The sequence below is a fragment of the Quercus lobata genome, chromosome 1 (genome assembly GCF_001633185.2).
Source record: "Quercus lobata isolate SW786 chromosome 1, ValleyOak3.0 Primary Assembly, whole genome shotgun sequence".
Classification (NCBI taxonomy): Eukaryota; Viridiplantae; Streptophyta; class Magnoliopsida; order Fagales; family Fagaceae; genus Quercus; species Quercus lobata.
This window is the reverse complement of record NC_044904.1, coordinates 6,302,269-6,363,216: the sequence shown is the minus strand read 5'-3', so window position 1 is coordinate 6,363,216 and position 60,948 is coordinate 6,302,269. Positions and strand designations below refer to the sequence as shown.

At 32.1% G+C, this 60,948-nt stretch overlaps 3 protein-coding genes and 2 long non-coding RNA genes across 8 annotated transcripts; 3 read left to right on the top strand and 2 right to left on the bottom strand.

Moving 5' to 3' along the window:
• Positions 1 to 316: 316 nt before the first annotated feature.
• On the bottom strand, positions 317 to 20,426 carry LOC115976262 (linoleate 13S-lipoxygenase 2-1, chloroplastic-like). Its single transcript, XM_031097442.1, has 9 exons — positions 20,033 to 20,426; positions 17,115 to 17,386; positions 11,550 to 11,787; positions 3,551 to 3,874; positions 3,378 to 3,463; positions 2,831 to 2,941; positions 2,427 to 2,728; positions 1,709 to 1,975; positions 317 to 1,201 (listed from the first exon to the last, which is right to left on the bottom strand). Exons 1-9 carry the CDS (start codon positions 20,376 to 20,378, stop codon positions 442 to 444), a joined length of 2,706 nt encoding a protein of 901 aa, XP_030953302.1. The 5' UTR covers positions 20,379 to 20,426; the 3' UTR covers positions 317 to 441.
• LOC115976272 lies at positions 4,638 to 7,124 on the top strand. 3 transcript variants are annotated; one of them, XM_031097471.1, is made up of 5 exons: positions 4,638 to 5,037; positions 5,255 to 5,406; positions 6,221 to 6,354; positions 6,469 to 6,535; positions 6,718 to 7,124. In XM_031097471.1, the coding sequence occupies exons 2-5, from the start codon at positions 5,364 to 5,366 to the stop codon at positions 6,846 to 6,848; spliced, it is 375 nt and encodes a 124-aa protein (XP_030953331.1). In that variant the 5' UTR covers positions 4,638 to 5,037; positions 5,255 to 5,363; the 3' UTR covers positions 6,849 to 7,124. The 3 variants fall into 3 exon arrangements, with proteins under 3 accessions (XP_030953331.1, XP_030953322.1, XP_030953312.1); XM_031097462.1 differs by having other exon boundaries at positions 6,215 to 6,354; positions 6,472 to 6,535; XM_031097452.1 differs by having other exon boundaries at positions 4,640 to 5,037; positions 6,215 to 6,354.
• Positions 20,427 to 26,880: 6,454 nt separating the features above from the next.
• On the top strand, positions 26,881 to 27,403 carry LOC115976289. Its single transcript, XR_004088285.1, has 2 exons — positions 26,881 to 27,115; positions 27,273 to 27,403. It is a non-coding gene; the product is annotated as an uncharacterized LOC115976289 (long non-coding RNA).
• Positions 27,404 to 27,566: 163 nt separating this feature from the next.
• Positions 27,567 to 34,480, top strand: LOC115976284. Of its 2 annotated transcripts, none has more exons than XR_004088284.1 (7): positions 27,567 to 27,594; positions 27,692 to 27,772; positions 28,490 to 28,534; positions 31,338 to 31,468; positions 31,597 to 31,831; positions 31,919 to 31,967; positions 34,228 to 34,480. It is a non-coding gene; the product is annotated as an uncharacterized LOC115976284 (long non-coding RNA). The 2 variants fall into 2 exon arrangements; XR_004088283.1 differs by lacking the exon at positions 34,228 to 34,480 and adding an exon at positions 32,869 to 34,116.
• Positions 34,481 to 36,466: 1,986 nt separating this feature from the next.
• On the bottom strand, positions 36,467 to 51,016 carry LOC115976243 (linoleate 13S-lipoxygenase 2-1, chloroplastic-like). Its single transcript, XM_031097419.1, has 9 exons — positions 50,599 to 51,016; positions 49,038 to 49,309; positions 42,214 to 42,451; positions 39,697 to 40,023; positions 39,524 to 39,609; positions 38,985 to 39,095; positions 38,581 to 38,882; positions 37,861 to 38,127; positions 36,467 to 37,374 (listed from the first exon to the last, which is right to left on the bottom strand). The coding sequence occupies exons 1-9, from the start codon at positions 50,948 to 50,950 to the stop codon at positions 36,615 to 36,617; spliced, it is 2,715 nt and encodes a 904-aa protein (XP_030953279.1). The 5' UTR covers positions 50,951 to 51,016; the 3' UTR covers positions 36,467 to 36,614.
• Positions 51,017 to 60,948: the final 9,932 nt, after the last annotated feature.

The following is a 60,948-nucleotide window of genomic DNA, read 5'->3' as shown; positions in this document are numbered from 1 at the left end:
TTTTAATTAGTTATTAACAATTTGAAAGTAATTTTTTGCTTTCATTTTTTTTAATCTGTTTCTCTAAAACTAAAATCTTGGCTCCCACACTTTATGTATGTATTCATTCAACAAAATGAATTTAATGCAACAAAATCTAAAAAAGGTTTCTCTCCTTTTCATTTCTTTTTCTATTCAACCTTTTCTTTTTTTCATTTGTGATCAATGATCATGTCTGTATTTGTTCAATGTAGGTGGTGGTGGTTGTTTTTGTTAAAAACCTTCTGTGATTTGATTATTGCTATATATTGAAAATGAAATAATCTCGTTCATGCCATTGAAGATTAATCTGGTTCATGCCATTGAAGATGAGGAAATCCAACTTATTTTTTGTCCAAATCTGCCATCTGACACAAAAGTTCTCAACCAACAATCTACATTCGCAAAATACACATTCTAAATTCAAATAGAAATGCTATAAGGAACTCCTTTTCCAGTCACTCCAGGAGGTGAGAATGGCTTCAAGAGCTCATATGGCACAACCCCAGCTCCACTTCTGTTCTTCAAATCCCTATTTGCATTCCTCTCATCAATAGTCCCCTCAAGCTCCTTCAACCTCCCACTAAACTTTTCAAAGGCTCCCTTTATAAACTTGTCCTCAGACCATGCTGGCTCTATTTTCTGACCTAGATACTCCTCATCAGGTGAATGGTTTGATAGTACATCCAAAATAGCCATAACTCTTGTTGCTTGAATTTGTGAAGGGAAGCATTGTAAGAGTGCACCTTCAGGCTTTTTCAAGAAGTTGTCCCAAAACTCTTTAGAAGGCTCTTCGGTGGGCATATTGATTCTAGCAATGGTAGGTCGGTTAGGGAAATATCCACCATAAGCATACTGTCCAAAGTTCACGGCTGCATGGTGACCGGATGCCACCCATACGATTGTTGTGATGATTTCGATGAGGTCTTTCGGGGTTTTGAGGACTGGCCACCATGGTTCGTCCTTCTTGTCAGCATGACCTTCAGTTCGAATCTCATTCCACCATGCTTGAAGCTCTTGATCAGATGTTATAAGGCTAGGGTTAGGGTAGTAGTGGTTGACATAGTCACTAACCCACTCTTTGATAGCATCCCAAAGGAGAAGGCCATCATTGGCAAAAGGGTAGTCCTCAATTGAGAGCTTTAGACCATGTGGAGCAGTTGGATCCTCAACAGCCATTCCCCTGTATAGTAAAAATGTTAGGATAACAGTTAGTCCTCTAAAGGAGAGTAAGCTATGAAATGGGGTGTCAATTGTAATACAATTAAAATTGCTAATATTGCTCCCTTTGATTGCCAAGAACTTGAAAGGGAAATTCACAAAAATGAAAAAGTTTAAAATGTTATGATGGATATTACAAATTTTACTATATAAAAGTTTTTTAAAAAATATGCATGTATCACAAAATAGTTATTAAGATATTTAATATATGTGGAATTAGTACCTATCATAATTATTGTCATATCGGTTTGTAATCATTTTGTAATAAATTTTTAAAAGCAATCAATACATGTAGTTTACTTTGAATAGTATGTTGAAAATTCATAACTAACTCCAAACTTTTGGGACAAGTTGTGGTAGGAAATGTGTAATAAGCGTAAATTCACTTGGTGTCATAGACAATGACATAACATAAGGTTTGACTCAATGAATTATTACTTGTTTAAGAAATGTTTGTTTTTAAATTTACCTGCTAATTAAGTCAGCTGGTAATGCCTGAAGATTGAACTGCCATTGTTTGTCATAGGCGACCGAGCTAAACTCCATGGAGTATTTGCCAGGTGAGAATGAGCTCTCAATGATCCCTCCGGCATTGATAAGTGCTACTCGAGCAAGGGCATTAATCTCCATAGTGTACCGAAAATGAGGGTGCAACAGTCTATAAATTGGGTGCATCGCACTAAGTTGCCTATTTGTTGCAATTATATAAGGTTCTGTAGCACAATGAGTCCTTAGCCTGCAAAAGACACGAAGAAAATCCCTTCTTAATAGATTATTTCTCAAGGCCACTCAATAGATATATATATATATATATATATAGTTATATAATTTCAATACATGCATGGACTTGTTTGTAGGTGTACATATTTCTCTTTTTTAACTACACTTCTTGTTGAATAAAATCTCACCCCAGAATTAGGGTCAAGTCCCATGAGGTTGTTTGGAATAGAATCTTCTCTAAACTTGAAATAAAGGGAATTCATATTTCATGATTAAATTCATAGGTAGAATGGTAAGGCTCACGTCACACTTTCAGAGAGAGAAATGTGCATGGCCCCAAACTTTTCTGAAGGCAATTAAGATTAGATTTCAGGTCTAGATGCTAGAAATTATTTTAACTAACTAATACAGCTCCTTTCACATAAAGATGAACAAATGCAAAATCAAAATTTACAAGTGGAACATACCAATGACTAACAAGTTGGTGATAACCAGAGTCATGTGCAAGCACATGAGCTTTGGCTAGCCTCCAAAGCCAGACACCAGTAGCATCCCAAGTAGGAAGGTAGACATCTTTCCATTGTGGCCTCCCATCCATTGGTGGCCGAGTCAACTCAATGGCCAGTGGCCTTAATGTGCCATTTGGGGTTAGGAAGAAGAGCGTCCGTGATCCATACAGAGTTGTGCCTTTAATTTCTCTTACTTTGCTCACATATGGCAACAATAGATCATGGTAATCTAGAATGAACAACTTCTTCTTTTTTATGGCCTACATGAATTCAATTTATAATAATTTGTGTGTGAGAGATAAAATCGATTATATATGTTCTTGATGTGTGTAATTAATATACTAAAAATAATATTGTGTTACCTCATTGACTGTCATGAAACCCTTGATCTCTTGTTCAATCAATTCTGTAGTGATGGCTGATTCTGCTGGGCCATAGATCTTTGGGTCAAGTTGACTTTTCAATGGCCATTCCTATTGGAATATACAAGTTGTGTCCCAATTAATTAAATGGTTAATATAACATAATTAAGTCAAACTAATTAACTAAAGTTTTTGGATAAAGTGTAGTTCTTATATATTATATTAACCTTTCATTTATAATCTCCCTAAGATCCCCAACAATTCCTTGCAAGGAAATACTCAATCTTAGTTTTTGAATTTGTGTTAGTTTTTTTTTTTTTCCTCTATAATTTAATTGTTACAACAAGTAGAAGAAGGAGATTCGAAACCAACAAAATATTAAGACAGAAGGCTTTTGGCTACTCAATGTGTTTGTTAACCTCTAATTAAAGCTAAACCACATATGTTGCCTATGATTATATTTTCCAATTATCACTTATATTCCATCCAATTTCTTTGATGCTTAATTATGCTCCATGCTATCATGGTATATGTCCACAAATCATACCGTGACCAACTTTATGCTATATGGGTTGAGACCAGCAAGAGTCTGCCTAGCGAACTCCTCATCCCTAACCCAAAACAATTTGTCTCCTGCATGTGTAAAAACCACCATTTAGAGAAAGTGTAATAGAGAGGAAAGACTATTCAAAGATAAGTTTTATGTGTATGTTTTCTCACTCTCCATTGTTTCTGGTGTCTCAAACCGCAAAAAATCATCACTATCATTGATAGCCTTGATAAGCCTAGGCAAGAGGCTACTAAAAAATCCTTTTTTTTGGTTTTTAAGTGGTGGCAAATTAATCCCTTCATTGAAAAGTGAATCAATGGCCGTGAAGTAGGGGAATCCAAGGTCGGCATCAATGATAGCAGTCTCTAAAGATGGCACCACTGCATGGAGCACTGAGTACACCGTCTTTGCTGAGAATGTTAGTTGTTTTACTTCTGCGAAGCATTCATCTCTGGGAACATATACACTGCTGCTCCTTTCCTCCGACAATGGATCTACATACAAAGTAATTGTTCTTAGGATACAAAGTGTAAAATAAATAGAGGGCTACATTTACATAGTAACGATCGATATTTTATTTTATATTTTCTTGAAACCCTAGCAAAATAGGAAACCCTAATTAACAAAAGCCTATTTTTTAAAACATATGAATGATGGGTTAAATTTACATGATCATGATATTTTATTTTGCTCTATTTATTCTTTCTTCTCCTAAAGCCCTAGCATATTGGAAAACCCTAGATGTATCTCACTGATTTTCAAAACCTGAGGACTACAACAAAATGTATTTTTAGTGATGAAAATTAGTGAGGAAATATTTTTCGTCACTAAAAATACAGCTTTAGTGACGAAATATGAATTTCGTCACTAATAATGAAAAAAATTATAACATTTAGTGACGAAAAATAAATTTCGTCACTATTGTGATCTGAAAAATGGGCGCTAGTAGAGGGAAATTTTGGCGCTAATTTAATTAATCTATAGTGACAAAATATTTCGTCACTAAAAGTTGAAATTTTTAGTGACGAAATATTTCGTCACAGTAGGTATTACTATGGATAGTATTAGTGACGAAAATCTTTTCGTCACTATAAGGAAGAATTAGTGACGAAAAATATTCGTCACTAAAAATAATAATAGTTGTGCACTTATATGTTTTTAGTGACGAAATCATAATTCGTCACTAAAAATATAATTTAGTGACGAAATATGAATTTCGTCTCTACAAATCTTAATAAATCCCAGTCTTTAGTGACGAAACTGGAATTCATCACTAAAGACTTCAAAGCCCAATTTCAATACCCAGCACATGCACCAAAAGTTAACAGAGCACTTGTTGAAACTCTCTTCAAAGCACTTGTTGTGCCATATTTCGGTCAAAAAAAAAAAAAAAAAAAACCTCACCGTCGCCGTTGAGCTCCCATTGTCGCGATTAAGCTCCCACCGTCGCCATTGAGTCCCACCGTCACGATTAAGCTTAGCCGTTGCCGATGAAGCTCCGTTAAGAGCCAACCGTCGCCGATTAAGCTCAACGGCGACCCTTCGCATTCCTTCGAACCGGCGACCATTCGACTTCCCGGCAACCCTTCGCATTCCTTTGAACTGGCGACCCTTCGCCTTCCTTCGAATCGGCGACCGTTCGCCTTCCTTCCCTCAGGTCCTCTCTCTCTCTCTCTAAATTTTTTCAATTTTTTTTGGTTTTGATTTTTTTGCTTATTAACCCAAGAGAAATCTGACTTATGTGTATCTTTGTCTCCACCATCATTCATAGACAGAGAGATATCCTTCTTCTTCTTCTTCTTCTAGGGTTTCTAATTCATCTCCGATTTTGGCTTTTTTACCTTTCTTTTTTGGTTTTGGTGTTTTGGTTTCAGAAAAGCAAAACTGTACCATTTCGATAAAGAAGGGAAGCAATGGAAAGAGAGGGGTGTAGGGACCGTGAAGCTTCTAAAGCACAAGAAATCTGGAAAAGTCAGGCTCGTAATGCGCCAATCTAAGACTCTCAAGATCTGCGCTAATCATCTAGGTCAATCATTTTTTTTTTTAATCAAAGTTTTGTTTTTATTTTGGTATTTATATATTTGCCGTTTTGCTCTGTTTGGTTCCTTAGAAATTGCAAAAGAACAGTAATTACACCAAAATTATTTCCTTTGTTTAATTTTTTTTATTATTATTATTATTATTTTTTTTTGTTTTTAATATCTTTGCTATTATGCTCTGTTTGGTATCTTAGAAAATCCAAAAGAACAGAATTAACTTACACAACAAAATCAGTCCCTTAGTTGATTAATTTATCTATAATATTTTTTTGGTTATACCTTTGTTGTTTGGGCACCAACCTATGATAGTGGTTGGATTGGTGATGGGTGTATTGGAATATAGTTTTTTCCTAAGGCGGTTAGCGGTGGTTTGGGCATTGAGGCCATGGGGCTTTAGTTATGTGGTGTTTGTGGGCATGGATTTTCACACAGGTTTGTTGTCAGAGTTGAAAGATGCTCATGGTTGGTGGAGACAAATTATTGGTCTTGGTTGCTGGTGAAAAGTTTCAGGGCGGTGTGGTTTTATTGGAGGATGCTTGGGTGATACTAGTGGAATCATGGCTGTGTAATGGCTATGGCCTTTGGGTGGACCCTTTCTATGTAGTTGTTTTCTTTTGCCTTTGTAATTGTGGATTTGGAATTTTAGACAAGTGATTGAGGTTGTTGCATAGGATCGATTGTGCCTTCAACTTTTACTTTTACTATTTTTCAAAAGCCCTGTTGTCTTATGTGTTTATCCTTGTATTGGACCCACAACACTTTTTAATCGTGGTTGTGTTGTTTCTGGTTTCTCAGCACCAGATGACACTCAAAAGTCCCACAGATCGAGGCATAGAATGCACAAATCATCCGAGTCATCTCATAGGACTATGAGCAAATCCCTCTCTAGTGACTCACAGTCTAAAGGATCTGTTTCCACTCCTCGTGGGTCCACGGTATTTTTTTTTTTTTTCATAAAAAAAAAAGGTGTAAAAAAAAATTTTGTAGTCTATTGTTGAACTTATTTACTGTTAATTGTTAAGTTCGCTGCTGAAACATCTTCTTTGCAGAAGGTTGACTTAAGCAAACTGGAGATTGCTGCGTTGTGGAGATATTGGCGACAATTGCTACTTGATTGTTAAGGATGTTCCCTGAAATTCCAAATAAAACAAGCTAAAGTTTTTCAAATTATGATTTTTATTTTGCGAAAATTTTATTTTTGTATTTTGTTTGTTGCAATTAAGTTGTTAAGTTCAACAGCTTTTGTATATTAGAAGCTTTATTCTGTTCTGAAAAAACACATTTTTTTGTTGGTGAAGCAAATGGACGAGTTGCAGGTCATTGTGGGGTTTGTTCAGGCTGCAAAGAGACTGAAGACTGTGTGCAAATGACCTGGAGAGAAATGGAGAGAGCATTGTATTCGGTTGTCTATGCTGATACTGGTATCTAAATGTCCACTTCCCTCTGTAGTGATGTCTATGGAATAATTTATCTGTGGCTTGTCTATGTCTCTCATTTCAGTTAGTAGGCTAGTAATACTCTGTTCAAGTTATAGAGGTTCTTGCTTTTTGATAGTGTAGCTATGTAGATATATGTAAAACTGGTGACCAAACCTCTGAAGAAGTCCATGTGGCTATCTTTCTGAACTTGGTGAATGTATTTCTGACTTGGGAAGTGGGTTTTTAAAATGTAAATATTTATATACTGTTATTCCTATTTCTTTGCACTGAAAGTTTGCTCACCATTTGCATCCTTTAGAATTAGCTAGGTGATTCATTAGTTAATAAAGCGGTTGTAAAGAACTTACTCCACCATAATGGGTGCTAGACATAGTAATACTTCATTAGTCGTGGTGGGGTGCCACTTGGATATATCATCCTTGTTTACTGTTTGGCTTGTGTCTTTATTAATGGCTGAGTTATCTAAGTGGTCGGGCTTCACTTGTAACTGTAATTCTTAACACTTTCCATGACACATATGGCTCTAGCCTCTATCTAATTGTGTCATGTCCATGGGTCATGATTAGTTGATTACTACTTTGTTATTGCCAAGTCCCTTAAGTCTCTTTTCTGGCATTTGCCAAATCCTAGGATAATTTTCTAGTCAACTTATTATAATGTGATTTGACCGAATAATTTTATAGTCAACTTCTTCTAATGTTATCCTTTTTTTTTTCTCTCTAAATTCCATGTCACTTTCAATTTGGTTCTGACTTCTATCTCACTCTTGGATTGATAATCTCTGATTACAAAATGAGGGAGAGTTTCTATTTTTTTTTTTAATTGAAAAAAAAAATAAGACTTTGTTATTATTATTTTTGTTGTATTGTTTTGTCACGTGGCAGGATTAAAAAGTACTAAGTTAACTAACTTTTCATATAGTTACTTTGGTAGTTTGGCTGTCTATTTTTGGAGGGAGAAAATTATTTGGTTTGTGTTCTCTTTGGTTAATTGTTTTGTTGTGATCATATATAGGGCAGTGAAAGAAAGGAGAATTTTGATAATGGAATAAGACTTTTTTAACTTTTTATTATTATCCCTTATTAAACCTCAGCATCCAAATGGTGGGTTTATTAAATTAAAGCTTTTGCAGTAACTGTTTATTTTTTTAATGAAATTTATAATTCCTTTTTTTTTTTTTAATAGCTATATCTTGTTTTTCAACGGAAGGCTGAGAACCAATGCTTTTGCTGTGTGTGTGTGTATATATATATATATATATATATTAGTTAAAATATCCATCCTCAACTACACTGTAGGAAAAACTACACTATAGGCTTGTTTACTGCCCCAATCTTGTGGGCCAAAATTTGGACTTTGTAGTTGGCTTATTCTTTCATACTAGTGGGCCTTGGCCTGCCAAGATCCATAGTCCACTGGGCCTTAAGATTTAGACCCTCCATCCTCATCTATTAGTTTTTTTTGTAGTTGGAGCTATTGAGATGGTGTTGTTGAGTTGTGCTTTATTCAGTGTGTAAAATTAATGTTGAATTGGTGGGCTTTTATTTTTGTTGAACATGGTTAACTTAAAGAGCATGCATTTTACAGAAAAGAAGAAACGAGATGACAATCACAATAGCGAGCCTCTCCGAAGGAAGTTTATAGAGTTATCAAAAAGATAAATAATTAGTACCCGTTCTTTTGAAGATGATAGCGAAAATATATTCATGGTTAGGATGAATTGTAGGTTTGGTAATTTTATAGCAAAAAGATCTGTGAAATATTTTCCAACTACAAAGAATAATGGTCCATAAACAATGTTGTTCACGTTGTAGGCTTGTAGCCTTCTAGCTTCTAGGATAGTTGGATGCTTACATGTATCACCATCTTAATAATCTCAAGAGAAATTAATTTTGACTAGTTAAAGTTGGCTACCCGAATTCCTTAGTGCTTTTCATACAGTTCACTTCTTTCATATTATTTTAAGAAGATTTGCCTTTCTACACAAAGTCTCATATATGTTGAAGTCTTATATTTGATTGGAAACTGTCTTATATTTGTATACTATAAGCATGTAATATCAGATTGGTCTTGGAATAGTTATATGATATTACACTAACAATCAAACTGTAATACAACTTGAATTGCTCCAACAAAATCAATTGGTCTTGAAAATCTATATTTGCTTTCTACAACTTATACATTAGGAGTTGTGATTTTAATTCATTGGTGTAGCTACTTTTAATACATTGTTAGAAATGTTTCTTATAACATAGTTAATGTTTTTACTTTACAATTTTAATGTAGTATTGTTTTTATATTTGTGCAGATTTTTTATTGGTGGCTTTTAGGAGATTTACTTTTGGCATTACTTGAAGACATATGAGGACATCTTCCATTAGTTCTAAAATAGGGTTTAGGTAGAGTTACTGTATGTATTACAAACAATTATTGTATAGAAGGAGTTTGAATTGGATACTTGTTTTATTTTTTACTTGTGGAATGTATGGATCTTTTTTTATAAATGTGTTGTTGAAATAAATGTGTTATTCAAATGTGAGATTTTAATAATGTAATGACAGGTTACAGGTTAATATCAAAGCCAAGAAAAAAATAAAAACAGAAAATAAGTTTTAGTGACGAAAATTTTCGTCACTATATGTGCCTGGATTTTCTTAAAAATAGTTTTAGTGATGAATTTTTTCGTCACTATATGTACCCGAATATAGTTTTAGTGACGAAATTATTCGTCACTAAATATGATTTAGTAAACTAAAGTGTTTTTAGTGACGAAATATTTTTGTCACTAAATAGTGTTTTTAGTGAGGAAAACATTTAGTGACGAAACGTTTTCATCACTAAAAGTTAAAAAAAAAAAAATCAAATCGGACTTTTAGTGACGAAATTTTTCGTCACCCGGACTTTTAGTGACGGGGCTACAGTGACGAAACTCATTTCGTTACTAAAAGTCCAATTTCGTCACTAAAGGTTCTTAGTGACGAAAAATTGGACTTTTAGTGACGAATTTTTTCGTCACTGAAAATATATTTTGTTGTAGTGGGCCATTGACCCCTGTTCAACCCTCCCATGTTAGATTTTTTTTTTTCCCTTTTCTTTTTGTTTGGTAAATCTGTATTTCAAGAATCTCTTTTAGCTTCAGTTTCAAAGTTTCAAAGCTCACAAACTTTAGACCTCTTTACCATTTAAAAAAGAAAAATGTCCTGTTAGAGAATTATTGTAAGCAGTGTGATAACCATGTATTGTCAATTGGGATAATTCTTTTTGTAATTGCACCGATTATATAATTTTTGTCGGATTAATAGTATTTTTTAACAAAAATTAGATCCACTTACAACTTATAAGATAATATAATCAAACGAGAGATGACATATATTGAGAGATACTCTTGACATCATTGACAATCGATGAGGCAATCACACACAGTACTGTAATGAATTATTGATTAAGATGGGAATTTTTATCAAATAAAATATTGAATTAATCAGAATATGAATTACAATAAAATCGGAATTATTTAAAACTTTTATTTTAGTTAGAATTCAGTCATTGAAGAAAAATGGACTCCACCACTGTAAAAGGAGGGCAATAATTTTATAATAAAAGGGGAAGAATGTTTGTGGAAACCCTTAAATTATGGTCCTTTTTTTTTTACACCTCATTCTAGTCAGGTCATTCATCAAATTCAAATGATGACCAACTATACGATAGCTAACCTAGAAGTAAATATCTGGTTCTCTTGAAGACTGATAGGATAGATTGATTGGCCATTCCATTTTCGTGTGATGGGGCTTTCAGAAAAAGAAATATCAGAGAAACACATAGAAATTCTCTTCTAAATGACTAGATTAGAAAAGGATCAATGCAGTAAAAACAAAATGAGATATTTTTCCTTATAAAAAAAAAAAGAGATATTTTTCAGTTACTATCAAGAAATCAAAATCAAAATCAAACTTAATTTACCATATATTAAACTTATTGATAAATAATACATATTTAATTAATAAATAAATACCCAGAATTTGTAGATAAATACCAAATATAATTTAATAAAAAATGCTTTAATATTAGGTTGTTTTAGTCCAATAAAACTAGATATATATCATACGAATAATTAATTTGTATTTGATTCTCAAAAAAAATAATAATGGTTTGCCTTTAATATATGTAACAATGTAAATGTAATTACATTACTAAATGTGGTAAAGTCAAGACTGTAAAAGAAAAAATCCAATATTTTGGTTTTACTATTAGATACTGCGTCAAATAACGTACAAACCTAGAGAGCTACAAGACAAATCTAGCATCCGTGTGATATAAGTGTCATGTCTTTGCGTTTATGCACTGTTTATTGGTCATAAATAGTGAATTTATGGACAATAAACAGTGTCAAACAGTAATAAACCAAAAACAAAAAAAGTTATTTTTTTTATTATTTTCATTTTTTAATTTTCAATAAAATAAGTTGTATCCAAACGCACACCGAATCTCAAAGATTATCCAAATTCTATTATTATTATTATTATTATTATCATTATCTTTCTTTTAAGAAAAAATTATTTTATATTTTTGATCTTATGAAATGCACCACTTTTAAGTGTGCGAGCTCTAAGATGGGTGTAGAAAATACCATCTCCTTTTAAACCACACCTTAAAAATGAAAGATGAAAAAAAAATGCATAGTAATTTATCACCTGTTTTACACCTAGGGCGCCCAGTCCTGCAACGTCTAGGGTAGGGGCGCTCTTTGCCACCTAGTACAGGTCTTTTAAGATCCACACTACTATCAGGATTTCCAATATCGTTGTACACATCGTAGTCGTATATTCTCTCAAAGCTCTTACGTTCTCCTTGGCCATTGCCTCGCAAAATCTCAAGTTCTGTTTCTCTTAACCTGCACAGCCCACTTGGTGTCTGTGATGGCAAGTATGACTGTTCCACATTGAAGATATATGTGTGAGTGTCACAATCCAAAAAATATATATCAAGAAGGAAGTGTTAAAAATAGACAACATTTACATTAATTGCTTTGTTACATTATGAAATATGCTTGAAATATTTATTATATTGGGTATCAAAAACTCAAATGAATTGTATGGAATTATATTGGCATCCCTTAGGTTTTATGTATTCATATTCAAGCCTCATGTGGTATCCATTATGGCATCATCCCATTGTTTTAATAGACTGCTTCTGTCCACCCTCTGTTAAAAATTATTAGGGAAATCAGTAACATGAGATTTACATATATGCACTCACTCATCCATATCTCTATATCTGATCATACTTGCTTGTTCTCAAATATATGACTAACTTTCATCAATGGTTTTATATAATGGAAAGTAATTTATTTGACTAATTCTCATATGACTATCTTTCATTAATGATGTTACAGAAGTGGTTATAAGTAATTTATTTAAATAATTAGATATCTTATGGCTGTGATTAAATTAATTTAAAGAGAGAGTATCAATTGAATTATGTATAATAATAATAATAAAAAGATAAATAAGTGATATTTTTCTCCTTTTATTTGGGTAAAATACAAAAATTATCATTAATGTTTAGGCTAATGTCAAGTACGTACTACTCAAAATTTTCAAAAATATCCAATTTGTCACCTAAACACAAACTGCACTTAGTAATTTATGTTCATTTTTCATAAAGCTAATTTATGGTTAAGTTAATTGAAACAGTACAATCCCACGGGAATGGGCATCAACCAAAAATGAAGAAGGAAGTAGAAGAATGTTTCAAGGAACTAAAGAACTTTGAAACGATGTTTAGAATTATTGAACTCAGGGTTAAATTGGGTATTTATGAAATTTTGGATAATGTCTCACATTAGTCCAAACATTAGCTAGGGATCAATTTTTTTATCCTTTTATTTTTATCCCAGTATTTTACCGTTATTTCTTTTTTTAATTTTTTTTTTTTAAATCTGATTAAAAAGATTCGTTTTGATGAAATAAATCATAAAAAAAAAAAAAAAATCATAAAAAAGATGGGCCATAAATACATTATAATAAGTAAATCAAACACAAATGGTGGACCCCTGCGTATCACTATAGTCATGGCACCTGTCATGAGGATTGTCCTTGACATTTGATTTTTCTATCCTAATTGATAGGATGGAGTTGAGATTTCATATTTCTTCCTGCCATCCCGGTGGTCCAATAACCTCAGTGATTTTGATGGGTGATGCCTTGAAAAATCTAATCATAATCCTGTGACTCGTGTCTGAATGCCTGGTTCATAATTTTGAAAAAAACTTGTGGTCCAATTGATTTTTATTCCCTAAGAATGTCTTTTAACAATTTTTAAACATAGTTTATTATAATTGATAGATGATAAAAAAAAATGATGTCAACACTAAACTCAATTAAAAATAGTGTTTTTTCAAAAAAAAAAAATTAAAAATAGTGTTACTTCAATTATGACATGTAATATAAATAGTTGTGAAAAAAAATGGAGTGGTATTCCTAATATTACTTTTTCTCCTTAAAAACAACTAGGTTTTGAATCTAAGGTTTATGACAAAAATAAACCATGCATAGCAGTTTAATTGGCTTTTAACCATGGGAAATGTTAATAAATATATTAAGGACACACATTAGAGCATCCGTAGCAGATATTCTAAAAATTATGCCATTTTACCACATCAAATGCCTACTTTATTATTTTACCACATCATTTTACAACATCTTATTTATCAGATGTTTTATAATTCAATTCTATACATTAAAATAATATTTACTACACATTAAAATAATATTTACTACACATCAACACAATAAACAAACAAAAAACAATATACCACATCTCTTCCGTACCGTGGCAAATTTGCCACGGTACTGTTCAATGTTGCAAAAAAAAAAAAATTTACCACATCTACTAAATGGGCTAAAATTGGGTTTGGTGTGGGATATGTGCCAAATATTTAGCATTTGGCACATATCCCACATCTAGTGTGGGTGCTCTTAACTATTCATTTTAGAAAAGTTTATTAAAAAATCTGTCAAAATAAATAATTATTTTTTAATTTTTTTATAAAAAATTTTCTAAAATAGTTTACTAATATATATCCATATATATCCTAAAGCACACATTAACATATCCCAAGATTTTACTAATATATGCCTAAAAGGAGGGCCGACTTCACAAATAATCACATGAATAAGTTTAACGTAGGCAACATAAGTACAAAACATGAGCAAGTAAGGACCTATTTAATTGTGTAAACAATTTTCATTATTTAAACAATACAATATATATTTTTTCAATATCTTTTCATCCACACATATTCTCACTATCCTTAGACCTTATGATTTAACAAAGTACTTTTTCCTTAAAAATAAAAATAAAAAAAAGCCTTTAACAGAGTACTGGTAGTACTACATGAATCTCAAAAGATGCGAACACTATAACTGGGATTCATTTAATGACTTTTCTTTTTATTTTTTGGTAAACATTTAATGACTCTTGTTTCCTATAAAGGGAGTATGAAATTGAGAAGCCATGAATAGCGAATGAACTTGAATACCAGCGATATGTCGCCGTCAAGTGGCTGTCAGAAACATTTTGTTGTCCTGGGGTTTACAAAATCGTATAAATTCATGCTAATTAAAATTATAAATTATTTTATTATTTAGTTTATTTTTGTTATTAAATATAAATTTTATTGTACTATTTTAACTAAATTTTATTTTTATTTATAATACTTTTAACAATTAATTTTCAATTTCAACAAAATAAACAATATCCAAAAAGATCCTAAGTGACCATTTAAATGTGTTAATTTTAAGGTTACGACTTTCTAATGATGTTAGAGTTATCAATTTATGATGAAATTTCATTTTCTTTTTTCTTTTTAAGGAGAATTCGGTTGCTCCAAGCAAGAGGAATTAACTAATCAATGTGAAGTTTTCCATTGTAGAATAAAAAAATTGGGATTCAAATCTTGTTTTACACCAAAAATTAATTGGTATATTAACTTAATAAAAAACAGGGTTGGCCTCCTAAACTGTAAAAGAGTTCTATTCAATAAACAATAAATTTAACCAAAAAAAAAAAAACAATAATTGCATATGTTGTTCATTTATCTGGCTGAATAATTTAGAGTTACTGAGGGAGAAAAAATAGAAATTGTTACTCTATTTTTTATTTTATTACTTGCAAAATTATCTTAATCTCATGCCAATCCATTACTCTAAGTACTTAATGAGCCAAGGTCTGTTTAGGAGAAGGGGAAAAAATAAAAATAGAAAAGTTTACACTATCTTTTGTGGAAAAGAAAATAATTATGCAACTGTTTCCGCATGTTCCAAAAGAAAGAGAAAAAAAGTGCGATAAAGTGACAATAATAAAATCATATAGGCTAACTATTCAGAGAGCATCTCATAAAAAAAAAAAAGCTTGTGATGAAGCGACCATAAAAGAACTGTAGACATTATCTTCCTATATTTTGATTTTTTGAGAGATTGTTTTGATCAAGTATTATTGGGTTTGCTTGTGCCATTTCTTATTTGATGAAAAATTTTGTACTGGATTATAGAGGAGAAAAGAAATGTATAGAAAACAAATCCTCTGTGTCCACATTTTGCAATCCGGCCAATTTGGGCGGAAAAAGAGCAGAAAAACTCAAATAAAATGGGGGAGTCCATCTTTTTGACTTTTTATGGCTGGAATTTCCACTTTTGTCCTTATCATTTATATCTCTCTCCCCATATTCCTTTCCCTAATTTATGTGAGCATAAAAGTAAAAATAATAAATTTTATTTTTCTTTTATTTTTTCTTTGCAAGTCAAACAAAGGATTACTTCTTCTTTCTTTTCTCCTTTTCTCCCCATTTCCAAACATATAAAAGGAAGTGTTTTCTTTTCCTTTTCTCCTCTCTTACTTTTCCTTTCACTTATTATTCCTTTTCCTTTCTCTTCTCTCAATTGCAACCAAAGAAAGCGGAGTCTAATTTGGCATAATATTTACTGTTCTTGAATCCAATAGACCTCCGTTTATCTCTCATGTCATAAATAAGTCTTTTTTTTTTAATAAAAAAAAAACTTACTATGTTAAGGAAAGAAATCAATGAATATAATGTATTCCTTATTTGCAATTATTTCCATAATTGTATCTCTTCATTTATATAAAGTTATTATGAAGAAATTATAAAATATCAAAATGGCTTAAATTCTTTTCATTTCTTTTAATAATATTTTTCTTTAACCGAATTATTTTTACTTTTACTTGTTTTGACCTTTTATCTTTTGATTATATATTTTTTTGATAAGTTAAACTTAAATTTTTTTTTCTAATTTATCATCGAGATATTTGTTTGAATATTGACTCTATCTATTTATAAAATGTAATTTAAGGATTTGATCCGTAAAAAAATAAAAAATAAATAAATAAATTGTTGAGCACATTATGTTTATCTTATATACAAAGAGTGCTCAATAATTAGTATTGTTTTAAGTGTGCCACTAAATGCTTATCTATTTTATTGGTGAATATTTTATATAATTTTTTTGAAATTTTTCAAAAACTGGTTATTGATTGTTAATTTATTTTAGATTTTTTAAAGAGTTTTTTAACATATTCTTAATTTTTTTATTGTATTTTAATTGAGCTTACAATTTAACCAATGATCTATTAGTTGAATTAATGATCATAGTTTATAACGGGTTAAGTTCCAGTCTAAAAAGCTATTAGTATAAAAAGGTGTTTGTCTTTTACCTCCAGCATTGGATTCTTATTCCTAATAATTTGTTGACTCATAAATAATAATTATATGAATCAAATCCTTAATTTAAAATCAATGATTTTTTTTTTTTTTACTAAAGAATGTAAAATTTGCTGAAAAACAATATTCTATTACATTGATGTACAACTACAAGCAAGGTTTTTTTTTTTTTCTGCAAGTGGGCAAGCACGTTTATATAATTATATGTACTTCTGTATGCAATGCATTTATATTTGTTTGAAGGTGATGTACAAGCATAGTAATGTTTTTCTGCAGGAAAATTTGGGTGTCACTACTTTTGTGCACAATTCGCCCACGTGGCGAGTTGTGGTTGGTGAAGGGATGACCCACCATCACCCCTCCATCAATCACAACTCGCCACGTGGGCGAGTTGTGCACAAAGTAGTGACACCAGAACCACTCTTTTCTACATAAAGATCATGTCTATATGTACTTGTGTAAGCAATTCATTTATTGTAGGAAACTTTTTAAAACCAATAAATGCTTAAAAGAGGCTGACCTTGTTTGAAAAGAAGACCCTTTTCTGAGGATTTTCATACTTTGAATGAACCCATGAATTACAGTTCACATAAACAGGGCCATTAGAGAAGCCATCAAGGATAATATCCTGAAGATACATCTCATTGTGGTGCTCATTCTCCACATAAACAGCCCCAATCTCTCCAAAATCTACTGGAACTTCAAAACTTGACTCATACTTCACCACGCCGTTTTCTTTGCCCTTCGTCCTGTGTGCGTAACCCTTGATTGTGTCCTTCTCTAATCCCGTCTCTTCAAGAATAAAACGTATTAGACAGTTTACATAAATAGTCACATCAACGTACAGTCAATGGATGTAGCCTTGAAAGCATATTAAATACATACATAAATTAATTGTACATTTATTTTACACAAAAAACTGATTAGTATTTTAATCTAATGATAAAGAACTATCATAAAAAACAATGGCTATAAGTTGAAAACTCTCTTAAAAAAACCAACCCAATTTCTGTATTTCGTACGTTTTTTTTCCTTTCGTTTTTTCCTTTTTTATTTGGGACCGTAATCATATGGTCGTTTTCAGCTTTGCATTTTCTATATCTCGGTTTATTGGGACCATATGGGACCATTTGTTGTTAAGGACAACTAGATTTTTTTTTTTTCCTTTTCTTTTTTTCATTTTAATGGCAAAGTCATAATGCTCTTGAAAATTCACAAGTTGGTTATTTCTCTCTCTCTCTCTCACACTAATCGCTTTCTCTCTCCTACATATATAAACAAGCATCAATAACTTACATACACACACATTTTGACTTTTCTGAGAGTAAAGATATTGGAAGAATAATCTATCTATTTGGTGGTGAATATCATATTTTGAACAAAAATCTTCTTCTGTCCATAACGATTGTTTGGTAGGTGTTTCTAAAATATGATTTCAGGACTTAATACAAAATTCTCAGAGACCCATTAAAAGTATTTATTTGGTTACTGTTTTTGAAATTTTATCTTGAAAATCATGTCCAAAAAATATTGAGCAAATGACCTTTTAGAGAACATGTTTTTGGTGTTTTTAGTATCAATTTTCTGTTTTGTAAATGACATTGTGGCAAACTTGTAATAATTAAAAAAAAAAAAACTCATTGCCATACAAGTTTTGTAGGGAGCGACTACAAAACAATTTGATAATAAGTTTTTTTTTTCTTTTTTGATGAAAAGACAGTAACTTTATTAAGAAAAAGATAAAAGCAGTACATCTTGAGCCAAAGTGAACTCAATAAAAGCTGGATTTTCCTCTATCTAAGTTACATAATTGTCAATATTCTTGGCATGTTGAGCCAAGATGTGAGTTGGCCGATTCCCTGTTCTCTTAAAACATAGTTTTCAATCTTTTTTTTTTTTAAGAAAAATCTTGTTGCCGTGCAAAATCTACATTTTTCATTTTATACTCCACCAATTATAAAATATCACGTTTAGAATTTTTTTCTATTTCAAACTTTGGTTATTTTATTTATAAAAAAAAAAAATAGTTGTGTGACATGTTGCCATAAATGGAGCATAAATTAAAACATTCAAAGTAGGATAATTTTTTTTTTAAATGAGTATATGGTGAAGGAAGGGTGACGTAGATCTGAACTATAAATATAAGGCACTATAGAATATATCATTATTTTAAGGCTATCACGTGAATATAGTATGACAAAAATATTTATTTAGTACGTTTCTATCATTTAGTAGTCATGGTTGGACTTTTCTCAACAACAACAAAAAAGTATTTATTGTTGGACATGCATCTATCAATTAGCAAAGGCAAATCCAGAATTTTAGCATTAAAAAGGGGCTAGATTAGGGATAAAAATTTTATGCACTTAAGATTTGAGGGTTCATGCCAAAATTATGTGAACTTTTGAGGAAATATCTAAATATTTTTCCGGAATTTGTCCTAGACTATAGAGGAATTTGGAGCATTTACAAAACCTTAGGGGATTAATTAACATGATTTGGAATAACTATCAACAAAGCTAGTGGGAATATATTTTACATTTCTAAATACTTGTGTTAGGACTCAACTCAAAAATATATCTCAAAAAAATTAAATTTATTTTAGCCATTTCATGAAAGCATCTATTAAGTTCTTGTATAAGTTGTTCAGAGAAAAGATTAAATTTCAATTCCTTCAACCTTGAGCGGATTTATAAATTGTTTGTTGTGAATAAAAACCCTCAACATGGCTGCTCTATCTATGGTCCATTAAATAAAACATATCACATATTTATTATTAATAAATATCACATATTTATTATTATTTTTAATTATTCAAAAAAATCATAACATACTGTGGAATATAAAATAGAACATCCACTGTAAGATAGAGAATCTTTTTTTTTTATTATTATTGTAAGATAGAGAATCTTTGTTCTTGTGCTGTACAAACTCTTGAACTTTATTTTTTTTATATGTTATTAAAATGAAGAAAATTAAAAAATAATACCCGAAACTTCAGCAAAAAGTTTTTCCTTTTAGTTTGATCCACGGAAATATTTAGAGCTCAAAAGTTATAGATATCTTTCTGCTTGCAGTATATATTCTTAAAATGAGGGCATGGAATTGGTACCCACTTAACTCAAGTCTTCACACATAATATGTAGAATTTGTAAAATAAGTAGAGGAAGAAAACAAAGAAATTCATTGCAAAGAAAGAGAAGGAGAGGAAGAAATTCACTGCAAACAGAACAAAAAGTAATTAAATAACTAGGAAATTAAAGAATCAAACCAAAACTAAGAGTCAATTTTTTTTTTTTTTATAAATCAAAATGAAGAAGAAAAACCACAAACTCTTCCTTCAAATTTACGTTCTATATATAATAGTTAAAATATTGCCATATATATATATATATATATATATATATGCTTATTTTAATTTCTTGGACCAATACTTACTAGGATCAAGCTCTGCTTGAACGAGCTCCAAGAGAAGGGTTTTACCAAGTAAGTCCTGTACATCATCTAGCCCTCGGTCTATTCCAAGGTTTGTGAGGAACCCACCAACAGTAGGTTTCACAGTTACAATGGCTTTTACAGAGACACTCTTCTCTGTAGAACTTGCCACAGCCTGAACCTTTATGTTGTTAGGATTGAACCCAACTCGAACAATATGTTTGTTTTTTCTGCAGAAAGAGTGCATTGAAATGGGAAGTGAAGCATTAAAATTGCCATGGATGAATGGCTTGTGTAACAGGAATGGAACTTTGGTGGAATTTGAGAGGTGAAGCTGTGGTTTCAGCATTTTTGGTAGTTAGAGAATCTATGGCTAAACTTTAATTTGTGTAAGAGTTTGGTACCTAAGCACTTATTTATTTATTTTATTTCCACGTGAAAAAATAAGGTTAGAATTGTCAAACCAATATCTGTCCTTGTTCAGTGAGATTGCCAGAGACTCGGTCTACATTATCTGGACAGAGGTAGGAAGAAAATTAATAAAAAGACATTTTCAATAGAATAGTTAGGTATAAGCAATGAAAATGAGGTTATTTTGAATTTTCTTTTTTTCTCATTCATTCAATGTTAATAAAATTAATATAGTGGTTGAACTATATAAATTTTTTTCTTATATATAATTCAATAATTACAATGGAAAAGGTTGACAGATTTGAATTCTAGATATCTACGTTAAAAACACTAAAATATGTGAACTAGTTTTTTTTTTTTTTTTTTTTTTTGAGAATCAAATGTGCAAACGAATTGAATTACAAGACTCTTAATTTGCTAAAAATAATATTGTTCTAATCTCAACTTGACACATAAATTATTGGAAAAAATTTTGTGTCTTTATTATTTCTTTTTATTCCTCTAAATTTTGGGTTTTTCCAAAAAAGAACTAATCAACTAAAATCCCATTCCCAATCTCCATCCAAAAATAAATCACATTCCCAATCCACAACATCAGCCGTTGATTGGCTTGAATAGGCCAGAAGGATTTGGATCATTCAACCAAATAAGTGGTCCTAGCCCCTACGTCACTTGTGTTTAAATTATTTAACGACCTTTTATGAAATTAAAAAGAAAAATAAGCGTCAAAATGTGTGAACACGTGATTTTAAAAATACCAAGTGGTGGCTTCAAAAATAATAATGATGTCAAATGGTGGAAGAGACAAAGGAAGATGCGTTAGCATATTATCCTCGTAAATTTTCTAAATAACTACGGCACTAGTATGCAACCAGATATATATAAAAGTAAAATTATATGTGATTCACATTTTTTTTTTTTAATGTCATGTCAAAAATGTTATTTAAATGTGATTTGCATTGCACATGGAGAAATACCAAATACCCTTGAATCCTTGATAATGTAAAAAGTTTGAAAATGAAGAAGAGGAAGGAAAATTAAATAAAAATAAATAAATAAATAAAAAATAAAAAAACCTCTGTGAAGAGAGATTAAACTGAATTGCTATTCATGCAATAAAACTGGACATAGTAAAATCTTAGCGTAACCCTATTATAATTCTAGTAGGATTAGGTTTCTTGAGCAATAAGTGCAGGCATATGTTGGACTTTACAATAAGCTTGGATCCTAAAAGGATATAAAATAATATCTTCTTCAAACTCAAAATGGTAAATTTGACACTAGCTTAAGTTTGGAGAGAAGCATGAGGGAGAGACAAGGAACAAGGGGCTTGGTAAAAACGTTGGCAAACTATTCATCATAAAAGATAGTTATAGCTAAAAAAAAAAAAAAAACACCATGAAGGAGATGATAACAAATGAAGTAACAATCTGTGGTGGTATGTTCCTGATTGGGTCCAAACCACCCAATTTATTTGTATCTTGGATTGGGCTTATCCCACAATGGGAGGTCCAAAGAACAACGGATGGTATCACTAGTGATTCTACGGTGATGCTTTAGTACTGGACTGCCTTAGATTCAACTCAGCCATGGAGGTTCTCAAACAGCTGTGCAGGACTTCCTTCACCCCTGAATAGAGTTCTCTTACTTTTCTCTCATGTGTCTCTCCCCCAATTTTTTGTTCCAACCCCTTTTTCGTTCCCATCATTCCCTATTTATATCGTTCTTTGAGTGGGGTGGTCATGATGATGGAATCTATCACCTTCGAGGTACATCCTTCACACAATCATAACTACTTGATGGGGACTATCACTTTCAAGGTACATCCTATAACTCTCACATCTCCTAGAAGACACGCTTGCAATCATATATAAAGCATTTTGATTCTTTTTGCTTTTATTTTCCTTTGCATATTTTCTTTTTAAGCATATCTTGCATGGGTATATAAGAGAGAAAAGAAATACTCAATTATGTTAAACTTTTGATATTGCACTTTTGCTATACCGAAGCATACAGATGTTATTTCATAATTGGCGGGCAATAGTGGTAAGATGGTTATTTATGTCTTTCTCTTAGAATTTTCTAATCCTTCCCGTCAAAAAGAGTGATACGAGTGTGAAGCACAAGAGATTTCTCAATCTTACTCATCACAAACACGAGTCACAAAACTCACTTGCTTAGTTGTGCATAGAGATGCTCATCTAAGTTACAAAAGATACAAAATTTAGAAAACTTTATTTCAATGGCCATCCAAAGTACACAAGTACCAATCTTACTCATCACAAACACAAGTCACAAAACTCACTTGCTTAGTTGTGCATAGAGATGCTCATCTAAGTTACAAAAGATACAAAATTTAGAAAACTTTATTTCAATGGCCATCCAAAGTACACAAGTACCAATGTACACAAAACACACACTATTTTAGTATTTTTCTGATTTTTCAATTCTCAATTTTTATTTTTATGAAACACAACTTAAAATAAACAAACAAAAAACATATTAAACAAAACAATGCATAAAACTAGACTGATTCAAAAACAAGAAAGCAAAACAGACAAGTAATGCATACTCAAAAACAAGAAAGGGGAGAGAGAGAAAAAAAGTGACTAAATCACTTGTAGCCTTTTTCCTTCCACACCTTAGAAGAACTTTTCCGTTTTGTAAACCACTGATCCGGCGGTGAGGGGGAAGAATTGAAACCGTTCAAATTCGAAAGGAACATGAGGGCTTTGAGAAGATCGCCAAGAGGATCAAAAGAAGATGGAAACTGATTCTGGTTTCCCGATGAGATCATACTATTGCTTTGTTAAGTGGCCAACCACTTATAGCAATTTGGTTGAATCTGTCCAGCTATTCCACGGTGATAACAAAGATGCTGTTTTTTCTGTTTGGGCTTTTGAGTGTTGTTCTTCTTAGCCTTAGGGTTTTTAGTATCTTTCTTATCAAGCTTAGGGGGTGCTCCTAAGATAGATATACCCTTGTCTATGTTTTAACTAGCTAAAACAGTTTTGACATCATTGTTCTCAACATTATTAGTGGGAGAAACAAACACAGTAGTACTAGTAAAAGGAATACTAGGAGAAGAGAAATCATATCCTAAACCGGTTCGATCAGATGCAGATTTCTGAAAGCTGAGCATCTCGTCAAGTTTTGCACTTGAGGTCCTTTCCAACTGAGCTCTGACTTGGAACAATTCTGCCTCAAGTTTCTTGGCCTTCTCAACCAAGAAATTATTCTCAAATCGCAGTGCTCCAATAGTTTGATTGGCTTCATCAAATTTCATGGAAAGTTCTTTTCGATTAAGTTCCACATCACTCAGCTTCTTGGTGGCCAGCCTATATAGTTTCTCATGCTTCTTAGAAACTTTATACAACTTTTCATAGGCTGAATGGATATCATCTTGATTGTCCATTTTCTCGAACTTAGAATCCACCAAGTCCTCTTCATCATCCACATCTTCAACAATCCTCTCAATAGGATTTATAGTGGCAGTGAAAGTATTTAGGATTCCATCATCCTCATTATCAGAATCATCCCCAAGCTCAGTGTCGCTCAAAGTAGCAGCAAGTGTCTTACTCTTCCCAATGGTCTTGAGATACGTAGGGCACTCTTATTTCATGTGACCGAAACCTTAACACCCAAAGCACTTTGGTTTTGAGGGAACAGTGTACTGACTACCATCCCTAGCATCTTTCTTTCCTTTGTCTTGGTTCTTAAACTAAGATGAACTAGACTACTTGCAGTCTTTGTTAAATCCTTTCACATTGGCATTCTTCATAAACTTTTTGAATTGCCTAGTGATATAGGATCTCATCTTAGAATCTTCATTGTTTGAAGACTCATCAGTGTCACTGCTCTTAGCCTTCAATGCCATGCTCTTGCCCTTACTAGATTTCCCAATCCTTGTCAAACCCAACTCATAGGTCTGCAGATTGCCAACCAGCTTTGTCAAAGGAATTTTGTCAATATCTTTTGATTCCTCAATCGTGGTGATCTTGGTATGAAATCTCTCAGGTAGATATCTGAGCACTTTTCTAACAATCATGGGTTCGGGAATGGTTTTCCCAAGATTAAAGGCTAAGTTCACTATGTCCTTAATCTTGGCATAAAACTCATCGAATGACTCTCATCCTCCTCCATCTTAATCTCTTCAAAGCTCGCAATAAGCCTCTGAAGTTTTGAATCCTTGACAGCCTTAGTTTCTTCATAGGTTGTCTGGAGGATGATTCATGCCTCCTTTGTAGTTTCAATAGAGGATATCTTCTTAAACTCCTCATTCGTGACCGCACTAAATAACGCATTCAATGCCCTGCTGTTGAAGTTAGTTGTCTTGATCTTAGCATCATCCCAATCAGCCGGCACTTCCTTAGGTTTAGTCTAGCCTATCTCCACAGCTTGCAACACTTTCTCATCTAATGACTGCAAGAAAACTCTCATGTGTACTGTCCAATGTGCATAGTTAGTGTCATCAAATAAAGGATGTATAATAAGAGACTGTTCTCTATCCATGACAAACAGGAGTCAATGGAACCTTGTGATGAATTAACCAATTAATTAGTCAAGTGAATTAATTAAGTTAATTAGCATGCAATACGCGTGATAGCATAAACAAATCACCAACTAAGTTAATATGTAATGGAAAATAAACTGACATGATAATTTGTTTACAAATAGGGAAAACCTCCAAGGCAAAAACCCCACCAGGTGATTTTAAGGTTACCACTCTGGAGAATCCACTTCACAACAAGCAGTTACAAGTAAAGGAATCTCAGTACCTTATATCAACCTACAGTTGAACTCGTACCCCAATACCTAATTGGACTTGTTTTGTAGTGACAATTTCTCTTTTTAATGCATGGCTCCCAATACATGACTAACTAATTGATGCGCGGATCCTAGTACACGGCTTACACACCAACTTGAGAAAGATGTTGGCTACAAAGTTCTTCAGTTCATCTATACGATGAAGATAAACTCCTTGGTTACAAAACCCTACAGCATACAAACACAGCAGCTTCTTGAAGAGAAAGATGAACTAAGGCATATGTCTCTAGTCACAATATGCTTGTGTAAAACCTTTGCATCAAGTTGTACTCACTTGCATCATCTGTGACGGCCCTTAAAAAAATCCTTATATATGATTAAGATTGTGAGAAAAGAAAGCTCAAACATGTATACATGAATTGGATGAAAATCAGAACTAAAAATCTGATTTTCATAAATCTCGATAAATAAGGTATCTATCGAGCAACTGTCGAGCATTGGAAAAAAGCTGTCTTTTAAACCTCGATAGATACTAACTATCGAGCTTTAAAATCCAAAAACTTCTTCACTTGATTCTTGGATAGATTTGCATAACTTTAACACTTGGACTTAAAACTTTGTTCTTTGAAGTATTAAACACATTCTAGATCTACCCAATTATAAGTAAAGTATATTTTGTCAAAGGATTAGCCAATTCTATATTGACATATATTCCTAATATGATTCACATATGTCATAACATATATAATAAGAATATGTAATTCAATGGTTATAATTTCAATACTCACATCCAAATCCAATAAATAGATATAAAAAGAGTTTGAAACCTTTTTCTTGAAAAACCAAACTCGAACTTATGACAAATTTCATAGACCTAATAATTTCATCGCTTAATCACTTACGTGTGAAGTAGAGTTTGTCTTAAGAAGTTCTCACATGTTCTATAGTTTTGTTAGATAGCTTTAAGAATAAGGACCCTCTTTAAGCGGCAATTTCAAACCTTAGCATCAAAACTCGTGCACTATTCTAAATTCCTAACTCTTAATGCACATAATGAATTGATATGAAATTCAACTCTTATTTTTCAAAATAAAACTTAATTTCAACCCTTTTTCTTCTCTGATGAAAGCCAACCCATTTTTAAGAGAGTGGGAACTAATACTAATAAAATGATGATGATAATATAAAGTTTGGTCAATATATAATTGAATTAATTAGGTTCAATTATGAAATACAAGACGCTTTTATTATTGGCATAAATGCATTTTTAGTCCCTATACACTACAAAAAATGCGGCTACAGGTGAAACTTTGAACCGCGTTTATGAAAAAAGCGGCTCTACCCCTGGATGTATAGCTGCATTTACAAAATGCTGCTATAGACCAGCTTTGAAGCCGCATTTTGTGATGTTGTGGCTGCATTTAGTTGGGCAAGACTTAAGCCACGTTTTTTAAAACGCGGCTACAAACACATCCGGGGTTTTTTTTTTTTTGTTTTTTTTGTTTTTTTTTTTTTTCAATATGGCTAGAGTTTTGTTTAATAAACGCAACTTAAATATGCTTAAACATTTATAGAGCTGCGTTTGATTAAACGTAGCTTCTACATGTCTAGAGCTGCATTTGGTTAAACGCGACTTAAACATTTAGTATAAATATATTTTAAAAAAATCCCTTAACGAAAACACAATTGAAAAAAAAACCCTTAATTACAAAAAACTCTCAGATCACTCTCAACTCTCAAGCTACCTCTCAATCCAACACACTCCCCTCCTTCGCTCACTTCCACCCTCTCTGAATCCCCTTCCTCCCTCTGCTCTTCCCTCCTCTCCATTCCCTTCTCATCGATCGATTCTCTTCCAAAATCAAGAACTTCGGGTCTTGTTCTTACAAAAAGTCTAACCCTTTCAAGGTTGGAATTTGGAACTGGTAACACACACACACACACACACACACACACACACACTCTCTCTCTCTCTCTCTCTCTCTCTCTCTCTCTCTCTCTCTCTCTCTCTGTATGCAATAACAGACAATGGGTTTGATTCACTGATTTTGATATGGGTTTGCAGGCATTTGTCGATAAAGAAGAATCGGCGCTGACAAAGCCCAATCCTCCATCACCGGCGCTGCTTTGGGCCTCTCCCTCTCTCTCACGAACACTCAATCTCACTCAAGACACTCTCACAAGGCCGACTAACAGTAAGTTTTTTAAATTGTTTGTTTTTATTCTTGTTTTAGGGTTCCTATATTTGGTTTAGGGTTTTGATTTTGGGTTTAAATGGACTTTTTGAGGGATTTGCTTCATGGGATTTTGATATTTTGTTGTTTTCTTGCGGGAACAAAACAACCTCTCTCTCAATCTCACTCGGACCTCTCTCAATCTCCTCAACGGTAAGTTTTAAAAAATTATGAAAATTTTCAAATTTCATCTTTGAAATGAAATAACTTAACTGGCTCAATTAATTTTTGTTTGGGATTGCTGGTGTAGGTTGTTGGGGTTGATAATACATTTAGAAGGAATTTTGATTGGGAAGAGTATTTGGAACGAGCTCGAGAGCGTGAAAGATAGGTAATTTATTTTAATAATTACGTTTTCAAAGTTTTTGTTTTTCAATTTTTATTATTTTTTATATTTACATTGTGATGAAAGACAGGTAATTGATTTTATTATTTTCATTTTTTTTTTTGTTGGTAATTGTCACCCATGGTTTAAATTTGAAAAACTGCAAATTCTCACCTCAATTTAACTAAAATATTAAAAAGATGGAGAGTGATGTGGAATGTAGACATGGTGGATGGGATTTGCAGGGTCTACTCTATAGAGAAATTTGCTCTAGTTGTTTAACATCCCTTAGATTTGCACAAAATCTTTTGATGCATAAACATTAATCCAAAGGTTATTAGTGGAGTGGGGATGTTTGGAAAAAACTTTGGCATGGGTTATCTGATCCATTTTGCTAGATGAATCTCATACTCCTCGCTTATAATTATAGTTGGCTAGAGTAAATTTGGGGACATGAGAAGTGCATAATTCATCTTAACCAAGGCAATTTCCTGCTTGAAGAAATCATATTAAGATCCTTGTACATTGCAAAATTCTAGTTCAAGAAAATTTAAAAGGTTTTTCTTTTTTGGCATCTGAAAAAATTCTACTATTTATAACATCTTCCTTCTCTCAGTACTTGTTGTTGATTCTATTTTCCCTTTAAATTGGAACTCATCTCCTGCTTACAATAAATTGATTAATTTATGTGACATTGATGATTATTTATGTTTGTTTTGACAGGTCCTGCGCTGTTAGTTGATGTTCCAAGGGATAAGAACATTACTGGTATGTTCTCTCTTCTTTAATTGAGACCGATTTTACTCTGCTATGCTTGTTGCTTTCTGTTTCAATGGCCATAGCATGTTCCTAATCGATCAGTCTCGTGCATCATTTTTCAAATTTTAGTGAAGATGGATAGAGAAGATTGTGGAGTGGGACCATAGTGATTTGATAAAAGAATGCACCCTTATGTACAGAAATCAATTTATAAATAAGCTTGTTTGTGCCAATCCTCTTTTTCATGCCCTGAATTACTGCCTATTCCCGGGATTTGGGTTGCAAACTATGTGGTGATACCTGTCATTTAATCATGGCTTCTCTAATGTTTCAAAGATTATGAATGTTTCTGAAACTACCAAAATAATAGTTGTAGTGTTGAATAGTAAGTTATATACACATAATATGCTTTGCACATGAATACAAATTTTGCATGGTCATTTGATTAATTGAACTGCCTCAGTTACAGGTTCATCTGATTCCAATAATTACATATATGTATTTTAGCATGAAGCATCAAAATGCAAGGCCAACCATTCTTAAATTCTTATTAATTGGGTTCCAAGGTGGTGGTAGTTATTATAAAAAATGTATCAATGTTGAAAAGTAGTGAATAGTGATTATATTTAGTTCTTATGTAAATCCTTATGTGCTAGATGGTATTGTTTGTATGAAAATTCCCATATCTAACAAAACCAACGAACATGCATCTGTGCTTATTCACATGTAAAGTTGAGAGAGTGGAAATGTGAATGACCTCTCTTATAGATGAATATATGGTAATTTAACTAGAGTGAAATGCAATATGTGATAAAAGATTGTCTATTAAAATGAGAATAAATGTAATTAGATCAAAAGGGATGTATTGATCTGTGCAATGAATGCATGCATGCTCTCTTTTTGTTCGTTTTCTCTTGCTTTTGGGTAACACATGGTTGCTTCTTACTACCATACCTTGCACATTGAACATTAATGAATTTAAGGGTTTCTATTTTTTTTTTCTTTTTTTGAAACATAATGAGAAAGTTGACTTGTGATTGTGAAAGTGTGCATAGTTGCTCTTCCACTGGGCTTTCAATTTTGAACTTCATGCTGTCAAATTTCCAACAATTGATATAAACATAGACTCTATTTATAATAGGCTAGCTAATTGTAATATATTTTAAGTTTCAAAACATGTCCAAGTGTAACATTAATCATGTGTGGAAAATTCTAATTGATACAGTAACTTTACACCCTTAAGATCTGTATGTGCCTGTGTCTTTACAAAAAGCTTTTGGTGTGTTATCGCAAAAATCCTAGTTAGCCACTTTTATTCATTGATTAAAAACAATTTTCTTTCTCCTTTTTATTGGTATACACTAAAAAACAACATTGCACAATATTTGCATTACATGATTAATTAAGTCAAATATTAGTTCAAACAAAAATCAAGGCATGTAGAATTAGAGATTCCATCATCTGAGAAGCATAATATCATCTTTTTAGTAACACAAGAAGGCTTCTCTTTTTTTCTTTTTTTTTGCTTTTTTTAACACAATCTTCACTACACTTATCCTAGATATACATAAAATTATCACAATTAACATTCTTCTTTAAATCCATTATACACCTTCTTGAATTTAGAGATCCATCATTTGAGACACGCTAAGATTTTAGCGTCCACAATACAAGCTGGAGAGACCCCAATTCTTTATAACCGGTTAAGTAAGCCCTACTGCCAGCTTCCTTCCAAACAAAAAGGGAAACAAAATGATGATAAGATAACAAAGTAGAAACCTTAGGATGATTAATATTTAACAGACATTATTAAGTGCCCGTATACACTGTCACTATTTCAAATGCTTTAACTATATCATATTCAATTAAAAAACAACCACATCATCTAATGTTTGGTGATTCATACAAAGTTAATTAGATCCACAATTTCTATATATATATAATTATGTATGAAAGAAGTTAATCTTCTATGTGTGTATTCAATTAAAAAACAACCACAACATCCAAAGTTTGTTGAGTCAGACAAAGTCAAATTCACAATTTATACATATATAATTACGTATGAAAGAAATTAATCTTTTGTGCATATGATTAGGCCGACATATGCCTTTAAATAATTGACCTTTTTTTTTTTATAAACGTCAATGTTATATAATCAAGAAGAAAGAACACTATTAATGAGGACAATTGGTAGGCTATGTTTATTGAAACAAAAGGACTGAATAATATTAATGAAGAGCTTTGCAGTGACGTGAGTGACTATATTACAAGCTCTCTTGATCCAATTAAAAAGACAAGACCTAAGAGTACTAAATAATGGACCTTTTGAGGGCAATAGATTGTCTCTAAGTTAACCTTGAATGTTGTGTTTTTAATAATTTCGAATGAATGAAGTTAATCTTCTCATTGTATGATTGGGCCACAAATGCAGTTAAATAATGAACATGAACGAAGTTAATCTTCTCATGCACATTGTCATACAATGAAACCAGCTCAATCTGATACTTTTCTTCAATCAAACTTGTCACCAGGGTGCAAAAACTTATACATAACCCAATGACTTTAAAAAAACATTTCAGTTCAAAAGACTATGCAGCTTGGGTTGACGTATGTAATATTTAAAAGAGACTCAAAACACAGTTAAGGGTTAGAAGCATACACCTATTGTATATTCAAGGTGCTATCTGTATTATTATTTATTTATTTTGAATATAATTTTTTTACCTAAAAAAAGATCAGTGATGATTAATTCTTTCTATGAAGTAAAAGAATTTTGTATCCATTTAACATGTTCCTTACATATCTTTTATAGGTGATGTCGTTCTCAAAGATTTGAAATTGTAGGTAGAAGCACGAAGTTCACTAAAACTTCTGGTCACTATGCAAGAAAATCCAGACACCCCTTAAAAGCTATTCACCTTCATTTTCTATCATTTTGTCTTGGTTCCCCAATTCCCACGCCTCTCCTTTGTTGTGTTTACTATCTTTCTTAATTTGATGCATACTTGCATCTTTGTAAGTCTTTTTTTTTTCTTTTCTTTTAATTATATACATTCAAATTTGTATCATAGGGCCACAAACCTTTCACAGTTTACCTCGACTCCATTGTCGTCAAGCAAAACAACCCAAAGGATGTCAGAGTTGGAGATGAGTCATGAAGAGCTTAGGGAGCAACTAGCTCAATCTAGGGAGGAACTAGCTCCATCTGAAGCAAGGCACCAAGCACAAATGACTGAAGTGATGATGTTGATGAGAGACATGTTTAACCAACTTAGCCCACTTATGTGTGATTCAAATCCTTCTCAGGTAGCAAATAAATGATATTTAGTGAAACACTACTTTTTGAAATGCATTGTTATGTGATATTAATACGATGCCTTTAATATATTTTAGGGTGGCAATGCTTGATGGGAATTATGGGAATGAAACTGTGAATCCTGAGGTAAAACAAAATTTCTCTAAAAATTCCTCTAAAAACAGTAGCCTACATATATACATACCATGCTATGATGGATAAACTATGAACCTCAATAGTCAGTACAATAGGAAATAAAACTTTCTGCTAGTGAATATGTTATAAAATCTCATAATGCAATTTTATTGTTGTAATATAAGTTGATTCAAGACGCATTTCAAAGGTTTATGATATAGTGACTACTCTAGAGTATCACATTCTTATTTGCCACCTAAAACATGAAGAACACAGTTTCTTGGCATATGCACATCTCCATGACTAGACACATGCACAATACGTAATGTAAAGGAAAAAAACAATAGCTCTCATTATCAACTCAATAATGTATTGCTGAACTCGATTGAATTGGAAGTTTTGACTAGATTTTTTTCTTCTCTCTAAGTTTTAACTCTGATGAATTGACTAAGCATGTTACTACACTACTCTTGTTAAATTATTAACGAATAGTTGAACTATAGCTAGTCTTCCTCTCATGTTACTAAGTTGATGAAAACAAAATAACTGATATGGTAAAGATTGATCCTTGCTTATATTTTCTTTGTATTGTTTTTTTAATCCAAATGAGCTCTCCCTATTTCTAATTATCTAGGTACATAGTCTCGCACCTATCATATATAATCTGTATTACTTTTCCCTTTCATTTTGGCATTTGAAAAGCCAAATCACTCCATAATTAGGCAAAAATAATGCCAAATTATGTCTCTTTCCCTCATAACATTATTCTGCCAAATTGCTCCATAATCATGCCTTTTCATACAAATGTGCATATAAGCATTGCTAAATTTCAATTTTGAATTCATGTTTAGAGTATCATGTATTGCAAGCAAAAATTTGGCAAATTTAACTTGACAAAGAATAATTTGTTTAGTTTTACCATGAAGTGGACAAGAAAGCGTTTTTGTTCACTGAAAGATGTTAAGAAGTATGTCAAAATGGAAGCAAATGAAACTCAGGAAATTCATGAGGCCTCACAACCTGGTGGACATTCTAAGCATGTTGTAAAGTTTTTTGTGAATAGACATGAACAAACGTTTGTATATATATTTTTGTTAACACAAGGTTAGCGATGTTGCTGCTTGCTGGCTGTGGCTGTTTGAGGGCAAGGCACCAAGCACAAAAAAGATATATACAAGATTTTGTATATTTTTTGTGATGTACAAAATCTTGTATAAATCTTTTGGCAATTTTGTTTTGGGAACTTGTGATTTTTTGTTGGGAACTTGTGATGTTGGGATGTAAAAAAATCCTAAGTTGTGATAGCAAGAAAAAAAAATTATAGTCGCATTTTTAAAACACGGCTATAGTTTCTTCCAATGTAGCTAAAAGTGAGGTCTATAGCCGTGTTAGACCTATTGCCGCGTTTTTAAAAACACATCTATAGGCCAGACCTATAGCTGCATTTGTAAAAAAAATGTAGCTATAGACAGAGGAGATAAAGTGAGATTGGGTCACTGCTGTGAATTTGTTTAGGTTTTGGCCTTGAGGGTTCGAACCATTGAGAACATCAGCTTGGGGTTTCGGTCTAAGAGGATGGGTTAGTGAGAAAAAGGTGTGGAGAGATGGCGAAAGACCAAGTCAGTTCAAAGAGAGTCATCGCCGAGTGGTGGCTGTGAGAGGGAAAGTGCTGGTTTTCTTCTCCAAAGACACAGATTTGGGAATAGAGGCGAAGTGCAGGTTCAATCTCTCTCTTTCACTATGACCGAGACCCACGAACCCAATCATCAACAATCGGGTGGCACACACCAACACAACCACCAATGGTGGCCATCGTTATCACTCTCCCTTCCTCTTTTGTTTTCTTTTCTATTTCTCTATTTATTTTAATTTCATTTGTCTTTTTTGTTTTGGGTATGGCCGAGACTCTTCTTTTTTTCTTTTTCTTTTTTGGTTTGGTTTGTTGATTAGGTTTGGTTGCAAGAAATGTGTGTAAATTTGGATTGCTTTCAAAATGGGTGTAAATTCGGATGAATGTGTGTACTGTTGAAGTGTTTGTGTTTTGAATTTTGAATTGTAAATATGTAGGCTTTGATGTGTGTGGATATGTGTGTTTGGGTTTACATGTTCTATGTGTTTCCTTGTTGGATTTATAGATTTGATTTGCTGGAGGTTTCAAGTTTGTGTGTGTTCTTATGTTATGGAGGTTATTGTATTTGTGATCTTGTATTCTAGTTGTGTTTTGAGTTTGTATTCTTAAGATTAAAATTTCGAGGTTGTGTTCATGTTTAAGATGTAATTAGATCTGAATTCATGTTGGGGTCATCTTCGGCAAGATCGGTCCAACGAGAGCATTGCTGGAGAGATCTAGGGAAACAAGATAAGGTAACTAATTATAGATTTGAGATGGGAAATTTATGTTTTTGTCGGTAAAATTATTTTTTCTGGGTTTGTGTTCATGTGATTGAATATTTTGTTTTTGTGTTCTTTCTTGTTCATGTTTAAGATGAGACCAGATATGAATTCATGTGTATTTTAGGTTCTAATTTTGTTTTTTTCATTTTTTATTTTGTTAAAATAGATAAATTAATTTTCAAAATCAAAAGTTGATGTGGATGCTTATGTGTCTTTTTTTAGTCATTATTTTATGCTGACATGACATTTTTTAATATTATTTTATTGGCCACATCAGTATCTAATGTGCCAACAGTGCACTTCATTTGCCACATCATCAATTTTTGTTAAGTGAGTAATGGTAATGACCAAAATGAAACGTGTTAATTGATTTAAGGACTTAAAGTGGTTAAATGAAAATGTAGGAACCAAAATAGAAACTATGCAAAATATAAGGACTAAAAATGCATTTACGCCTTTATTATTTCGTTTTCCATCATTTGGTTACCAAACAAAGGTAACAACTTCAAAAACTTAATCACTGTATTTTGCCAAACACTTTGAATGTTAAAATTATTTAACACAAAAATTATTTCAACTAAGACTATATTTCCGAGAAATAAGAGTAACGTTTTTAATAATTTAGGAAAAATAAATTTTTTTTTTTTAAATTTAGGAACCAAAAAAAAAAAAAAACTTTATAAAAACATTAAGGATGAAAATAACGTTGTTAGGTTCTAAAAATTTAGATTAAATGTTTAGAATCATAGTTGTAATGTGTTGGCAAACCGAGAGTAAAACATGTTTAGTCTAAGTGTTAGTGTGCTTAAGTAAGTGTGTTTCAAGATTTCAAAGTCTAGCTAATTGCAGAAAAGAGAAATCAAGATTTGCCTTTCTTGACCGATCAAAAATAGACCTGACCGATCGAAAATCGCAGATAGGGTTTTCTATAGAAGGTTATTTCAATCCAATCACAACAAAAATATTTAGGGTTTCACTTAAACTTCTCCACACTTTTTGGAGACTTTTTAAAGACATGTGTGTTACTCTTTGTGAGATTTTAGAGGTTCTGTACCTTCTAACTATACAAGATTCTACCGAAGCTTAAACTACAATTAAGGATTGGTAAAACCAGTTGTTGCATTCAAGATCAACTACTAATGGTGATTTGAAATCTTTGAGTGGAGTCTCAAAGTCACAAGTAAGGATGTGCTTGTGTGCTGTGAATCCAAGAAGAAAAGGAGTCCGTAGATTCGGAACTTATATGTGGTCATGTTAGTAAATTACTACATAAGGTAGCATTAGATTTGGGATTAAATCTTTTGTAAAAACTTCAATTCTCTTATAGTGGATTTGGTTTATCTTAAGGATAGTTAGATCAAATTCTCCCCAAGTTTTTACCTTGAAACGAGTTAGTTTCATTAGTTTTCCCAGGTAATCATATCGTGCTATTATTTACTTTTCCACAACTTTGCATGATATGATTATTTGTATTTAACCTAGATCTGAAATATACTCTAAGTAATCACTTGGCTAATATATTAGGTTAAACAATCAGTTTAAGGACTCTAAACAAACTCTCAAACTTTTTTTTTGCATAAATTATAATTTGAAGATATATAATTATATCTACTATATTTAGTCTCAAACAAATCTTAAATAAATTTTTAGCAAGTGATATTTTTCAAATCTCCTCCAAAATATATCGTTGCTTAAGAAGTGTTTTGTTTTATTTGTTTTAGCTTCCATCACATTACATTTTATATGGACATCATATTTATATGAAATTTTGTTTAATTGCTTATATATATAAATATATATATATATATATATATATATATTGTTACTTATTTTAATTAGTTAACAATTTTAAATTAACTTTGCTTTCATTTTTTTTAATCTTGTCCTCTAAAACTAAAATCTTGGCTCCCACACTTTATATATGTATTCATTCAACAAAATGAATTTAATGCAACAAAATCTAAAAAAGGTTTCTCTCCTTTTCATTTCTTTTTCTATTCAACCTTTTATTTTTTAATTTGTGACCAATGATCATGTCTGTATTTGTTCAATGTAGGTGGTGGTGGTTGTTTTTGTTTAAAACTTTTTGTAATTTGATTATTGCTATATATTGAAAATGAAATAATCTAGTTCGTGCCATTGAAGATTAATCTGGTTCATGCCATTGAAGATGAGGAAATCCAACTTATTTTTTGTCCAAATCTGCCATCTGACACAAAAGTTCTCAACCAACAATCTACATTCGCAAAATACACATTTCTAACTTCAAATAGAAATGCTATAAGGAACTCCTTTTCCAGTGACTCCAGGAGGTGAGAATGGCTTCAAGAGCTCATATGGCACAACCCCAGCTCCACTTCTGTTCTTCAAATCCCTATTTGCATTCCTCTCATCAATAGTCCCCTCAAGCTCCTTCAACCTCCCACTAAACTTTTCAAAGGCTCCCTTTATAAACATGTCCTCAGACCATGCTGGCTCTATTTTCTCACCTAGATACTCCTCATCAGGTGAATGGTTTGATAGTACATCCAAAATAGCCATAATTCTTGTTGCTTGAATTTGTGAAGGGAAGCATTGTAAGAGTGCACCTTCAGGCTTTTTCAAGAAGTTGTCCCAAACCTCTTTAGAAGGCTCTTCAGTGGGCATATTGGTTCTAGCAATGGTAGGTCGGTTAGGGAAATATGCACCATAAGCATACTGTCCAAAGTTCACGGCTGCATGGTGACCGGATGCCACCCACACGATTGTTGTGGTGATTTCAATGAGGTCTTTCGGGGTTTTGAGGACTGGCCACCATGGTTCGTCCTTCTTGTCAGCATGACCTTCCGTTCGAATCTCATTCCACCATGCTTGGAGCTCTTGATCAGATGTTATAAGGCTAGGGTTAGGGTAGTAGTGGTTGACATATTCACTAACCCACTCTTTGATAGCATCCCAAAGGAGAAGGCCATCATTGGCAAAAGGGTAGTCCTCAATTGAGAGCTTTAGACCATGTGGAGCAGTTGGATCCTCAACAGCCATCCCCCTGTAAAGTAAAAATGTTAGTATATCAGTTAGTCCTCTAATGGAGAGTAAGCTATGAAATGGGGTGTCAATTGTAATACAATTAAAATTGCTAATATTGCTCCTTTTGATTTCCAAGAACTTGTAAGGGAAACTCACAAAAATGAAAATTTTTAAAATATTATTATGGATATTACAAATTTTACTAAATAAAAGTTTTTAAAAAAATGTGCATGTATCACAAAATAGTTATTCAAATATTTAATATACGTGGAATTAGTACTTATCATAATTATTGTCATGTCCGTTTGTAATCATTTTCTAATAAATTTTTGAAAGCAATCAATACATGTAGTCTACTTTGAATAGTATGTTGAAAATTCATAACTAACAAGTTGTGGTAGGAAATGTATAATAAGCGTAAATTCACTTGGTGTCATAGACAATGACATAAGGTTTGACTCAATGAATTATTACTTGTTTAAGAAATGTTTGTTTTCAAATTTACCTGCTAATTAAGTCAGCTGGTAATGCCTGCAAATTGAACTGCCATTGTTTGTCATAGGCAACCGAGCTAAACTCCAAGGAGTATTTGCCAGGTGAGAATGAGCTCTCAATGATCCCTCCGGCATTGATAAGTGCTTGTCGAGCAAGGGCATTAATCTCCATAGTGTACCGAAAATGAGGGTGCAACAGTCTATAAATTGGGTGCATCACACTAAGTTGCCTATTTGTTGCAATTATATAAGGTTCTGTAGCACAATGAGTCCTTAGCCTGCAAAAGAGACGAAGAAAATCCCTTCTTAATAGATTATTTCTCAAGGCCACTCAATATATATATATATATATATATATTTATAATTTTAATACATGCATGGACTTGTTTGTAGGTGTACATATTTCTCTTTTTTAACTACACTTCTTGTTGAATAAAATCTCACCCCAAAATTAGGGTCAAGTCCCATGAGGTTATTTGGAATAGAATCTTCTCTAAAGTCTAAACTTGAAATGAAGAGAATTCATATTTCATGATTAAATTCATAGGTAGAATGGTAAGGCTCACATCACACTTTCAGAGAGAGAAATGTGCATGGCCCTCAAACTTTTCTGAAGGCAGTTAAGATTAGATTTGAGGTATAGATGCTAGAAATTATTTTAACTAACTAATGCAGCTCCTTTCACATAAAGATGAACAAATGCAAAATCAAAATTTACAAGTGGAACATACCAGTGACTAACAAGTTGGTGATAACCAGAATCGTGGGCAAGCACATGAGCTTTGGCCAGCCTCCAAAGCCAGACACCAGTAGCATCCCAAGTAGGAAGGTAGACATCTTTCCATTGTGGCTTCCCATCCATTGGTGGCCGAGTCAACTCAATGGCCAGTGGCCTTAATGTGCCATTTGGGGTTAGGAAGAAGAGCGTCCGTGATCCATAGAGAGTTGTGCCTTTAATTTCTCTTACTTTGCTCACATATGGCAATAATAGATCATGGTAATCTAGAACAAACAACTTCTTATTTTTTATGGCCTACATGAATTCAATTTATAAAAAATTTTGTGTCAGAGATAGTACCAATTATATATATTAATGATGCATATAATTAATATTCTAAAAATGATATTGTGTCACCTCATTCACTGTCATGAAACCTTTGATCTCTCGTTCAATCAATTCTGTTGTGATGGCTGATTCTGCTGGGCCATAAATCTTTGGGTCAAGTTGACTTTTCAATGGCCATTCCTGTTGGAATATACAAGTTGTGTCCAAATTAATTAAATGATTAATATAACATAATTAAGTCAAACTAATTAACTAAAGTTTTTGGATAAAGTGTTCTTATATATTATATTAACCTTTCAATTAGAATCTCCCAAAAATCCCCAACAATTCCTTGCAAGGAAATACTCAATCTTAGTTTCGCATTTGTGTTAGTTTTTTTTTCAACTATAATTTAATTGTTACAACAAGTAGAAGAAGGAGATTCGAAACCAACAAAATACCAAGACACAAGGTTTTTGGCTACTCAATGTGTTTGTTAACCTCTAATTAAAGCTAAACCACATGTGTTACCTATGATTATATGTTCCAATTATCACTTATATTCCATCCAATTTCTTTGATGCTTAAATATGCTCCATGCTATCATGGTATATGTCCACAAATCATACCGTGACCAACTTTATGCTACATGGGTTGAGACCAGCAAGAGTCTGCCTAGCGAACTCCTCATCCCTAAACCAAAAGAATTTGTCTCCTGCATGTGTAAAAACCACTATTTAGAGAAAGTGTAATAGAGAGGAAAGACTATTCAAAGATAAGTTTTATGTGTATGTTTTCTCACTCTCCATTGTTTCTGGTGTCTCAAACCGCAACAAACCATCTTCAGCATCATTGATAGCCTTGATAAGCCTAGGCAAGAGGGTACTGAAAAATCCTGTTTTTTGGTTTTTAAGAGGTGGCAAATTAATCCCTTCATTGAAAAGTGAATCAATGGCCGTGAAGTAGGGGAATCCAAGGTCAGCATCAATGATAGCAGTCTCTAAAGATGGCACCAATGCATGGATCACTGAGTACACCGTCTTTGCTGAGAATGTTAGTTGTTTTACTTCTGCGAAGCATTCATCTCTGGGAACATATACACTGCTGCTCCATTCCTCCGACAATGGATCTACATACAAAGTAATTGTTGTTAGGATACAAAGTGTAAAATGAATAGAGGGCTACATTTACTCGTACCGATCGATATTTTATTTTATATTTTCTTGAAACCCTAGCAAAATAGGAAACCCTAACAAAAGCCTATTTTTTAAAACATATGAATGATGGGTTAAATTTACATGATCATGATATTTTATTTTGCTCTATTTATTCTTTCTTCTCCAAAAGCCCTAGCATATTGGAAAACCCTAGATGCATCTCACTGATTTTCAAAACCTGAGGGGCCATTGACCCCTGTTCAACCCTCCCATGTTAGATTTTTTTCCCCCTTTTTTTTTTGTTCGGTAAATCTGTATTTCAAGAATCTCTTTTAGCTTCAGTTTCAAACTTTCAAAGCTCAGTCAAGGAAAAATCTTTTTTTGGTCCATTGGAAGTCTGTTAGTTCTTGGAATACACATTGACCAACAATTTTCTCACAGACTTTACACCTCTTTACCATTTGAAAAAGAAAAATGTCCTGTTAGATAGAATTATTGTAAGCAGTGTGATAACCTTGTATTGTCAATTGGGATAATTCTTTTTGTAATTGCACCAATTATATAATTTTTGTGGGATTAATAGTATTTTTTAGCAAAAATTAGATCCACTTACAACTTATAAGATAGTATAATTGAATGAGAGATGACATGCATTGAGAGATACTCTTGATATCATCGACAATCAATGAGGCAATCACACACAACACTGTAATGAATTATTGATTAAGATGGAAATTTTTATCAAATAGAATATAGAATTAATTAGAATATGAATTACAATAATATAGGAATTATTTAAAATTTTTATTTAGTTAGAATTCAGTCATTGAAGAAAAAAGGACTCCACCACTGTAAAAGGAGGGCAATAATTTTATCATAAAAGGGAAAGAATTTTTGAGGAAACCCTTAAATTATGTCCTTTTTTTTTTCTTTTTTTACTTCATATTTATCTTTCTACCTACCTTCCGGACAATGATATATATGAAAGCAACCCAGCTAGACTACGAAGCATAAGTCTCCTCATTAAAGTTAGGTCATTCAACAAATTCAAATGATGACAAGCTATACGATAGCTAACCTAGAAGTAAATATCTGGTTCTCTTAAAAACTAACAGGATAGATTGATTGGCCATTCCATGTTCAGGTGATGGTGCTTTCTGAAAAAGAAATATCAGAGAAACACATTGAAATTCTCTTCTAAATGACAAGATTAGAAAAGAATCAATCCAGTAAAAACAAAATGAGATATTTTTCCTTATATATATATATATATATATATATAAAAAGAAAAAAGAGAGAGAGAGAGAGAGATTTTTCAGTTACTATCAAGCAATCAAAATCAAAATTAAACTCAATTTACCATATATTAAACTTATCGCTAAATAATATGTATTTAATTAATAAATAAATATACATAAATTGTAGAAAAATACCAAATATAATTTACTATATAAAAAAAATGCTTTAATATTAGGTTGTTTTAGTCCAATAAAACTAGATATATATCATACGAATAATTGGTTTGTATTTGATTCTCAAAAAAAGGGTTTGTCTTTAATTAATATATGTAACAATGTAAAAGTAATTACATTACTAAACGTGGAAAAGTCAAGACTGTAAAAGAAAAAATCCAATATTTTGGTTTTACTATTAGACACTACGTCAGATAACGTACAAACTTGGAGAGCTACAAGACAAATCTAGCATGATAGGTTTACATGTCCCGCGTGATATAAGTGTCATGTCATTTTATTTTTTTATTTTTTAAGGAACAAGTGTCATGTCTTTAACCAGGACAAAATAAGTGTCATGCATGTCTAAACTGTCACAAAGATTATCCGAATTCTATTATTATTATTCTCTTTCTTTTAAGAAAAAAATTGTTTTATATTTTTGTTTTTATGAAATGCACCACTTTTAAGTATGCGAGCTCTAAGATGGGTGTAAAAAATACCATCTCTTTTTAAACCACACCTTAACTAGATCCTTACTGTTATTATTGCTCTCTCTCTTTTAAGGAAAAATTTTCTTATATTTTTGTCTTATGAAATGCGCCTTTTGTAAGTATGCGAGCTCTAAGCTGGGTGTAGAAGATACCATCTCTTTTTAAACCACACCTTAAAAATGAAAGAAGAAGAAAAAAATGCATAGTAATTTGGTACCTGTTTTACACCTAGGCCGCCCAGTCCTACAACGTCTAGGATAGGGGTGCTCTTTGCCACCGAGTACAGGTCTTTTAAGATCCACACTACTATCAGGATTTCCAATATCATTGTACACATCGTAGTCGTATATTCTCTCAAAGCTCTTACGTTCTCCTTGGCCATTGCCTCGCAAAATCTCAAGTTCTGTTTCTCTTAACCTGCACAGCCCACTTGGTGTCTGTGATGGCAAGTATGACTGTTCCACATTGAAGATATATGTGTGAGTGTCACAATCCAAAAATATATATATCAACAAGAAGTGTTAAAAAGAGACAACATTTACATTAATTGCTTTGTTACATTATGAAATATGCATGAAATATTTATTATATTTGGTATCAAAAACTCAAATGATTTGTATGGAATGAAATTGACATCCCTTAGGTTTTATATATTCATAATCAAGCCTCATGTGTTATCCATTATGGCATCATCCCATTGTTTTAATAGACTGCTTCTGTCCACCCTCTGTTAAAAATTATTAGGGAAATCAGAAACATGAGATTTACATATATGCACTCACTCATCCATATCTCTATATCTGATCATTCTTGCTTATTCTCAAATATATGACTCACTTTCATCAATGGTTTTATATAATGGAAAGTAATTTATTTGACTAATTCTCATATGACCATCTTTCATTAATGATGTAACAGAAGTGGTTAAAAATAATTTATTTAAATAATTAGATATCTTATGGCTGTGATTAAATTAATTTAAAAAGAGAGTATCAATTGAATTATGTATAATAATAATAAAAACATAAATAAGTGATATTTTACTCCTTTTATTTGGGTAAAATACAAAAATTATCCTTAATGTTTAGGCTAATGTCAAGTATGTACTACTCAAAGTTTTCAAAAATATCCAATTTGTCCCCTAAACACAAACTGCACTTAGTATTATTTATGTTCATTTTCATAAAGCTAATTTATGGTTAAGTTAATTGTAACAATACAATCCCACGGAGATGGGCATCAACCAAAAATGAAGAAGTAGAAGAATGTTTCAAGGAACTAAAAAACTTTGAAACGATGTTTAGAATTATTGAACTTCGGGTTAAATTGGATATTTATGAAATTTTGGATAATGTCTCACATTAGTCCAAACATTAGCTAGGGATCAATTTTTTTTATCCTTTTATTTTTATGCCAGTATTTTACAGTTATTTCATTTTTAATCTTTTTTCTTTTTTTAAATCTGATTAAAAAGATTCGCTTTAATGAAATAAATCATAAAAAAAGATGGGTCATAAACACAATATAACAAGTAAGAGTTCGTTTGAATACCGCTGATTTTGCTGAAAACTGAAAACACTGTATCAAATAATTTTAAACGCTAGCTGATTATTTTTGGGGCCAACTACTATAGCTCAGTTGAAAGTATTTAAGCTACGCGTTTTTGCTTTCTTTCTTTCTTTTTTTTTTCACTCCTCTCCCACCCTAACGCCTGTCTTCGAGAAGAGAAGTCCACGCCCACCAGAGAAATCCATGAGGAAGACAACCTAGTCTGACGCAAGCAAAGAGCTCAGAAGAGAAATCCACAAGGAAGACAACCCAATCCGACGTCAACGAAGATCGGGTTCCCTCTGGTTTACTCTTCCTTCCATAAACCCATTTCACTCCTCTCGCACCCTAACACCTTTCTTGGTTCACTTCATTTTGTTTTTGTTTACTGGTAACAATGGCAAAGTGGGTTTTGTTTGGTTTGGTTTTGTGGGTTTTATTAATTGAGTTTTGGCTGGGGTTTTGGACTTATGAAGATCTAATGTTTTAGTTTCTTGATTTGGGAACTTGGTGGTGGTGGATGGGTTGATCCGCGGTGGGTTTGATGGGCTGATCAACAGTGGGTTTGATGGGTTTGATATGGGAACTTGGTGGCTGAGATTGGTGAGGTTGAGATTGGTGATGGGTTTGATTTGCGTTTGATGGGTCTATCCGTTTGATGGGTTTGATTTGGTTTTGGTTTCATTCGGATTTGATAGGTTTGATGGGTAGATCGGTTTTGATTTTTTTTTTTTTCATATGAGTTTGATAGGTTTAATCTCAGATTGGTGGCTTCTATCTTGGTTTTGGTTTCATTGTTTTGATGGGTTTGCTAGGTTTCAAGAACATGAATAGTCATGTTCTTCCAAAACGGATACTTCCAAAACGGTTTTGGTTTCACTATTTTGTTAGGTTTGCTAGGTTTTAGATTGTTGGGTTTGCTGGAAAGAACATGAAGAACACAAAGAACAAGTTCTTCCAAAAAAAATAATGAAAAGAAAAGGAACAGTACACGCATGCTAGTACACGAACTAAAGAATTATTGAAAAGGTGCATTGAGGAAAAAATAACTACACGTTTTAGTTCCAAGTACTGTAGCCATGGGTCCCACATGCTAAACATCCCAAAACACTGTATCCAAACGGATACTAAGGGTCCGTTTTGATACAATTTATTTTACTGAAAAACTAAAAACACTATAACAAAATAATTTTTAAATGTGTGAATAGTGTTGTGGGACCCATGAACAGTGCGTGAATAGTACATAAACAGTGTACTTTGTCTCCAACATAGTAAATCCATGTGCATGAACAGTGCGGTTACTGTTCATACTCGCTGGAAAAAAAAAATAACAATATGCAAAAAATGCAAACGTGAATCCAAACACTCACTAAGGATATGTTTGGATACCACTTATTACTGAAAACACTATAACAAAATATTTTTTAAATATGTGAATAATATCGTGAAACTCAATTTTAAAATTATTTTTATTAAAAAAAAGTACTTATGAGTCTCATAAACAGTACGCAAGACCCACTAAAAAAAAAAAAGGGTGAGACGCAGCAGAAAATCTAAACACACACTAAATCAAACACAAATGGTGGACCCCTGATTATCACTATAATTATGGCACCTGTCATCAGGATTGTCCTTGACATTTGATTTTTTTTTTTTTTTTTTTTTTTTGAGGATCATGATTTTTCTATCATAATTGATAGGATGGAGATAAGATTTCATATTTCTTCCTGCCATCCCAGTGGTCCAATAACCTCAGTGATTTTGATGGGTGATGCATTGAAAATCTAATCATAATTCTGTGACTTGTGGTTGAATGCCTGGTTCATAATTTTGAAAAAAACTTGTGGTCCAATTGATTTTTATTCCCTAAGAATGTAATATCTTTTAACAATGGTTAAACATAGTTTATTATAATTGATATATGATTTTAAAAAAAATGATGTCAACACTAAACTCAATTAAAAATAGTGTTACTTCAATTATGACATGTAATATAAATAGTTGTGAAAAAAAAAGGTTAGAAAAATGGTATTCCTAATATTACTTTTTCTCCTTTAAAACAACTAGGTTTTTTTTTTTTTTTTTTTTTTTTTTTTTTTGAGAAACTTAAAACAACTAGGTTTTGAATCTATGGCTTATGACAAAAATAAACCATGCATAGCAATTTAATTGGCTTTTAAGGAAATGTTAATAAATGTTTTAAGAGTACACATCAATCGTTCATTTTGAAAAAGTTTTTATGAAGAATTGAAAAAAATATCAAAATAGTTAATTACTTTTTTATTTTTCTATAAAAAATTTCTAAAATAGTTTACTAATATATGTCCTAAGATACATATTAGCATATCCCAAGATTTTATTAATATATGCCTAAAAGGAGAACCAACTTCACAAATAATCACATGTATGAGTTTAACTTAGGCAGCAAAACATGAGCAAATAAAGGCATGTTTGGTTGCGTACATCATTTTTTTGGTTAATTAAATTAAATAATATAACACATATTTTTATAATATCATTTTACCTACAAATATTTTTACAATATTTAAACAACATTGTTAAAAGAAAATTGTCCAACGAAGATTCACATCAGGCTGAGATTGAAAGATTGAAAAAACAACTTTTAATCTCAACCATTAAATAAAATATATTTAAAAAGAGTAAAAAAGTTAAAATTAAAAAGTTAAAAAATTTAAAAAAATTGTGAGGAAAGTGGAGGTATTGCAACTGATGTGAATCCGTCCAACGAGATCTAAACTTTAACAGAGCAGTTTACCCCAAAAAAAGAAAAAAGCGCTTTAAGTTTTTAACAGAGTACTGATAGTACTATATAAATCTCAAAAGATGCGAACACTATTCATGAAATGGGATTCACCATTCATTTAATGACTTTTGTTACGTACAAAGGTGTAAGAAATTGACAAGCATGTATAGCCAATGAACTTGAATACCAACGACATGTCGCCGTCAAGTGGCTGTCAGAAACATTTTCTTGTCCTGGGGTGAACTTATGATGAAATTCCATTTTCTATTTTCTTTTTATGGAGAATTCGGTTGCTCCGAGAAATTAATTAATCGATGTAAAGTTTTCCATGGTAGAATAAAAAAATTGGGATTCAAATCTTGTTTTACATCAAAAATTAATTTATATATTAATTTAATAAAAAACAATTATTATAAAATTAACATTATAAATTAAAATTCTATTATATTTTTTTAATAAAAAAATATGCAAGCCAGAAAGGACAATTAGAGAATAGAGAGTTGGCCCCTAAACTGCAAAAGAGTTCTATTCAACAAACAATAATTGCATATGTTGTTCATTTATCTAGCTGAATAATTTAGAGTTATTGAGGGGAAAAAAATACAGAAAGTAGGAAATTGTTACTCTATTTTTTATTTTATTACTCGCAAAATTATCTTAATCTCATGCCAATCCATTACTTTAAGTACTTAATGAGCCAAGGTCTGTTTAGGAGAAAGGGAAAAAATAAAAATGGAAAAGTTTACACTATCTTTTGTGGAAAACAAAATAATTATGCAACTGTTTCCGCATGGTCCAAAAGAAAGGGGAAAAAAAGCCTGATAAAGTGACAATAACACAATCATATAGGCTAACTATTCAGAAAGCATCTCATAAAAAAAATAAAAAAAAAAACTTGTGATGAAGTGACCATAAAAGAACTGTAGACATTATCTTCCTATATTTTGATTTTTTGAGAGATTGTTTTGATCTGAGTATTATTGGGTTTGCTTGTGTCATTTCTTATTTGATGAAAATTATGACCAAAAATTTAATGAGAATTGTGCTGGATTATAGAGGAGAAAAGAAATGTATAGAAAACAAATTTTCTGGGTCCACATTCTGCAATCCGGCCAATTTGGGCGTAAAAGGAAGCAGAAAAACCCAAATAAAAAAGTGGAGTCTACATTTTTTACTTTTTATGGCTTGAATTTTTACTTTTGTCCTTATCTTTTATATCTCTCTCCCAATATTTCTCTTCCTAATTTATGTGGGCATAAAAGTAGAAATAATAATTTTTCTTTTTCTTTTCTTTTTCCTCTGCAAGTCAAACAAAGGATTACTTCTTTCTTTTCTCATTTTCTCCCCATTTCCAAACATATAAAAGGAAGTGTTTTCTTTTCCTTTTCTCCTCTCTTACTTTTCCTTTCACTTTTACTTCTTTTCCTTTCTCGTGAAACCAAGAGACCTCCGTTTATCTCTCATGTCAAAAATAAGAGTACATTTGCTTCCCCTTGAGAAACAAACAAAATGCACACTGTAGGTGATTGACTAAAGCTGTTCTTGTTACTCTTTTTTTTTTTTTTTTTTCTGAATAAAAAAAAAATTACCATGTTAAGGAAAGAAATCAATGAATATAATGTATTCCTTATTTGCAATTATTTCCATAATTGTATCTCTTCATTTATATAAAGTTATTATGAAGAAATTATAAAATTTCATAATAGCTTAAATTCTTTTCATTTCTTTTAATAATATTTTTCTTTAACCGAATTATTTTTACTTTTAATTGTTTTGACCTTTTATCTTTTGATTATATATTTTTTTGATAAGTTAAACTTAATATTTTTTTTTTTAATTTATCATTGAGATATTTGTTTGAATATTGACTCTATCTATTTATAAAATGTAATTTAAGGGTTTAATCCTTTAAAAAAAAAATAAAAAATTGTTGAGCACATTATGTTTATTATACAAAGAGTGCTCAATAATTAGTATTGTTTTAAGTATCCACTAAATGCTTATCTATTTTATTGGTGAATATTTTAAATCATTTTCTTTTGTAATTTTTCAAAAACTGGTTATTGATTGTTAATTTATTTTAGATCTTTGTAACATATTCTTAATTTTTTATTGTATTTTAATTGAGCTTACAATTTAACCAATGATCTATTAGTTGAATTAATGATCATAGTTTATAACGGGTTAAGTTCCAGTCTAAATGGAATATCCAGTTTCCTTCTCAAAAGTTCAAGTCTAACTGCCATTGGAATAAAAAGCTGTTTGTCTTTCTTTTTTTTTTTTTTTTTTTTTTTTTTTTTTGAGAAACTAAAAAGGTGTTTGTCTTTTACCTCCAGCATTGGATTCTTATTCCTAATAATTTGTTGACTCATAAATGATAATTATATTAATCAAATCCTTACTTTAAAATATCAATATTCTACTACATTGATGTATAACTACAAGCAAGGTTTTTTTTTTTTTTTTTTCTGCAAGTGGGCAAGCACGTTTATATAATTATATGTACTTCTGTATGCAATGCATTTATAATTGTTTGAAGGTGATGCACAAGCATAGTAATTTTTTTCTGCATAAAGATCATGTCTATATGTACTTGTGTAAGCAATTCATTTATATTTATTTGAAAGTATGGAGTATATATAGTCTGGTTAATGTAAACTCTTAGAGCATATGTTAATTATCTATTTTAGAGAATTTTTAAAACCAGTAAATGCTTAAAAGAGGCTGACCTTGTTTGAAAAGAAGACCCTCTTCTGAGGATTGTCATACTTTGAATGCACCCATGAATTACAGTTCACATAAACAGGGCCATTAGAGAAGCCATCAAGGATAATATCCTGAAGATACATCTCATTGTGGTGCTCATTCTCCACATAAACAGCCCCAATCTCTCCAAAATCTACTGGAACTTCAAAACTTAACTCATACTTCACCACACCGTTCTCTTCGCCCTTCGTCCTGTGTGCGTAACCCTTGATCGTGTCCTTCTCTAATCCCGTCTCTTCAAGAATAAAAAAAATTAGATAGTTTACATAAATAGTCACATCAACATACAGTTCAATAGATGTAGCCTTGAAAGCATACTCAAATATGTACATAAATTAATTGTACATTTATTTTATGTCCTCTATCATTGACACTAAAACCCAACCTAATTTCTGTATTTCGTACGTTTTTTCCTTTTTTATTTGGGACCGATGTTTTCATCTTTGCATTTTCTATATCTCAGTTTATTGGGACCATTTGTTAAGGACAGCTAGATTATTATTATTATTATTTTTTCATTTTAATGGCAAAGTCATAATGCACTTGAAAATTCACAAGTTGATTATTTCTATCTTTCTCTCTCTCGCTAATCGCTATCTCTCTCCTACATATATAAACAAGCACCAATAACTTACACGCACACATATTGAATTTTCTGAGAGTAAAGATATTGGAAGAATAATCTATCTATTTGGTGGTGAATATCATATTTTGAACAAAAATCTTCAACCTTTAGCGGATTTATAAATTGTTTGTTGTGAATAAAAACCCTCAACATGGGTGCTCTATCTATGGTCCATCAAATAAAACTTATCACATATTTATTATTATTTTTAATTATTAAAAAAAATCATAACATACTGTGGAATGTAAAATAGAACATTCACTGTAAGATAGAGAATCTTTTTTTTTTTTAATTGTAAGATAGAGAATCTTTGTTCTTGTGCTGTACAAACTCTTGAACTTTATTTTTTATATATGTTATTGAAATGAAGAAAATTAAAAAATGATACCCGAAACTTCAGCAAAAAGTTTTTCCTTTTAGTTTAAAAGGGACCCCTTTTCCCTAAAAAAAAAAAAAGGAAAAAAAAAAAGAAAAAAAAAAAGGACCCCTTTTAGTTTGATCCATGGAAATATTTAGAGCTCAAAAGTTATAGATATCTTTCTGGTTGCAGCATATATTCTTAAAATGGGGGCATCGAATTGGTACCCACTTAACTCTAGTCTTCACACATAATATGTAGAATTTGTAAAATAAGTAGAGGAAGAAAACAAAGAAATTCATTGCAAAGAAGAAGGAGAAGGAGAGGAAGAAACTCACTGCAAACAGAACAAAAAGTAAATAAATAACGAGGAAATTAAAGAATTAAACCAAAACTAAGAGTCAATTTTTTTTTTTTTAAAAAAAAAAAAATCAAAATGGAGAAGAAAAACCACAAACTCTTCCTTCAAATTTACGTTCTATATAATAGCTAAAATATTGTCATATATATGCTTATTTTAATTTCTTGGACCAATACTTACTAGGATCAAGCTCTGCTTGAACGAGCTCCAAGAGAAGGGTTTTACCAAGTAAGTCCTGTATATCATCTAGCCCTCGGTCTATCCCAAGGTTTGTGAGGAACCCACCAACAGTAGGTTTCACAGTTACAATGGCTTTCACAGAAACACTCTTCTCTGTAGAACTTGCCACAGCCTGAGCCTTTATGTTGTTAGGATTGAACCCAACTCGAACAATATGTTTGTTTTTTCTGCAGAAAGAGTGCATTGAAATGGGAAGGGGAAGTGAAGCATTAAAATTGCCATGGATGAATGGCTTGTGTAACAGGAAGGGAACTTTGGTGGAATTTGAGAGGTGAAGCTGTGGCTTCAGCATTTTTGGTAGTTAGAGAATCTATGGTTAAACTTTAATTTGTGTAAAAGTTTGGTATCTAAGCACTTATTTATATAGACATATTAGATATAGCATGTTAAGAAATACATCCACGAGATTCATACGCGCTATTGTTTTTCATTTCCACGTGAAATATTTAAGGTCAGAATTGTCAAATCATTATCTGTCCTTGTTCAGTGAGATTGCCAGAGACTCGGTCTACATTATCCGGACCGAGGTAGGAAGAAAATTAAAAAAACATTTTCAATAGTATAGTTAGGTATAAGCAATTAAAATGAGGTTATTTTGAATTTTCATTTTTCTCATTCATTTCTATGTTTATAAAATTAATATAGTTGTAGAATTATATAATATTTTTTTCATATATATAATTCAATAATTGCAATGGGAAAAATGGAAGGATTTGAATTCTAAATATCTACACTAAAAACACCAAAATGTGAGAACTTTTTTTTTTTTTTTTTTGAGAATCAAATGTGCGAACTAGTTGAATTACAAGGCCTTTAATTTGTTAAAAATAATATTGTTCTAATCTCAACTTGACACATAAATTATTGGAAAAAATTTTGTGCCTTTATTATTTCTTTTTTTCCTCTAAATTTTGAGTTTTTCCAAAAAAGAACTAAAATCCCATTCCCAATCTCCATCCAAGAATAAATCACATTCCCAATCGACAACATCATCCGTTGATTGGCTTGAATAGGCCAGAAGGATTTGGATCTTTCAACCAAATATGTGGTCCTAGCCCCAACGTCACTTGTGTTTAAATTATTTAACGACCTTTTATGAAATTAAAAAGAAAAATAAGGATCAAAATGTGTGAAAACGTGATTTAATTTAAAAATACCAAGTGGTGGCTTCAAAAAAAATAATAATGTCAAATGGTGGAAGAGACAAAGGAAGATGCGTTAGCATATTATCCTCGTAAATTTTCTAAATAACTACCGCACTAGTATGCAATCAGATATATATATAAAAGTAAAATTATATGTGATTCAATTTTTTTTTTTTTTTTTTATGTCATGTGAAAAATGTTAATTAAATGTGATTTGCATTGCACGTGGAGAAATGCCAAATACCCTTGAATCCTTGATAATGTAAAAAGTTTGAAAATGAAGAAGAGGAATTGAAGGAAAAATCATAATAACCAAAAAAAAAAAACCTCCATGTAGAGAGATTAAACTGAATTGCCCAGACAAGGACCCACGTTAGGGCAGAGGGGGGCCATGGCCCCCCCTCCCCCCACCATTTTGAAAAAAATATAGCACTGTATGATGTCTATGATGTCTATCCTCTCTATGCGATAGACTGATAGTGCAATGTGTTTTGTGTGTGTGAGTTTATTGTGTATTTTTTAAGAAACCATCCTTTATAGTAATGATTGAGTCTTGACTCCTGAATTTGAAAAAAGAGATGGTCAAATAAGGACAAACGAGATAAAAAATAAAAATAAAAAGAATAGAAAAACTATAAACTTGCAGTCAAAAAGTGAAGCCTGTGGGAACTATAGACATGGCAAAAAGGCGAGGCGGGTAAGGGCGGGTTTGCGAGTCAATTGTGTTGTGGGTCGGGTCGGGTTAGGTTGGATCGATTGACCCGTATTTTTCAATCAATTTTTTTTTTTTTTTTAGAAAATAGATGCAATTTATCAATCATTTATGAGTTCCTCAATTGTGATTAAATTCTCACTGGTGATACTGTTACCAATTAACACTAGACGCTTGATATCCAAATTTGGTGCAACTCTTGTTCTAGCTTTCTAGAAACTAATCTTGGTATAATTTTCGATTTGTTTAAAGTAGGAAGAGAAAATGAAGATGGCAAATAAAGAATCACAAACCATAATGGAGTACAACCAGCTAATATATACATCTAATTTAGTAATTTACCAACACATATAACATGCACATGCATTGTACACTAATATTAAAGAATTGGGATTCCCTTGCTCCTTAGTCCTCACCAAAGCCAAAAGACACTACGGTGCTGATGTGAACACATCAAAAGCACAATTCGTGCTCCTCTTAAGGATTGAAAGAACTAAGAAGAAAAGAGTAGAGGCACAAACAGTCACAGAGAGAAAAGAGTAGAGGGTAGAGGCGGAGCTGAAAGTGTAGAGGTAGAGAGACGCAAGCTTGAAACTAAAAAAGTGTGGAAGTGTGAAATGAAGGGCAGAGGGCCAAAGGTGTAGCGCAAGAGACGAGCAGAGGAAGTGAGGAACTGACTCACTGAGGACGCTTTGACGCTTTGGCCCTTATGGATGTGGCTGTCACATTTCAGACTTCAGTGTTTCACACTTTCACTCTTTCATGTTTGTGAGTCTGTGACTGAATTGTGCCTTTGGTAATTCCATAATTGGCTTTGGAAGTTTGGACTACAGCTAAGAGCATTTGTAGCGGTGGAGCTAAATAGCTATAATGCTATTTTAGCTCCACCATTATACCAAAAACGGCCAAGCGACAGTGGAGGCATAGGTATAAATTGTAGCTGAACTGCTACAGTGCACATCTATCTTTAGATGTGCACTGTAGCAGACATCTAAAAAAAAAAGTAATTGTTTATTCACCCTCGGATTAAAATAATATTGCTTTGGTTATTTTTTTCATTTCTTTTATCTCACCGTCCTCTCTCTCAGTCACTCTCAAGCTCCCAAAGCTCTTAAGCTCTCATCTCTCATCTCTCAGTTTACCGCCGCCTCAGCCCGCGTCATCTCAGCAGCCGATCGCCTCACCCCATGCCGTCCCAATAGCTAATCGCCTCACCCCATGCCTTTCCAGCCGCCGATCACCTCACCCTACGCCTTTCCAGCCGTCGATCGCCTCACCCCACACCGTCCCAACCGCTGTGGTTGTGGTTTTTTTTTTTTTTTTTTTTTTTTTTTATGTTGTGTTATGGTTGCCGTGGTGGTTGTGGCCGGTGATGGTGGTGGGCTGATGGTATAGGTGTCGTCCCAACCGCTATGGTTGTGGTTTTGTTTTTTTTTTTCTTTCTATGTTGTGTTGTGGTTGTCGTGGTGGTTGTGGCCGGTGATGGTGGTGGGCTAATGGTATAGGTGGTTGTGGATGCTGCTGTGGATTTTTTTTTTTGTTGTAGGATATACTATTTTATTGTAAAGGATATATTATTTTATTGTGATGTTTATATTATTTTATTGTGTTGAAAGCTAAAATAGATCCACTGTTGTAGCATGTCTATAGGTAAAATAGATAAAGTAACTTTTGGTAGAACTAAAAAGCTAAATTTTTAGCTCCACTACTGTGGATGCTCTAAGCTAGTCAAGCTCATTAGATTTTTTCCTTTTTTTAATGGTTGTGTTGTGTAACACTGTAACTTGTGTTGTCTTGTCTAGAGACTAGGTGTCTCATTCTCTCTTGTCAATTTGTCATGGTTGTGGAGGCAATGGAGAGCTGAAGCTTTAATGCTTTATTGGTTGTGATTCGTGAAGCTTTAATGCTTTGTTGACTATTGCATTGGTTTGGCTATGGTGCTTTGTGCTTTACGTACTTAGTATCGTCATACGTACTTAGTATCATGACGATATAGTTTAAATATTTTTTTAGTGAAATTTTTTTAACAGGTCGGGTCATGGGTTATCCGGGTTGGGTTGGATTGATTCGCAAAAAAATCAGGTTGGGTCACGGGTCAACCTGTTTTTGCTTCGTGTTAAAAAAATCGTGTTTGGGTCAGGTATTTTTCGGGTCAAGTCAGAAAATTCTAACCCGTTTGCCGTGTCTAGGAAACTATGAATCAAATGTGTGCAATAGTTAGTAATAAATATTATTAATTGATAACGCTTGTTTGTTGGTTTATTTTATGAATTATTAACTATTTTTAGAAAATAATTTATTAGCATTAATGTTCTTGTAGCTTTTGGGGTATGCTTGTTTTGTTTATTTTTTGGACTAAATTTTGAAACTATAGAGCTATATAATATGGAAATAATGAAACTCTTATTTGAATGGTTGATGATGGGAAAATTATCTATAATATTTGATTTTTTAAAGAGAAAAAATTACAAATAGTTTGAAGTTAATAATGCAGCATTGCCTCTAGTATTGATGTCCCAATTCATGAAAATTTTCGAACAAAATTCCAAAAAATTACCACCGATTAAATCAGTATCAATCCAAATTGTGAAAATATGAGATTATAATGTTAATAAATGGGATGAAATTCGACAAATCCTAGTTCTATCCTTGTGAATTGCTATTCATGCAAGCAATAAAACTGGACATCGTAAAATCTTAGCCTAACCCTATTATAATTCTAGTAGGATTAGGTTTCTTGAGCAATAAGTGCAGGAATATGTTGGACTTTACAATAAGCTTGGATCCTAAAAGGATATGAAATAACATCTTCTTCAAACTCAAAATGGTAAATTTGACACTAGCTTAAGTTAGGAGAGAAGTATGAGGGAGAGACAAGGAACAAGGGGCTTGGTAAAAATGCTGGCAAACTATTCATCATAAAAGAAAGTTATAGTTAAAAAAAAAAAAAAAAAAAAAAAAAAAAAAGAGACCATGAAGGAGATGATAACAAATGAAGTAACAACCTGTGGTGGTATGTTCTTGATTGGGTCCAAACCACCCAATTTATTTGTATCTTGGGTTGGGCTTATCCCACAATGGGAGGTCCAAAGAACAATGGATGGTATCACTGGTGATTCTACGATGATGCTTCAGTACTGGACTGCCTTATATTCAACTCGGCCATGGAGGTTTTCAAACAGCCGAGCTCCCTTTCTGAAGTTCGTGCAGGACTTACTTCATCCTTGATCAAAGTTCTCTTACTTTTCTCTCATGTATCTCTTCCCCAATTTTTTGTTCCAACCCCTTTTTCATTCCCATCATTCCCTATTTATACCCTTCTTTGAGTGGGGTGGTCATGATGAGGGAATCTCTGACACATAGGTGAGTCCTTTCGCTTATGGAGCGTGAATGGCTTCTTCAATCTAAGCCATTATTCCCGTGCATCTAGTCTGCCATCGAGGTGAATCCCTTGTAACTTGTACCTGACGCCAAGTTTTATTGCTTGGCAGGCGAACTTTCCTAGAGCACTCTTATTCTTAGCAAGCAAACTCTCCCGAGGCATTATCTCTTATTTTGGGCGCACCCCAAGCATTTCCCTAACTGCTAGGGCATGTGGGCCCATGTTGGGCTGAGGTCATCCCAGCAGACATGGGCTCAACACAGTTCGGTAAATGGGCTTGTTATTCTGGGTTCACACACAACCACTCTCAATATACTTCATGAGTTTATAGAAGACGTCATTATAAATAATCTAAAAATATCACTCTGATTATAAAATAAATAGAAGTTATCAGCAAAATAGATCTTAAAAATTTATGGTGTGCGGCGACAATGAAAAAACGGATTTCACCATGCATCCAAAAATATTTATAAAAAAGAAAAATGAAAAAAAAAAGAGTTTTATGGTGTGCGGCGACAATTGAATGCTTTTGAATAAGCCAAAATTAAGAGTAACACATCCTCTGAGGTGAACAATTGAGTGCTAGCTTTTGAATGCACTAATTTCATTTTTTATTTTTTATATAAGATAGAAATTCTACTCTAAAATAATCTAAGTGTATATATATGTGAATCTCCCTCTTGTAAACTTGAACACAGCCCTTACTTCCCCTACCCCACAAAAATTTTGTATTTGTAGAATGACTATTACATCAAGGGTGTGCAATGGTACTAATTTCATTTTTATTGGTGAACTACAGGTTGGAAGAACATTATTTAGTAATTTGGAGTAGACCTAACACAATTTTTGGGAATTAATGTCTCTACTACTGTTGTACTGTTCGTTTTTATAGTATTTTCAATGGAGACTGCAATGTATTTTCAATGGAGACTGCACTACATCTTCAATTTGGTGAAATAGTTAATTAGATGATTAATTGATCAAATGAACCCCTGGTCCCCTATCAAAAATAAAAAAGCTAGTACTTATGTGCTACCGGTGTGATGTGTAAGTCAAAAAAACAAAGTCATTGATTAGGGTTTTCTTCTGTATAGGTTTTTTTTTTTTTTTCGTATACCCAAATTCTCAGGTCAATTAAGTTTAACTATAAGAGCACTAACAATAGTGGTGCTAAATAGCTATATAGCTATGTTTGACACCACTAAAACTCAAAATGTACCCTGCAATAGGAAAGCCAAAACAATATTTTTTTGGCTCCACAGCTACAATTCATAGCTATTTTTGGCTGTACATGGTAGATGAAAGGTAAAAATTAAAAAAAAAAAAAAATTGCGTTCACACTATTTTTCTTATTTTTTATTCTTTCTTCTGCATTTCATTCTGCGTTCACACTACCTTTTCTCTCTCCGTGTCTCTGTGCAGTGATTTCTATGGCTTTGATGGTGGATGTGGTTGTGTTTTGGTGGTTGAATGAAATATTATTTTATTGTGTTAAAAGTTAAAATAAAACCACTGCTGTTGGATGTGAGAAGGTAAAATAGATAAAGTGACTTTTTGTAGTGTTAAAAAGCTAAAAATTTGGCTCCACTACTGTGGATGCTCTAAAATGGTATCAATGATTGTTTTTGTGCTGTACTCGACTTTTTGTTTCAAAATTGATAGACTTGAGTGATATCTAGTCCAATCAAGTAAATTGGTTATATATATATATATATATATAGAGAGAGAGAGAGAGAGAGAGAGAGAGAGAGAGAGAGAGAGAGAGAGAGGAGTCCCAATTTTGACAATAAAATTATCAACAATCTAGTATTACACATTATTATATACATTTTCCACATTTTCTTATGTGACAGACTGTTAGTGGAGAAAAAATAGTTAGTTCATGTAATAATGACAGACAATCAATTACAGTAAGTCACATAAGACAATTGTGACAGAATGTACGTAAAAATGTGTAGTATTAATATAATTGTAAAATTATATAATGGAAGCCAACCTAGGATCGAGAATGGTGCAAAAATCAAGATGAAATTTTAACTTCTTGTGTTTCAAGCAATGTTATGAATACTGTTTCAGTACCCATTTCAATTTGTATATTGGAACAAAATATTTCGGTATTAGCCTATTTCGGCGTACTGTTTTAGACCGTTTCAAAATTACCACTTTATATATATATATATATATATATATTAGTAATTAATAAAAAAAAAATGTTATTACTCATTGCCATTCTTAAGCCAAATTTTATAAATGTAATATCATCATTTAATGAATGTAACATAGTGTTTTAAAAGAAATATTACTATAATAATAAAGTGATTAGATTGATTATTTTAAAATTCAAATTTGGGTATTTTTATAAATAAACATGTTAATGTTTATAAACTAGGAAGCTTCTAGGAAGCCCCTTTTCACCTTTTCACCTAATCCCACTCCATCACCCACGTGCAATGACTTACACTTTCTCCTCCACTCTTTATTCTTTGTTTCATATTCCCATCGGTTACTTTTACACTTATAGAAGTACTTCTTGGAAAGTTTCAGAGACCCAGACCAGAACTTTAAGTGCAGGATTGAAGAAGAAAGTTTCAAACGTAGCTAAAATTTAAGCTTCCTCCACAATTGCTTTAAATTTCTGTTCTCTTCTTCTTCCTTTGTTTTTCGTTTTTTTCAAATCATTTGGTAGCTTCGTAGCAGATCTGATTTGAACTTCTTCAGGCGATCAGTTCTAGGTGGAAATATGCTGTGTTAGTTTAAGGGTTTTTTTTTTGGGGGGGGGGGAATTGACTGGAATGGCCGAAATGACTCGAAACTGGTCGGAATTGGACTCGAGGTAGAACAGTTGGTATTACTATTCCATATTGCATCCCGGTACGAAATATTCCGGCCATTCCGGCCAAAAATGAACGAATTTAATAACATTGGTTTCAAGTAATTTCCGAATTTATCAACACACAAAAAAAAAAAAAAAAGTACTTTCTGAATTTCCGTAAAAAAATAAAGTACCTTCTGATAGCTCCAGTTGAGACTTGAAATTTTTAGAAGCAATATAACTATTATCGATCCAGATTTGGATATTATTTTTTTTCAGCTGGAAATATTTTACATTTAAAAAATATTTTAGATATTGCCAAATACAGCCTAAGACACTTTTTCTTAAAGTAACAATTCCCAAGCGAGTGGCCCATGAGATTGGTGGACATATATATTCAGAAAAGAAAAAATAAAAGAAAAAAGAAAATCCTAATTAATCATGAAGGTGTCAGGCGCCGAACAGGAATGGTCCAACATATGGGAGGCACTCTGCAGAATCTGCACCAATAATTAGTAAGGATTAATTATTGGACCAACTTCTGTAGATCTAGGTCTGCTTTAATTCTACACCAATAAACATGCATGAAATGACACACTGCGCACCTTTATGTTTTCATTCACATGTTTTGAGACAATCCAAAATGAAATATCATCATCTGTTTTGAGAGTGTCAAATTCACATTTTATAAAGTAAAATTTTATATTACTTGCATTTTAACTCCCATTGGAATCAAAAAGCACAAAACGTCTGCTTGAAGGGTTTAACGGTTGAAAAATATTGAAAAGAATTTTAAAAGGAAAATAAACTAGGAGAAAAAAAAATTAGAAAAAGGAAAATGATTGAGTTCTATAGACATCTATGATGTCTTCCCAACATTGTAAATGAGCCAAATCGATTATTAATGATTCGGATTCAATTAGAGAAAAAATTTGTTTATGTTTATTTAGCAAATAATATTGATAATATAAATAGTTCAGTTTTTTGTAAAAGATTATATATAATTTCTAATAATACAAGGTTGGTGAATATATATTTTTATATATTTATCAATGAAAATTATTCTATTTAATTAACTCAAAAACAATAATTTTAGTTATAATTTAATCTTTAATTATTAAAATAAATTTGTGAAGAGGTCAAAATTTTAGTTGCAGTATATACTACATATATGAGGAAATTACTATTAATCAAATTGTTTAAGCTCGAATTTATTTTATAATAAAATGAACTAAATTTAAACACATAGACTAGTTATGTATGAACTTGAGCTCGACTCATATGAACCAATGTTGAACTTTATGGGACTTCATTTTCTTTGCCATCTGATAAAAAGTAAAACTATATAGACAAAAAAATCATAATTATTAACTAACTTAGTTTACTTCTTCTAAATGAAAATTAATTTTCTTTTAAAGAAATTAATTATAGTACACCCACTAACGTGCACTTTCGGCAGGGGCACATATCATTATCGCATGTGTTAAATGAAGACATAAAATGTAAATATAAAAATATTATGTGTATGGAACGTAACATCATGGAATAATATTTACCTCTCATTTAAATTGAGGTAATAAATCAGAAAATATTTTGACTCAATATATTAGGAATTTAGATTTTTGTACAATTTGAGTAAAGAAAAATTCCGAATTCATTGAGTCAACTTTAACTCATGATGAATTGAATTTACCTTTATTTGAATAAAATTATCGATCTTTTCATTAAAAAAAAAAATATTAGGTAAGTGTCGGTGTCCATTATTCTGCAAGTAAATAAACGTGCTTCCACTAAGGTGTACAGATCAAACTTGTGTGGTCAAAGATGACTTTCGGAGCTGAGTCATATCACATGCATGTCCACAATTATTAAGGAGAGAATTGCTATGTTCATTATGCAAGCTCATCAGAACAACAGTACACGAATCAAATATTATCTTTCTTTTTCGAAAACAAGAGGCCCACAGGGTTGCAGCGAGAGAAGGCTAATGTTACTGCAATTTCCTGAAGTTGTTGACAATCTGTATGCATTCTAAGTGAAATTATCACATCACATTACCTAAAAATTCAAGCTGATTAGAGAGGATGAATTTAAACACTACAAAATACGAGAAGTATAGCGGCCCTTGCAAAACATCGTTGTATATCCTAAAAAAGCCGCTATAAATTCATCTGGTCCGTACCACCACGTTTTAACGTTGCTGATGAACTGTTGCTATAGGACCAGTTGGTTTGCCTTT

What these genes read in the sequence shown, in the direction of transcription:
- LOC115976272 (XM_031097452.1), top strand. Translation starts at nt 5,364, where the DNA reads ATGCGCCAATCTAAGACTCTCAAGATCTGCGCTAATCATCTAG. An exon ending in GATCTGCGCTAATCATCTAG is followed by an intron (nt 5,407 to 6,214) that starts GTCAATCATTTT and finishes CTGGTTTCTCAG; the next exon opens with CACCAGATGACACTCAAAAG. An exon ending in CCACTCCTCGTGGGTCCACG is followed by an intron (nt 6,355 to 6,468) that starts GTATTTTTTTTT and finishes TCTTCTTTGCAG; the next exon opens with AAGGTTGACTTAAGCAAACT.
- LOC115976262 (XM_031097442.1), bottom strand. Translation starts at nt 20,378, where the DNA reads ATGCTGAAACCACAGCTTCACCTCTCAAATTCCACCAAAGTTCCATTC. An exon ending in CACCAACTTGTTAGTCATTG is followed by an intron (nt 1,976 to 2,426) that starts GTATGTTCCACT and finishes TGTCTTTTGCAG; the next exon opens with GCTAAGGACTCATTGTGCTA. An exon ending in CCAGCTGACTTAATTAGCAG is followed by an intron (nt 1,202 to 1,708) that starts GTAAATTTAAAA and finishes TTTACTATACAG; the next exon opens with GGGAATGGCTGTTGAGGATC.
- LOC115976243 (XM_031097419.1), bottom strand. Translation starts at nt 50,950, where the DNA reads ATGCTGAAGCCACAGCTTCACCTCTCAAATTCCACCAAAGTTCCCTTC. An exon ending in GTAGCATAAAGTTGGTCACG is followed by an intron (nt 39,096 to 39,523) that starts GTATGATTTGTG and finishes ATATTCCAACAG; the next exon opens with GAATGGCCATTGAAAAGTCA. An exon ending in CCAGCTGACTTAATTAGCAG is followed by an intron (nt 37,375 to 37,860) that starts GTAAATTTGAAA and finishes TTTACTTTACAG; the next exon opens with GGGGATGGCTGTTGAGGATC.